General features: G+C 42.3%; 1 protein-coding gene and 1 long non-coding RNA gene across 6 annotated transcripts; one reads left to right on the top strand and one right to left on the bottom strand.

The window, feature by feature from the left end:
- Positions 1 to 31,924: 31,924 nt before the first annotated feature.
- LRRCC1 (leucine rich repeat and coiled-coil centrosomal protein 1) lies at positions 31,925 to 69,564 on the top strand. Of its 5 annotated transcripts, none has more exons than XM_077810072.1 (19): positions 31,925 to 32,207; positions 33,986 to 34,191; positions 34,626 to 34,691; positions 38,202 to 38,369; positions 41,051 to 41,220; positions 41,322 to 41,549; positions 43,441 to 43,643; positions 49,654 to 49,855; positions 50,458 to 50,606; positions 51,336 to 51,540; positions 54,136 to 54,275; positions 57,243 to 57,444; positions 57,938 to 58,054; positions 59,386 to 59,560; positions 61,632 to 61,795; positions 62,862 to 63,070; positions 63,309 to 63,446; positions 65,556 to 65,691; positions 69,204 to 69,564. In XM_077810072.1, the coding sequence occupies exons 1-19, from the start codon at positions 32,149 to 32,151 to the stop codon at positions 69,324 to 69,326; spliced, it is 3,060 nt and encodes a 1,019-aa protein (XP_077666198.1). In that variant the 5' UTR covers positions 31,925 to 32,148; the 3' UTR covers positions 69,327 to 69,564. The 5 variants fall into 5 exon arrangements, 4 of the variants coding, with proteins under 4 accessions (XP_077666198.1, XP_077666197.1, XP_077666199.1 ...); XM_077810071.1 differs by having other exon boundaries at positions 57,869 to 58,054; XR_013345117.1 differs by lacking the exon at positions 69,204 to 69,564 and having other exon boundaries at positions 57,869 to 58,054; positions 63,309 to 63,503; positions 65,556 to 65,689.
- On the bottom strand, positions 58,346 to 65,626 carry LOC144261017 (uncharacterized). Its single transcript, XR_013345118.1, has 2 exons — positions 65,492 to 65,626; positions 58,346 to 61,702 (listed from the first exon to the last, which is right to left on the bottom strand). It is a non-coding gene; the product is annotated as an uncharacterized LOC144261017 (long non-coding RNA).
- Positions 69,565 to 72,089: the final 2,525 nt, after the last annotated feature.

Here is a 72,089-nt window from a genome sequence, read left to right as displayed (position 1 = left end):
TTTCTACTTCTATAGTGTCTTCCTTCAAAGGGTCTCAAAACATTTAACAGTTATTAAAACTACCCTGTGTGGTTGGTAAATATCTGTTTTTTACAGATGGGAAAACTGAAACATAGCGGGGTTAAATAAATTACCCAATGTCAAATGTGAAAGTGTTTCTATGACAGAATATGAAAGTCTGTCCTTCATTTATAAAATCTATTACATATCAACTACCTTTAAAAATCAGTATCACGGTTGCAAAGTCAAGCACTCAAAAGCTAGGAAGTTCCAGAATTAATGGTACCTGTGGAACCTTAATTCAGTCATCTTGTGCATATGCATTATGATAGTCTTTAATTACATCGTCACTTGCTTATTTCCCCCACAGCACCCCTGCGTCATTTAGTGCATTGTCTCTACTTAGGATGTGCAGATGTAACCCTTCTGCCAGGCCTAGTTGATAGCAGCAAGGGCCGGGTTCAGTACACAGGGGTTCCCTCTCATCAAAGCAAATGCAAAACTGGCTCGAGACCCCACCCAGTGACCTGGGAAAATTTTACACACCCCCTGGGCACCTCAAAGAGGCAATACTTCCCCTCTCGCAAGCACAGAGTCTCGGTGTAGCAGAGAATCTTTAATAACATGAGGTAAACGACATCAGCATTAAACTGGGGAAACACCACACCTAGTGTTCATTAACCAAACCATGTGCAAAGACCCACCCCAGCAAATTGGGCCACATCCTTTCCCTCGGGTTCTTGAGTCCCAGAACACAAATGTCTCTTGAGTCCAGCAATCCACAAATCACCCCAAGTCCAAAAAGTCCAGCCCCAGAGTTCAAAAGTTCATCTGCAGAGTGTTACTCCCCAGTCTGGCTAAAATGTGCCTGTGTGGGGGGGAAAGAGGTAAGGGGCTCCTTACGTGTCCTGAAGCTGACTGCCTCACAGGGCTCTGCTCCGCTCCACTGTCTCACGAACGGCTCTGCTCTGCACAGCTTGCCGTCTCACGAACGCTCCACTCCGCCGTCTCCTGAACAGCTCTGCTCAGCTCGCCGTCTCACGAACACTCCACCAGCCTAGCCACAAACAGCACCACTGCACTCTAGATCTTCCGTCTCCCCACTACTTGACATGGTGCTCAGTGATTTCAGCTCATAGTAGTGGGAGCCTCAGTGCTAGTGCACCATAAGGCCAAAGTGAATTCAGCACAGTGCCTGTAGCAAGACTCTTAATAGACCCAAAATTAGCTCTGACATTCTACAATAGAGAGAGACAGAGGTGCAATTGGTGTTTCAGGCCCTCACAAAGGGCCCCACACCCCCAGGTACTAATACCTGTCTCAAGCCTCTCTCAATTCAGAGTTTTGGAACCCATGTCCCTTGCCTAGCGAGTGCTACTTAGTTGATGGTGAGTCCCTCCATCATAACAAAAGGCCAAGTACAGTTCCAAGCACAGTTCCCATAATCAGGGTAATAACAATTTATTCTTCCTGCCCCAATAACAGAGACACTGGGGATCCCACAACAGCCAAAGTAACCATTTGGGCAGTTATGGCCTCATTCTAGGCGGGGTGGGTGTGCCTATGCAAATGAGATCAGCCCCTGAAGTTCTTTTCCACAACTTGCCACACCTCACCACCAGATGTCAGGGTGGAGCTCATCCTGACTCTGCTTACACAAACTTTTTATAATTTGGGTACATTTGTGCTGATTTTTCAAGGGGATTTCAAAAAGACTCATCCCTGACGCAAAAGCCACCCCTCTGACAATTTCAAGTCCCTGCTCCAAAGCAGGGGGAGGTGCAAAAGCTTGGCAAAGAAAAGATTACCAGAATATTTTAACATGGACAAAACAACATGTTTTCCCCCAGCCTTGTTCTCAGAAATGGCTGAAACATCTTAAGTGATATTTTCCCAAAAGATTCAGCATGGGGCAGACACCCAGCATGGAAAATTTCAACACAAACAGTTTAAATTTAACAAAGTTATGGGGTCTTATAATGGGAAGTGTAAGGCAACCTTTATAATCACTAGTGCTGCCAGCCCCACCAAAATGATAGTTAAGGGAGGAAAGTTTGTTTTAGAAAGCAACTAAACCCAGACAGACTAGCCCCCATGGGGTAAACACATTTTCCAAACACACTGAATAGGGCCATTAAAACGTAATGGCCCAGTCCTCATCAAAACCAGTACATCCACAGCTGAGCCTGAATTTTACAAGCCATGTTTGAAATTGCAGTTGTGAGGCCCACGGAACTGGACCGACTGGTTTAGGGGAGGGTGCTATCCACTTGGGATATGTATCCACAGACAGATAAATCCTTTGTGAGTATGTTACGAAATATTTGCTTGTACATTAATATCAGTTTGGGGTGTGAATTCTTTAATGACATTTTATACTGGCAAAAGCCCTAAAATAGATACCTTTATACTAGCATAAAATGTGCTGGTATAGCTTATTTCATTCAGGGAACCAGTATAAACTATATTGGCAAAAACATTTTTTCAAATGTAACATACACACCTCCTGGGTGTGGTATTCTGTCCCATCTAGTGGCAGAGAGAGAGAGAGATGAGTTTGTTCTACAGCCTTAGCTAAGAGCCATGTGGCTTTTAGCTCATGCAGTAGAGTCTCATGCATTGAGCTCCAGAGGTCCCAGATTTGATCCCTCCTGCTGACGACTGGGGTCTATCGGTGCTGGCTCTTAGCTAAAGCTGTAGAGCAAACTCATTAATCTCTCTCTAAGTGGTCTCATGCCACAAGATGGGACAGAACACCATACCCAGGAGGTGTGTGGGTTACACACAGATTCCAAGGGACCACTGTAATCATCTAAACTGACCTCCTGCATAACACAGGCCCTGGAAATAATTCCTGTTTGAACTAGAGCATATATTTTGAAAATAACAGCCAATCTTGATTTAAAAATTGCCAGTGGTGGAGGATCCACTGCAACCCTTATTAAGTTATTCCAATGGTTAATCACCTTGATTGCTAAGAAATTATGGCTTGTTTCCAGTCTGAATTGTCTATCTTCAATTTCCAGCCATTGGCTTTTCTTATTGGATCTTCTAGATTGCGGAGCCCATTATCAATTATTTGTTGCCCATGTAGATACTTATAGACTGTGATCAAGTCTCCTTTTTAGACTGAATAGGTTGCGCTCCTTGAGTCTTACACTAGAAGGCATATTTTTCAATCCTTTCATCATTCTTGTGGCTCTTCTCTGAACTCTCTTCAATTTATCAACATCCTTCTTGAATTGTGGACATCAAAACTGCACACTAGTCCAGCAGCAGTCTCACCAGTGCCAAATACAGAAATAATATGATCTACTTTCTCCTACTCAAGATTCCCCTGATATAGGCTGTGTCTACACTAGGATGGTTTGTGGTATAGCTGTTCTTGAAAACAAGGCCTAAGATTTACATCTGAGATACTCGTGACAGCAGGACAAGCTGGTCTCCATATATAGTCGTTATCCCAGGAGGGGGAATGAGAATGATGATAAGATGGTCACAACCTAGAGCTTGCTGTCTGGATCATATAAACTTTTTATGTTTTTTTCTGTAACGGAAGCTGAGAAAGACGCACATCTTAAAGCACATTAAAACCCTGTGCTTTTATTCTAAAGGGGCCTTAGTTCACTGTAGCTTAATACCTTTAACTTAGTCAGTCACATTAACTTCACATCTTTTGTTGATTTGTCTTTGCTTGCCTGAGCATCCCTATATAGACATGGCCTTACCTAGTTTAGCTCTCAACAAGGATAAATCTGGGTATGCTGAGACAACTATTTATTTAGTGTTAAATTATTTTCTTTCTAGTTTTTAATAAATCTCATTTTAGGGAAAGGGTGCTGTGTGTGTCTAAATTTCACCCAGTTTCATCTCTGAGGAGAAAACACACAGATAACCTCTTAGAGAGAGTACTACATCTAAAACCCGAACACCCCACTGTAATCTTGGCCAAAGGGGCATGGACAGAAGGATCCACTCCCAGTAAAGTACATTGCAGACGTTAGGACAGGTAATCCAGGTAATCCATAAATGGGAGACACTGAGAGACCAAACAGGAGATGGTGGTGGCCTTTTAGTGACAATACGATAGAGCCAGGCTCCAGGAATAGAACCAGGCCTGTAGTCAGTGAAGTAAGAGTGGACAGGACATAGGGAGCTGTTTGGAGGCTATTAACAAACAAGTAGAGGGGTCAGCATTAGACACTGTCTCAGTATGCTGCAATCTTAAGGACTGAGATTGTTGTTGCCTTTCTTTCCCTCACACGCGTTCCCAGGAATAGCTGTAATCCATCTCAAATTTCTCAAATCATCTAATTTGTTTTACTGTATTTACTGAAAATTGTCTAATTATTACTCTGCAGAAAGTGTAATGATTTTTCTCTCTACTCATTTGAGTTTCTGCTACAAACCTGAACAGACCTCTATTACAAATATTTTGCATGCATTTTTAAGATTTAGTATTAGAATACTTCATCATTTAATTTATTCTTCCTATGAATTACAATAGAATCATAGAATATCAGGGTTGGAAGGGACCTCAGGAAGTCATCTAGTCCAACCCCCTGCACAAAGCAGGACCAATCCCCAACTAAATCATCCCAGCCAGGGCTTTGTCAAGCCTGACCTTAAAAACCTCAAAGGAAGGAGTTTCCATCACCTCCCTAGGTAACCCATTACAGTCCTTCACCACCCTCCTAGTGAAAAAGTTTTTCCTAATATCCAACCTAAACCTCTCCCACTGCAACTTGAGACCATTACTCCTTGTTCTGTCATCTGCTACCATGGAGAACAGTCTAGATCCATCCTCTTTGGAACCTCCTTTCAGGTAGCTGAAAGCAGCTATCAAATCCCCCCTCATTCTTCTCTTCTGCAGACTAAACAATCCCAGTTCCCTCAGCCTCTTCTCATAAGTCATGTGTTCCAGTCCCCTAATCATTTTTGTTGCCCTCCGCTGGACGCTTTCCAATTTTTCCACATCTTTCTTGTAGTGTGGGGCCCAAAACTAGATTCAGTACTGCAGATGAGGCCTCACCAATGTCGAATAGAGGGGAATGATCACATCCCTTGATCTCCTGGCAATGCCCCTACTTATAGAGCCCAAAATGCTGTTAGCCTTCTTGGCAACAAAGGCATGCTGTTGACTCATATCCAGCTTCTCATCCACTGTAACCCCTAGATCCTTTTCTGCAGGACTGCTGCCGAGCCATTCGATCCCTAGTCTGTAGTGGTGCATGGGATTCTTCCGTCCTAAGTGCAGGACTCTGCACTTGTCCTTGTTGAACCTCATCAGATTTCTTTGGGCCCAATCCTCTAATTTGTCTAGGTCCCTCTGTATCCTATCCCTACCCTCCAGCGTATCTACCACTCCTCCCAGTTTAGTGTCATCTGCATACTTGCTGAGGGTGCAATCCACACCATCCTCCAGATCATTAATGAAGATATTGAACAAAACTGGACCCAGGACAGACCCTTCGGGCACTCCACTGGCTGCTAGCTAGACATGGAACCAATGATCACTACCCGTTGAGCCCAACGATCTAGCCAGCTTTCTATCCACCTTATAGTCCATTCATCCAGCCCATACTTCTTTTACTTGCTGGCGAGAATACTGTGGGAGACCATATCAAAAGCTTTGCTAAAGTCAAGGAATAACACGTCCACTGCTTTCCCCTCATCCACAGAGCCAGTTATCTTCATCATAGAAGGCAATTAAAATTAGTCAGGCATGACTTGCCATTGGTGAATCCATGCTGACTGTTCCTGATCACTTCCCTCTCCTCTAAGTGATTCAGAATTGATTCCTTGAGGACCTGCTCCATGATTTTTCCAGAGACTGAGGTGAGGCTGACTGGCCTGTAGTTCCCTGGATCCTCCTTCTTTCTTTTTTTAAAGATGGGCACTACATTAGCCTTTTTCCAGTCATCCGGGACCTTCCCCAATCGCCATAAGTTTTCAAAGATAATAGACAATGGCTCTGCAATCACATCCGCCAACTCCTTTAGCACTCTTGGATGCAGCACATCCGACCCCATGGACTTGTGCTCGTCCAACTTTTCTAAATAGTCCCGAATCACTTCTTTCTCCACAGAGGGCTGGTCACATCCTCCCCATGCTGTACTGCCCAGTGCAGTAGTCTGGGAGCTGACCTTGTTCGTGAAGACAGAGGCAAAAAAAGCATTGAGTACATTATCTTTTTTCACATTTTCTGTCACTAGGTTCCCTCCCTCATTCAATAAGGGGCCCACACTTTCCTTGACTTTCTTCTTGTTGCTAACATAGCTTGTTAGCAACCCTTCTTGTTACCCTTAACATCTCTTGCTAGCTGCAACTCCAAGTGTGATTTGGCCTTCCTGATTTCACTCCTGCATGCCTGAGCAATATTTGTATACTCCTCCCTGATCATTTGTCCAATCTTCCACTTCTTGTAAGCTTCTTTTTTGTGTTTAAGATCAGCAGTGTTCAGCAATGTTCAATGTGTATTGATGTTCACACATAGATGTATTGTGTTTTAAAAATGGCTACAAGTATATTGTTCTATTTGACTTTAGTGATTTTTTTCTGTGCACAGTTCTCTCTTACAATATTTACTCTTTGCTGCTCTCAGGCCTTATGATTATTTATTGTTTTAAATACAAAGAAATATTAAACTAAATAGGAGCTTAAAAGTCAGATACTACTGAGATTGTTTTGCTGTTCATCTTAAAATATATTAATTTCTAGTACAGAACTGGCATTTCTAAAATTTACAGAGAAACCAACTAATTTAGATTTTATTTTTTAACATATCCTCCTAACAGGCTTCAAAAAAACCCACTGAGATTATCTTGTTATATGTTTGTTTGTTTAACTCAGATAAATGCTTGTTACTAAACTGTTAATGAAACTTTTCCAAGTTTTATGGAAAGTATGTGTTTTTCTTTCGTGTGTTTCATAGTAGGAGTTGTAGAGTACGGGTAAAATAATGAAAATGTGTCTACAAAACCCATGAAAATAAAAGTTCTGGAAACTGTTGACTTCAGAAGCCACAAACCAGAACTAATGGTGGAGCTCAGTGAGTGTACAACTGATTATAAAATAAAATTCTTTTTAAAAGCATCAAGCAACCAAATTGCCTTTTTCTCAGTATATGAAAGCAGAGTCATTACCTACTAAAGAGAGTAGTTATTTATGCCAAGAATCCAGTTTCTACAGCATGTTGTGATTATGCAACATCTTCTCCTGGCTGAGAAAATAACCCTGACTGCCAAACATGTCTGTAACATTAACCCAAGGTCTCACGTTACCCTTCCCAGACAATACACACAAGATCCTGTCCACCACACAGCTATGCACTGGGTACCCAGCTCTGTCACATTCACCTTCCCAGCATTGTCTAGAAACTTCACGCTCCAGATACAGGACTAAGATAAATAACTATAATAACCTAGTGCATGTTTGTAAGACAAGCCTGAGTATCCCCTAGTACTTTGTGTAGGTTGAAAGGTTATATCATCATTGAAACAAGTGCCAGATTATTGCCATTTTTATACTCAACAGGGAACAACTACATTTTTGAGTGCCACCTAGTAAGCTGCTTCTGCCAGTAAAATGAGGTCATGGGAGTTTTCTGTAGTAGAGTTAAGATTTATGTTGGAAACTTAACTGAGCAATTTCAGTTTTCCTGCCTTTTAAGTTTTTTGAACTACAGCCGTCTAATTTCCTGACCTTCAAATATATTTTAAGCTTAAATTTCAAATTTTTCACTATCAAATTCTAGCTTCTTGTTATAACTGTTCCCTTCTAATAGTATAGTTTTAATTAATGTAATACAGAGACCTTACTCTGTCTTAAAGATTTTGGGGGGAATAACTATTTCTGTCACCCAAAGAGAAGGATAGGTACTATGCCCTACTTTAAAGTACTTTGTTCCAATCTACTTTGACCAACAGTTTTCTCTATCACTTTATAACTTTTCATAAGTATTTTTGGCATGTATTGAATCGGACATTCCTGTGTTCCAACTTATGCTTAATGTGGTTAGATAGAAGAGGCATCTGGAAAACACAGGTTGTTGCCTGTACAGAATATATGCTCTTTAATCTATATATTCACCTTCAGCAAACTATACTGTGGGCCAAATTTTGTGATAACTTATCTCCTGAGCAATTCCACTGATTTTACTGGGAGTGGCTGGGATGTAAATAAGTGCAGGATCCATCTCCAAAGCTGTAATGAATATTTTTTTTTTGTGCAGTGGTTCTAAAGTTTGCTGCTGTTGCAATTCAGTGAGGATAAAAAAGCATAAGGAATGAGGACGGGCTGAATAGAATATCTAGTAGAAAATGTTCAGTCTTCAATGCAAAGTCATGGGCAGTTAATTTTATCTAGCAACCTGTCAGAAAGGAATAAATATTTATAGCCCTCCCATTTTCCCTCTTTTTCAACTCATTTCTTATGTGTACTATACAGTGCTAAAGCTTTACAATCTCCTTTCATTGAGTGAGTGACCTCAAAGGAGCTCACCAGCACTTCCAAGATTTCCTTAAGTCCCCACTGTAAATAAGTCAGTTTGCCATCTCCCACATTGTGCTCCATGGTGTATTAAGAACTGTTTTATTTAAAAAATTCAATTGTCATTTAAGCTACTGCCTTGGCAATTTGCTTCTTTTCTGGAGCTCTGCCAAAATGACTGTACATCTGCCTTTTTACTAAGCCCTGGTCTACACTATGAGTTTAGGTCGAATTTAGCAGCATTAGGTCGATTTAATCCTGCACCCGTCCACACGACCAAGCCTGTTTTGTCGACTTAAAGGGCTCTTAACATCGATTTCTGTACTCCTCCCTGGCGAGGGGTTTAGTGCTAAAATCGACCTCACTGGGTCAAATTTGGGGTAGTGTGGATGCGATTCGACGGTATTGGCCTCTGGGAGCTATCCCAGAGTGCTCCATTGTGACTGCTATTGACAGCACTCTCAACTCAGATACTCTGGCGAGGTAGACAGGAAAAGCCCCGGGAACTTTTGAATTTAATTTCCTGTTTGGCCAGCGTGGCGAGCTCATCAGCACAGGTGACCATGCAGAGCTCATCAGCACAGGTGACCATGAAGTCCCAGAATCGCAAAAGAGCTCCAGCATGGACCGAACGGGAGGTACGGGATCTGATCACTGTATGGGGAGAAGAATCTGTTCAGGCAGATCTCCGTTCCAAAAGACGAAATGCCAATATATATGCCAAAATCTCCACGGGCATGATGGACAGAGGCTACAATAGGGACACACAGCAGTGCTGTGTGAAAATTAAGGAGCTCAGGCAAGCCTATCAAAAAACAAAGGAGGCAAATGGTCGCTCCGGGTCAGAGCCCCATACATGCCACTTCTATGATGAGCTGCATGCAATTCTAGGGGGGCCCCTACCACTACTCCCCCACTGTCCATGGACACCTGCAGGGGAGGAGTCTCATGCAACAGGGATGAGGATTTTGTGGAAGAGGAAGATGATGATGAGGAGGAGGTTGAGGGTAGTGCACAGCAGGCAAGCAGAGAATCCCTTCTGCCTGGCAGCCAGGAACTGTTCATCACCCTGAAGCCAATACCCTCCTAACCCTCCCAAGGCGAGCTCCCGGACCATGAAGCTGGAGAAGGCACCTCTGGTGAGTGTACCTTTGTAAATATAATACAGGGTTTAAAAGCAAGCGTGTTTAATGATTAATTTGCCCTGAAGACTTAGTATGCATTCGCGGCCAGTGTAGCTACTGGAAAAGTCTATTAACGTGTCTGGTGATGGAGCGGAAATCCTTCAGGGACATCTCCATGAAGCTCTCCTGGAGGTACTCTAAAAGCCTTTGAAGAAGGTTTCTGGGGAGGGCAGCCTTATTCCGTCCTCCATGGTAGGACACTTTACCACGCCAAGCCAGTAACAAGTAGTCTGGAATCATTGCAGAACAAAGCACTGCAGCGAATGGGCCCGGGCTTTGGTGGCATTCAAGCAACATCCTGCAACATTCAAGCAACCAACCTGATCTCCTTCTTTGAGAAAGTAACAGATTTTTTAGATAAAGGAAACGCAGTGGATCTAATTTACTTAGATTTTAGTAAGGCGTTTGATACGGTGCCACATGGGGAATTATTAGTTAAATTGGATAAGATGGGCATCAATAGGAATATTGAAAGGTGGATAGGGAATTGGTTAAAGGGGAGACTACAACGGGTCCTACTGAAAGGTGAACTGTCAAGTTGGAGGGAGGTTACCAGTGGAGTTCCTCAGGGATCGGTTTTGGGACCAATCTTATTTAATCTTTTTATTACTGACCTGGGAACAAAAAGTGGGAGTGTGCTACTAAAGTTTGCAGATGATACAAAGCTGGGAGGTATTGCTAATTTAGAGAAGGACAGGGATACCCTACAGGAGGATCTGGATGACCTTGTAAACTGGAGTAATAGGAATAGGATGAAATTTAATAGTGAGAAGTGTAAGGTCATGCATTTAGGGATTAATAACAAGAATTTTAGTTATAAGCTAGGGACGCATCAACTAGAAGTAACAGAGGAGGAAAAGGACCTTGGAGTATTGGTTGATCATAGGATGACTATGAGCTGCCAATGTGATATGGCTGTGAAAAAAGCTAATGTCGTCTTGGGATGCATCAGGAGAGGTATTTCCAGTAGGGATAAGGAGGTTTTAGTACCGTTATATAAGGCACTGGTGAGACCTCACCTGGAGTACTGTGTGCAGTTCTGGTCTCCCATGTTTAAGAAGGATGAATTCAAACTGGAACAGGTACAGAGAAGGGCTACTAGGATGATCCGAGGAATGGAAAACTTGTCTTATGAAAGGAGACTCAGGGAGCTTGGCTTGTTTAGCCTAACTAAAAGAAGGCTGAGGGGAGATATGATTGCTCTCTATAAATATATCAGAGGGATAAATACCAGAGAGGGAGAGGAATTATTTAAACTCAGTACCAATGTGGACACAAGAACAAATGGATATAAACTGGCCACTAGGAAATTTAGATTAGAAATTAGACGAAGGTTTCTAACCATCAGAGGAGTGAAGTTTTGGAATAGCCTTCCGAGGGAAGTAGTGGGGGCAAAAGATCTATCTTGCTTTAAGATTAAACTCGATAAGTTTATGGAGGAGATGGTATGATGGGATAACATGGTTTTGGTATTTAAATATTCATGGTAAATAGGCCCAATGGCCTGTGATGGGTTTTAGATGGGGTAAGATCCAAGTTACCTGGGAAAGAATTTTCTGGGAAAGAATTTTCTGTAGTATCTGGCTGATGAATCTTGCCCATATGCTCAGGGTTTAGCTGATCGCCATATTTGGGGTCGGGAAGGAATTTTCCTCCAGGGCAGATTGGAAGAGGCCCTGGAGGTTTTTCGCCTTCCTCTGTAGCATGGGGCATGGGTCACTTGCTGGAGGATTCTCTGCTCCTTGAGGTCTTTAAACTACAATTTGAGGACTTCAATAGCACAGATATAGGTGTGAGGTTTTTTTTGTAGGAGTGGTGGGTGAAATTCTGTGGCCTGCGTTGTGCAGGAGGTCAGACTAGATGATCATAATGGTCCCTTCTGACCTAAATATCTATGAATCTATGAATCTATGAATCCGTTCTTTATCTCTCTGTGTTAGCCTCAGGAGAGTGATATCATTCATGGTCACCTGGTTGAAATACGGGAAATTTGTTTAAGGGGACATTCAGAGGTGCCCGTTCCTGCTGGGCTGTTTGCCTTTGGCTGAAAAGAAATCATCCCCGCTGTTAGCTATGCGGTGAGGGGAGGCCCGTTCATGCTGAGCTGTTCACGTTTGGCTGACAGAGATCTTCCCTGATACTAGCCACGCAGAGAGGGGAGGGGTGAAGCGATCATCCCAGAGAATTGGGTGTGAGGGGGTTTGGGCTGTGTTGCACATTCACCCTAAAACCGCAGCCCCTCCTTTTAAATGGCCAACCCAACAGGCTTTGCTTGGTATGGGAAAGGAGGGTGCTGCTGTTTGAAACCATGCCCACACGTTGTGAAGGTTGAAGAAGCTGAAACCCTTTGCCTTACCATGGCTGCCAGCAAGCTGAATTCTGTTGCCCAGCCGATCGTGTGTAATGTATCACACCAAACTGGCAAGCACTCAATATAAGAGGCAAAATGCGACATTGTACCAAAAGTACATGTGCTATGTAATGTGAATCGCTTGATTCAGTGAGAAACAATCTTCCCTTTGTTCTCCAAAATGTATACTTTTAAATACTACTCTCCCTTTTTTTCCTCCCACATCTGCAAATATTTCTATGCTCCCCCTATCATCTCCATCCCAGAGGCTAGCACAGAATAGAAGGCACAAAAACCCGCACTCACAATGACATGTTCGCAGAGCTCGTGCAGTCCTCCAGCACTGAAAGAGCTCAGCAGAATGCATGGAGGCAAACAATGGCAGAGTTCAGGAAAGTGTTAAATGAACGTGATGAGAGGAGGGAGGACCGCGATGAGAGGAGGCAGGATGCAATGCTGAGGCTAATGGGAGAAGCAAACTGACATGCTCAGGCATCTCGTGGAGCTGCAGGAAAGGCAGCAGGAGTACAGACCGCCACTGCAGCCCCTGTATAACCACCTGCCCTCCTCCCCAAGTTCCATATCCTCCTCACCCAGATGCCCAAGAATGCAGGGGAGAGGCTATGGGCACCCAGTCACTCCACCCCAGAGGATTGCCCAAGCAACAGAAGGCTGGCATTCAATAAGTTTTGAACTGTAGTGTGGCCTTCTCCTTCCCTCCTCCCCTCATCCACCACTCCACTTGGTGCTTCCCTCCTCACCCACCACCCCCAGGCTACCTTGCGAGTTTTCCCCCTATTTGCATGAAGAATTAATAAAGAATGCATGATTTTGAAACAATAATGACTTTATTGCCTCTGAAAGTGGTGATCGAAGGGGGGAGGTCGGTTGGCTTACAGGGAAGTAGACTCAACAAAGGGGGCAGGTTTTCATCAAGGAGAAACAAACAGAACTGTCACACTGTAGCCTGGCCAGTCATGAAACTGGTTTTCAAAGCTTCTCTGATGCGCAGGGCACCCAGCTGTGCTCTTCTAATCTCCCTGGTGTCTGGCTGTGCATAATCGGCCGCCAGGCGATTTGCCTCAACCTCCCACCCCGTCCCCCACTTACTCTCACAGATATTGTGAAGCACACAGCAAGCATCAATAACAATGGGAATATTGGCTTCGCTGAGGTCTAACCTAGTTAGTAAACTGTGCCAGTGAGCTTTTAAATGTCCAAATGCACATTCTACCACCATTCTGCACTTGCTCAGCCTACAGTTAAACTGCTCCTTACTACTGTTCAGGGTGCCTGTGTACAGCTTCATGAGCCATGGCATTAAGGGGTATCCTGGATCCCCAAGGATAACTATTGGCATTTTAACATCTCCAATGGTAATTTTCTGGTCTGGGAAGTAAGTTCCTTCCGGCAGCTGTTCAAACAGACCAGAGTTCCTGAAGATGCGAGTATCATGCACCTTTCCCGGCCATCCCACATTGATGTCGGGGAAACATCCCTTGTGATCCACCAGCGCTTGCAGCACCATTGAAAAGTACCCCTTGCGGTTTATGTACTGGCTGCCAAGGTGCTCCGGTGCCAAGAAGGGATATGTGTTCCCACCACAGTTAGGGAACCCCATTGTAGCAAAGCCATCCACTATGACCTGCACATTTCCCAGGGTCACTACCCTTGATAGCAGCAGCTCAGTGATTGCGTTGGCTACTTGGATCACAGCAGCCCCCACAGTAGATTTACCCACTCCAAATTGATTCCCAACTGACCGGTAGCTGTCTGGCATTGCAAGCTTCCAGAGGGCTATCACCACTCACTTTTCAACTGTGAGGCCTCCTCTCATCTTGGTATTCTTGCACTTCAGGACAGGGGAAAGCAAGTCACAAAGTTCCATGAAAGTCCCATTACACATGCGAAAGTTTCCTAGCCACTGGGAATCATCCCAGACCCGCAACACTATGCAGTCCCACCAGTCTGTGCTTGTTTCCCGGGCCCAGAATTGGCATTCCACGGCAGGAACCTGCCCCATTACCACCATGATGTCCAAATTGCCAGGGTCTGTGCTTTGAGAGAAGTCTGTGTCCATGTCCTCATCACTGTCGTGATTGCACTATCGTCGCCTCCTCGCCTGCTTTTACAGGTTCTGCACATACTGCAGGATAATGCACAAGGTGTTTACAATGCTCACAACAGCAGCGGTGAGCTGAGCGGGCTCCATGATTGCTGTGGTATGGCGTCTGCAGGAGAGCAGTAGAGCAGAGTTGCAGCAGAAGCGGTGGATGATGATGGATGCCATGAGAATAGATATTTATACAGAACAACAAGAGGACCTGCGAGGTGGATTCATGGCACCATGAGAGCAGGAGAGCAGAGTTGCAGCGGAAGTGGTGGATGACGACAGTTAGCAGTCCTACTACACCGTCTGCTGACAGCGGCACCCAGGACACAACAGCAGCAGTGACAGTGAGCTGAGCTGAGCGGGCTCCATGCTTGCCGTGGTATGGCGTCTGCACAGAAAAAAGGTGCAAAACGATTGTCTGCCATTGCTTTCACGGAGGGAGGGGCGACTGATGACATGTACCCAAAACCACCCACAACAATGTTTTTGCCCCATCAGGCATTTGGAGCTTAACCTAGAATTCCAATGGGCGGTGGAGACTGTGGGAACTGTGGGATAGCTACCCACAGTGCACCGCTCCGTAAGTCAATGCTAGCCACGGTAGTGAGGACACACTCCACCGACTTAGTGTGCTTAGTGGGGATATATGCAATCAAGTGTATAAAATCGATTTCTAAAAATCAACTTCTCTAAAATCAACATAATTTCATAGTGTAGACATACCCTATACTTTTCTAGGCAGATACAAGCTGTTTCATTCTATACTTATTGAAGCTAAGGAAATATCACACCAAGGTACTTAGCTAATGGTTAAATCAGAGAACGTCTGCAAACCCAGCATCCTACAGACTTCAAACATCAATGGCAAACACAGCCAATCCCACAGGATAGCTCTGTGGTTTGTCATTCTGAAGCATATCCCTTCAGATTATGTAGAATATCGATGAAAATTTGCATGAAATGCTATAAAAAAGAGCCATCCCATATATTCCCTGCAATGCCACACTGTGTAAAGCCAGTAGAAAAATGAGGTACCTTCTTGCGGTACCATCCACATAACAGATGGCTTGTGAACCTGTTCACAAGTCTGTTAGGACTTGCAGACTTTCTGCACTAGATATTTATATGTTTGATGCTATTCCCCGCCAGCAGAAGCTTTGGTGGAAGGCTTAATAGTTGAGCTGTGGGAGACCAAGAAAAGCTTGATAGTCAGCCTCTGGAAGCTAACTTGTGGCCCTTGGAGATGCAGGTCCCTGGACCCCATCTTCCCAACCAGTGGGGGCATAGGCAGTCCCCCCAAGCCCAGACCACTGCTGTGAGCACAGGAGCACTCTTCCAGGGGACCAGCGGCACTCTATGCCTTTCCTTTGGATTAGGAGAGTTTTCCCAAATTCTGACCCAGCGGGTCCAGTTTCATCTCCCCTGGACTCCAAGCTGCCGGCCAGGCACTCCGCAGCTAGCCAAGCGCACTCCGAGAGACAACTTCCTAAGCAAGTGCAGCATTTTCTGAACCCTGTTGAGATGCAATTAGCTGGGTAGTTATCCAAAGCAAGAGCGCCGGAGCACACCCAAGACTTTTTGGGTGTAGCGGCTGGGTAAATGTTATCTGCCTACCAAAATGGCTGAGTGGTTAAGGTGTTGGACTCAAGTTCTAAGGGGCGTGATGGTGGGTTTTTGGTTTGGTGTTTTGGTAGGCAGGGGGAGAAGCAGCAGGTGGGCAGGTTAAAGGGAAACAGCAGCTGCTTGAAGGTTTCTACCAACTAGTCAAAAGGAAGCAGCTAAGGCCAGCCAGAAGCAGGATTCAAATGGGTAGACAGCTAGGCCTCTAGAGGTCAAGACCTTAACCGCTCAGCCATCCTGGCCAGCAGTGAGGAGAAGCTTCTCCACTCCAGGAGAAAAGCCTTGGATGGCCTCCGGCCCTCTCGCTCTGAGCGATTCCACATTGGCCCAGACTCTGCGGCCACCATCCGATACATTAGGTCATGCCACAGGCTTGTGATAGAGAACTTGCACTTCTGCGGGGTGGGAGAGCCAAAAGGAAAAACGGCACCCAGCTAGAGCTCGAAGAGCAGCACACTGGACGCAGTGAGATTCCGAGCCACGCAGACACATGCCTAGTGGAATGTGAGACCAACGCCTTCCCTGCTCAGACATCCCGGGGCTCCCCGAAGGCTCTCGCAAGGAAACAGGAAAATGTTGGGACGTCTCCGAGGATCCAGCTCTGTTTGGGCTGGCATCCATCCCCAGACAATCCTGACAGGAGCAGTTTCACCGAGGTGGGTGGACTTGGGCCTGGCTCCGTAACTCAGGGTTTAGCGCACTCGTCTCATGAACCAGGGTTGGTGAGTTTAAATCTTGCTGGAGCATTGCTGCAGGGGCAGATTTTCAGACTTGTTTGCCTTGTCCAGTGATGAGTAGTTGGAGTAGTTTAGCAAAGGGCTAAAACACAGCCGCTGAGAGGTCCCAGGTGGGGAGAGTGGCACCTTACCAGAAGTGGGGCTCAAACACATGCAGAAACATGTCCATTGGAACTTAAGTCCAACGCCTTAACCTCTTGGCCATTCTGGTGAGCACCCAAAGGCTGGCCCAGCAGAAGGACTTCTTGGGACACTGTCAAGGTTCCTTCCCCACTCTGAACTCTAGGGTACAGATGTGGGGACCTGCCTGAAAGACCCCCCTAAGCTTATTCTTACCAGCTTAGGTTAAAAGCTGCCACCACCAAAGTGTTACACAAAGAACAGGGGAAGTGCCCACTTGGAAACATCTCCCCCCCGAAAAATATCCCCCGAAGCACTACACCCCCTTTCCTGGGGAGGGCTTGATAAAAATCCTCACCAATTTGCACAAGTGAACACAGACCCAAACCCTTGCATCTTAAGAACAATGAAAAAGCAATCAGGTTCTTAAAAGAAGAATTTTAATTAAAGAAAAAGTAAAAGAATCACCTCTGTAAAAACAGGATGGTAAATACCTTACAGGGTAATCAGATTCAAAACATAGAGAATCCATCTAGGCAAAACCTTAAGTTACAAAAAGACACAAAAACAGGACTATACATTCCATTCAGCACAACTTATTTTATCAGCCATTTAAACAAAACAGAATCTAACGCATATCTAACTAGATTACTTACTAACTCTTTACAGGAGTTCTGACCTGCGTTCCCGGCAAAAGTATCACACAGACAGAGCCTTTGTTTCCCCTGCTCCAGCTTTGAAAGTATCTTGTCTCCTCATTGGTCATTTTGGTCAGGTGCCAGAGAGGTTATCTTAGCTTCTTAACGCTGTACAGGTGAAAGGGTTTTTCCTCTGGCCAGGAGGGATTTAAAGGTGATTAGCCTTCCCTTTATATTTATGACACCCCCCCCCCAAATCACAGATAGGGTGGAACACTGGCTGTGGTTTCTTCCTGGAGTTCTAGGAGAAAACAGAGTTAGTAAGACACATGCACTTCTAAATATACTACCAAGTATATAAAGACTAACAATATTTTCCACATCTCAAGGACGATTTTAACCAGTTGATTCTGGGAAACTTTCATGGGAGAGTGCATCAGCCGCTTTGTAAGAAGCTCCTGAGATGTGTTGTATGTTGAAATCAAAATCTTGGAGACCTAAACTCCACCAAATGAGTTTTTTGTTATTTCCTGTGGCGGTATGAAGCCACTGTAGCACAGCATGGTTGGTTTGCAGGTGGAAATGCCGTCCCCAAACATATGGGCATAGCTTTTCCAGAGTGTGGACAATGGCGTAACATTCTTTTTCACTGACTGACCAGTTGCTTTCCCTCTCAGACAGCTTCTTGCTAAGAAATACTACAGGATGGAATTCTTGATCCAGTCCTTCCTGCATTAAAACTGCTCCCACACCATGGTCGGACGCATCTGTGGTTACTAGGAACGGTTTGTCAAAGTCTGGGGCCCTTAGCACAGGGTCAGACATGAGTGTTGCTTTAAGCTGGTTAAAGGCCTTCTGACACTCTTCGGTCCACTGAATGGCATTTGGCTGTTTCTTTTTGGTTAGGTCTGTCAGCGGGGCAGCGATTTGGCTGTATTGCAGTACAAATCGCCTGTAATATCCGGTCAAGCCTAAGAAGGATTGGACCTGTTTCTTTGACTTTGGGACAGGCCACTTTTGGATAGCATCCACTTTGGCCTGTAGGGGGTTGATAGTTCCTTGACCCACCTGGTGTCCAAGGTAAGTCACTCTGTTTAGGCCTATTTCACACTTCTTAGCCTTAACAATCAGTCCTCCCTCCCATATGCGCTGGACGACTTTTTGTAGATGTTCCAGGTGTTCTGCCCAGGAATCCGAAAATATGGCCACATCGTCAAGATAGGCGACTGCATATTCTCCCAATCCTGCTTGGAGACCATCTACAAGTCTTTGGAAGGTGGTGGGTGCATTCCGCAACCCGAAAGGGAGTACATTAAATTCATACAGCCCGACATGTGTGATGAAGGCTGACCTTTCCTTGGTGGATTCACCTAGCGGTACATGCCAGTATCCCTTGGTTAAGTCCAAGGTAGAGATGAACTGGGTCCGTCCCAGTTTCTCTAATAGTTCATCTGTGCTTGGACTGGATAGTTGTCTGGGCGAGTCACAGCATTTAGCTTACAATAGTCCATGCAAAAATGTATCTCCCCATCTGGTTTGGGAACTAGAACCACTGGAGATGCCCATGCACTTCCAGAGGGGCGGATTACCCCCATCTGTAGCATATCCTGGATCTCCCATTCTATAGCAGTTTTAGCATGAGGAGACACCCGTTAAGGTTGGGCTTAATTGGGTGAGCATTACCTCTGTCAATGGAGTGGAATGCCCATTCGGTCAGCCCTGGGGTGGCTGAGAACGGCGGCATGTAGCTAGTGCACAGCTCCTTGATCTGCTGTCGCTGCATACGCCCAAGGGTCATAGAGAGGTTCACCTCTTCCACGCCACCAGCACTTTCCCCTTCATAGTAGACACCTTCAGGCCACTCAGCGACATCTCCTCCCTGGGCTGTAAACTGACAACCCTTTAATTCTCTGGAATAAAAGGGCTTTAGAGAATTAATATGGTACACCTTAGGCTTTTGGTTGGAGGTGGGGAATGCTATGAGATAATTAACAGCTCCCAGGTGCTCTTGGACAGTGAATGGCCCTTCCCACGACATTTCCATTTTATGGGCCTGGAGCGCCTTTAAGACCATGACCTGGTCCCCTACTTTGAAGGAACGCTCTCTGGCATGTTTATCGTACCAGGCTTTTTGCTCTTTTTGAGCATCCTTTAGGCTTTCTTTAGCAAGGGCTAAAGAGGTTTGGAGAGTGTTTTGTAGGTTGGTTACAAAGTCCAGAATGTCAGTTCCTGGAGAAGGTGTAAACCCCTCCCATTGCTGCTTCACCAACTGTAATGGCCCCTTAACCTCACGGCCATATACAAGTTCAAATGGGGAAAACCCTAAACTGGGATGTGGTACAGCTCTGTAGGCAAAGAGCAACTGCTGCAACACTAGGTCCCAATCATTGGAGTGCTCATTTATGCATTTACGTATCATGGCCCCCAAAGTTCCATTAAATTTCTCCACCATGCCATTTGTTTGATGATGGTAGGGAGTGGCAACCAAGTGATTTACCCCATGAGCTTCCCAAAGGCTTTCCATAGTTCCTGCATCTGTGAGGATGTCGGAGGGCCAACCTACCCTGGCAAAAATGTCTGCTAGTGCCTGGCACACACTTTTAGCCCTGAGGTTGCTTAGAGCTACTGCTTCCGGCCATTGGGTGGCAAAGTCCATGAAAGTCAGTATGTACTGCTTTCCTCTGGGTGTCTTTTTCAGAAAAAGACCCAGAATATCCACAGCTACTCGCTGAAATGGAACTTCAATGATGGGGAGTGGCTGGAGAGGGGCTTTGACCTGCTCTTGGGGTTTTCCCACTCTTTGGCATACCTCACGAGACCGGACATAGGTAGAAACATCCTTGCCCATTCCCTCCCAGTGGAATGACCTCCCCAAACAGTCTTTGGTCCTGTTCACCCCAGCATGGCCACTAGGATGATCGTGGGCTAAGCTCAAGAGCTTTACCCGGTACTTAGTTGGAACTACCAACTGTCTCTGAGGATGCCAGTCTTCCTGGTGTCCACCAGAAAGAGTTTCCCTGTATAAAAGTCCTCTTTCTACAACAAACCTGGATCAATTAGAAGAGCTGAGACGTGGTGGGTTGCTCCATGCCGCCGTCCAAGCTCTCTGGAGGCTTTCATCTGCTTCCTGCTTGGCCTGGAACTGTTCCCTTGATGCTGGAGACACTAGTTCCTCACTGAATTGTGGACCTAGGCTTGATCCCTCTGGAAGCAATGTAGGGGACGGGGCTGTTTCCGTTGACTGTGAACTGCTCTCCGCTGGGGCACTATGTTTGGGTTCAGGCTCCGGCTGAGCCTTTTGTGTAGGGTTATCTGTTGCTGCTGGTGCAGGTTCGGTGGGGCCCTCTGGTGTTGTGGTTGCAAGTACTGGATTCAGTGCTGGCAATGGTTCAGGTGCTGGTTGTTCCACCGGTTCCGGGGCTGGATTCACTACTGCTGTTGCTGACATTGGCATGGGATCCAGTTCCATTACCTCTGACCGGGTCCTGGTAGAAGTTTCTGGAACAGAGCTAGGCGTGACAGCTTGCTTAGTCTGGCTGTGTGTGACCATTCCCACCCTCTTGGCTAGCTTCACATGATTGGCCAAGTATTCCCCCAGCAGCATGGGGATGGGATAATCATCACAGACTGCAAAAGTCCACGTTCCTAACCAGCCCTTGTACTGGACAGGCAACTTGGCTGTAGGAAAATTGAAAGAGTTGGACTTGAAGGGTTGAATTGTCACTTGGATCTCTGGGTTGATTAAATTTGGGTCCACTAAGGAAGCATGGATAGCCAACACTTGCGCTCCGGTGTCCCTCCATGCGGTGACCTTCTTCCCGCCCACACTCATAGTTTCCCTCCACTCTGAGGGTATCTGTGAGGTATCTGGGCCTGAGGACCTCTGGTGTGATTCCGGTGCAATGAACTGTAATCTGTTAAAAAGAAAAGGAGTACTTGTGGCACCTTAGAGACTAACCAATTTATTTGAGCATAAGCTTTCGTGAGTTACAGCTCACTTCATTGGATGCATACTGTGGAATGAGCTGTAGCTCACGAAAGCTTATGCTCAAATAAATTGGTTAGTCTCTAAGGTGCCACAAGTACTCATTTTCTTTTTGCGAATACAGACTAACACGGCTGTTACTCTGAAACCTGTAATCTGTTGGGGTTCTTGGGGCAGTTGGCCTTTACATGCCCTGGTTCATTACATTTAAAACATCGTCCAGCTGACAGGTCACTGGGGCGAGGTGGATTGCTGGAGAACGGTGTGGCAGGACAATAAGGAGGCTGGAGTGTTCCTTGGGGTGTAGTTGGGGCCTTGGCTGCCCCCGGCAGTAGGGTGAGGTCAGAGGTTGTCCCTTCTGGTATCCGCTCTAACTGCAACCAGTTTTTTTCTTTTCTGCCACTTCCACCCATTTGGCTCCAATCTCCCCCGCCTCGATTACAGTTTTGGGCTTCCCATCCAGGATGTATCTTTCTATTTCCTCAGGAACACCCTCTAAGAACTGCTCCATTTGCATTAGGAAGGGCAAATCTTCTGGAGATTTAACACTTGCTCCTGATATCCAGGCATCCCAATGTTTCACAATGTGGTAGGCATGTCGGGTAAATGACACGTCTGGTTTCCACCTTAGGGCTCTGAACTGCCGATGGGAATGCTCGGGTGTTATCCCCATTCTGACTCTCGCCTTGGATTTAAACAGTTCATACTGGTTCATATGTTCTTTAGGCATTTCAGCCACCACCTCAGCTAAGGGTCCACTGAGCTGCAGCCTCAGCTCTACCATGTATTGGTCTGTAGAGATGCTGTACGCAAGGCAGGCCCTTTCGAAGTTTTCTAAGAAGGCCTCGGTATCATTGCCTGCCTTGTAGGTGGGAAACTTTCTGGGATGGGAAGTGGTACCTGGAGAAGGATTGCTAGGGTTTGTTGGTATATTCTGCTGAGCCTTTGCCTTCTCCATCTCCAGTTCCTCTCTTTTTCCTTCTCCACCTCAGCATGCTTCCTCTCCTCCTCAGCATGCTTCCTCTCTTTTTCCTTTTCCTCCATTTCTTTTTCCTTTGCCTCCATAGCTCTCCTGAGGGCAGCCTCTTTGGCTGTTTCGTTGGTTTCTGTCATGTTTGCCTCTCTGTTTTTAACTAACTTTACATCCGAGAGTTAGAAATAAAACAAACCAACAAAAAAAACTTGGCTGGTCAAAAAAAAAATAGATTGTGCTGTAACCGGTACCTACGTTCTCTGATAGTGATTGTCAGCCTACTGAAAAATCCTTTAAAAAAAACCTAACACCTCTGTCTCCAGGCAAATAGACAGAAAAACCCTCTAGTTGCTCTTAGCTAAAAAAAAAACACCTCTTCAGGTCTGTGAAGAACTTGTGAATTTCCTTACAGGAGGTTAACTACCCTGCCTTTAGGTAGAGAAAACTCCAGCTCACAAAAGCAAGCTCTCTTTTGTTATGCTTGTTGCTTGTCCCCTTTTACAAAACCCTTTAAAATCTTTTAAAATCCTTCTGTGCTTCTGGTTCAAAAAAAATTCTCAAAATGATTTCAGATTAATCCCACCGCTCTGCCACCATGTCAAGGTTCCTTCCCCACTCTGAACTCTAGGGTACAGATGTGGGGACCTGCCTGAAAGACCCCTTAAGCTTATTCTTACCAGCTTAGGTTAGGAGCTGCCACCACGAAAGTGTTACTCAAAGAACAGGGGAAGTGCCCACTTGGAAACGTCTCTCCCCCCCAAGGGGAAGGCTTGATAAAAATCCTCACCAATTTGCACAAGTGAACACAGACCCAAACCCTTGCATCTTAAGAACAATGAAAAAGCAATCAGGTTCTTAAAAGAAGAATTTTAATTAAAGAAAAAGTAAAAGAATCACCTCTGTAAAATCAGGATGGTAAATACCTTACAGGGTAATCAGATTCAAAACATAGAGAATCCATCTAGGCAAAACCTTAAGTTACAAAAAGACACAAAAGCAGGACTATACATTCCATTCAGCACAACTTATTTTATCAGCCATTTAAACAAAACAGAATCTAACACATATCTAACTAGATTACTTACTAACTCTTTACAGGAGTTCTGACCTGCATTCCTGTTCTGGTCCCGGCAAAAGTATCACATAGACAGAGCCTTTGTTTTCCCCCCTCCAGCTTTGAAAGTATCTTGTCTCCTCATTGGTCATTTTAGTCATGTGCCAGCGAGGTTATCCTAGCTTCTTAACCCTTTACAGGTGAAAGGGTTTTTCCTCTGGCCAGAAGGGATTTAAAGGTGGTTAGCCTTCCCTTTATATTTATGATGGACGCCATCAATGTGCCCGCTGCAATGAGTGCATGACCATGGCAGACACAGCATCACTTAGGTAGGCATGGTCGGAGAGGGAGGCACTATGGGACCTGGCTCCATAGCTCAGGGGTTAGCACATTGGTCTTGGTAAACCAGGGGTTGTGAGTTCAACTCTCACTGAGGCTTAGGTAGCAGTTTTTGGCTGGGCCTGTTGTCCCCCAGTAGTGTGGTGTGTGACATTGCACTCCATATGTTTATGGAAATATGCTTGTGAGTGTGAATATAATGTAACTGAAATATGCTTTATGCAAAAGGTCTCGTCTAAGGTATCATTACAAAGCTTATAATCTACTCTTTTCATCCTATTTGTATGAATGTATCATTCTTGTATCTGAAGCTAGAAATATGAAGTATTATTCTGAAGTCCTATTGTAATTATGCAATGTGTGGGCCATTAAAGGTGGTTTAGAATCTTGATGGCTCCCATTGACCAGGACAATTGGTTGTCAATGGCTCTGTTTACTTGTAAGCCTTTCTGGATGTGTGGGTGCCAGCCAATGAGTAATGAAGTCTCACAGGACATGTGAACATGTCACATGATACTGGAATCCATCTTAAACCTGGTGCTTTTCCATTTAGAAGGAAGGGTGGAAACCGAGAGAGAGACAAAGGATTCCTGCCTTGTGCCAAAGATATAAAAGTGGGTGGAACAGAACAAAGAGGGCGGCAGTCATGAGAAAACCGCTAGTGACCACCTGAGCTGGAACTGACAAGAACTGTACCGGGGGAAAGGATTGGGCCCAGACTAAGAAGGAGGCTTGCCTCTGAAAAAAGTGTATTGGAACATCTCTGAGGGTGAGATTTACCTGGATTCAGTTTCTTAAATATATTAGGCTTAGACTTGCATGTTTTCTTTTATTTTGCTTGGTAACTTACTTTGTTCTGTCTGTTATTACTTGAAACCACTTAGATCCTACTTTTTATACTTAATAAAACCACTTTTCTTTATTATTAAACCCAGAGTAAGCGATTAATACCTGGGGGAGCAAACAGCTGCGCATATCTCTCTGTGTTATAGAGGGCAGACAATTTATGAATTTACCCTGTGTAAGCTTTATACAGAGTAAAACGGATTTATTTGGGGTTTGGATCCCATTGGGAGCTGGGTGTCTGGAGATAGGAAACCAGCTGAGCAGTTTTGGTTAAAGTCTGCAGCTTTGGGGGTGTGGGTCAGACCCTGGGTCTGTATTGCAGCGGAGTAGCATCTCTGGCTCAACAAGACAGGGTTCTGGGGTCCAGTCCCCAGGGGGTCTCTGTGACTGAACCCATCACAAGGTGCTTGGCTTTTCTTAGGTACTTATTAATTTTTGGGAGGGGCACAGCAAGGCAGGACACCAGAGGGCTTTGTTAAAGAGAAGCAGCAGCCTGAATTTTTGTACCCGTCGGTCAAAGGGCAGAGCAACAGGGGCCTACCAGAAGCGGGAGTCAAACCCACGCAAGCTCACGCCCACTGGGACTTGAGTCCAACGCCTTAACCACTCAGCCATTCTGGTGAGTGGGTAACTCTAGCCCATGTGCTACCCCCAAAAAGTCTTGGGTATGCTCCGGCGCTCTTGCTTTGTATAACTACCCAGCTAATTGCGTCTCAACGGGGGTTCAGAAAATGTTGCACTTGCTTAGGAAGTTGCCTCTCTGGGTGCGCTTGGCTAGCTGCGGAGTGCCCGGCCGGCGGCTTGGAGTCCAGGGGAGGTGAAACTGGACCCCCTGGGTCAGAATTTGGGAAAAATCTCCAAATCCAAAGCAAAGACGTAGAGTGCCGCTGGTCCTGTGGAAGCATGCTCCTGCTCCTGTGTTCATAGCAGTGTTCCAGGCTTGGGGAGATGGGGTCCCGGGACCTGCATCTCCAAAGGCCACAAGTTAGCCTCCAGAGGCCGACTCTCGAGCCTCTCTTGGTCTCCCGCAGCTCAACTATTAAGCCTTCTGCCATGCCTTCTCTTGGCAGAGAGCAGCATCCCCACTGGCATCTGCTTTGGGGGACAACCCGGTTGGAAAGAATTGGGGCCACCAGGTCAACCCATTGGACGTAATGGAGTCTCCAGCATGGCATCGGGGAGCTCAGGCCACCAGCTGTACAGAGGCAGGAGATCACTGTGCAGATTTCCCTGCCCCCCGGACACAGAGTTAGCAATGACACAATGCAAGGACTGGGCCTGGCCCAGAAACACCCAAGGGCCTTGCCCTATGTGCCAGTTGCACCAGGTGTTGGGAGGCAGGCTCATCAAGGCAGGCTCAAAGTGTGGAGCGATCCAAGTGTGGGCTGTGAGGCTTCTGTGTAGGGCAATCTGGGTGCGGGCAGCTCCGTGGGGGATCCAGGTGCAGGGGGTGTCCAGCTGCAAAGGGGCTTGTTGTTGGTGGTGGGGAGGGTTCTGGGTGCAATGGTTATGGGACTGCAGGGGGGTCCAGGTGAGGGTGCTTGGGCTCAGCGGGGGGGTCTGGATGTAGGGTGGGGCTAGAGCTCAGCAGGGGTGTCTGGGTGAGGGAGTCTCAATGTGTGGTTGAGATGCTGCGGGAGTGTGGTCAGTGAGGTGGGGATCCAGGTGCAGCTGGTTGGGGCTCGTGGGGGTGAAGATCTGGGTGCAGGCGGCTCGTTGGGGTGGTCCAGGTTCAGGGGGAGGGGGTTTTGCGGGCAGGGGGGTGAGGCTCAGCGGGAGGGTCCATATGAGGTTGGGTGGATGGGGGAGCAGCTCCCTGTACAGGTTTCAGAGTAGCAGCCGTGTTAGTCTGTATTCGCAAAAAGAAAAGGAGTACTTGTGGCACCTTAGGGACTAACCAATTTATTTGAGCATAAGCTTTCGTGAGCGGCAGCTCACTTCATCGGATGCATAAAGTGGAAAATACAGTGAGGAGATTTATATACACATAGACCATGAAAAAATGGGTTTTTATCATACACATTCTCATCTTAAGTGATCACTCTCTGTTAGCCGACGGCCAAGGATGTTTGGTGAGGTGCCAGCTATGCCCGTTTATACCATCCGTGACTTTAACCGCTAGGACGCACTGTCCCTTCACAGCGGGCAGCCCGGGCTAGGCTGACGGATGCCCAAGGTCCTAACCACCCGTGACTTTAACTGCTAGAGCTCAGAGCTCCTTCGCAGCGGGCAGTCAATACTGACTGACAGGTGCCCCAATGGCAGCACTAAGAGCCTCTCCACACCCGTGACTTTAACTGCTAGAGCTCAGAGCTCCTTCGCAGCGGGCAGCCAGGATTGACTGACAGGTGCCCCAAGAGTTTGCCCCATGGAGGCAGCACAACTCAACGCTAGGCTCTTAGTACTCTCACCTAATGGCCAGGCTTTAGAGCCAAAACGGCTGAGGTTCTTTAATTGTGTTGGCTGCTTTACAGTAAACCAGAGAAAACAAGTCAGGCTTATGCATAAATGGTTACCAAAATTTATTAAGCTAGATTCTAATCATGTGGTTACAAAATTGCTAGTGCCTACTTATTTAAATGTAGAGATGTTACACACACAAACAAGTTACAAAACTGAAGCCACAATCCCAAAGAAAGAAAACAAAGTATAGAGCTCTATTTCAAAATATGTGTACACTAAAGATAGGAGATCAGGTGTGGGTGCTTCTTACCCTCCTTGCATCTCTCGATTCCAGCGGTGCCAAGCCAGGATCGGTCACTCAATTCCGCGGAAAGACGAATAAGGGACAAGGCTTATGGACCCTCTTAGCTGCAGAAGCCTTGGGAGGCTGTCACTTATCTGACCAGCAGATAGATAGTGAAAAGCACTCAAAAATCATGGTGCTGTAGGTTCCCTACTTATACCTCTGTACTCCTTTATTCTCTTTCTCCTTTCTTATGCCAAATTGAGGCTGGTCTGTCTGGGTGACGCCAGCTTTCGCAAGAGTAGTTTACACTTGCAAGGGAGAGAAACAATAACTGTTGACTACTGGACATTTCTTTTATCAGGGTAAATATTTTCCCACCTAGGATGTTGGTGTGTGTGCATCATGCTATTTAGTAGGGGCTAAGAGCCATGTCTGTCACAGGGCCTCTGCCTGCTGTGAGCTTAATCATTGTATCTGCTCCCAGAGGCACATTGTAGCAGCACACCTGTGCTTTCACAGCTTCAAAGGCTGTGCTGGAATATATGTTAAGTGCCCTGTTCCGGCTTCCTCCTGTGTTTCCAGCAATGCTGGTCTGAGGGGGGGGGGGGCTGTCTGTCTGGCTGGCTACACTCTCCTTACAATGTGTATAATAAAAACCCATTTTTTCATGGTCTGTGTGTATATAAATCTCCTCACTGTATTTTCCACTTTATGCATCCGATGAAGTGAGCTGCCGCTCACGAAAGCTTATGCTCAAATAAATTGGTTAGTCCCTAAGGTGCCACAAGTACTCCTTTTCTTTTTGCTCCCTGTACAGGGATCCCTCTGTGACGAAGCAGGACTCTTCTTAATGTGTCCTCTGAATATTGTGGGGGTGCCTCAGTTTCCCCTATGCAGTTCTTAAGTATCTAGGTGGTGGGATAAGGGTGTATGATTGTTGCAGAGCCGTAGAGGGCACGTATGTGCAGGGGTCTGGACACAGAGAATGGCCAACACCCTGTTTCCTGGCAATTGATGGCCTGGCCCTTCCCCCCTACAACGTGAGAGCTAAAGGTATTGGAGAATTAAGGAATCAGGTGACCTCCTAGCCCGGGAAAGGGACAAAGCCCAGAGGAGGAGGTGCTGGAGAGAGTTTCAGTTTGGGGCTGGCTGGGGACAAGGAGTGAAGTGCGGACATGGTTGTCTGGCTCACTGCCCCCCCAAAATGGACCCCGCTGTGGGGTCCTGTTCTCTGCACCTACAAGCTCCGTTTTAGACCACGTTCCTGTCGTCTAATAAACCTGCTGTTTTACTGGCTGGTGGAGAGTCACGTCTGACTGCAAAGTTGGGGTGCAGGACCCTCTGGCTTCCCCAGGACCTCACCTGAGCAGACTCGCTGTGGGAACTGCATGGAGGGGCAGAGGATGCTGAATGCTCCGAGGTCAGACCCAGGAAGGTAGAAGTTGTGTGAGCTGTGTGTCCTCCAGACAGTCTGCTCCCAGAAAGGAGACTTCCCCAGAGTCCTGACTGACTTCATAGGGAGCAGTTGCAGAACATCACCCGGGGACTCCGTGACACCCTCTCCCTGCAGCTGAAAAGCAATGCATGCAGGTAGCGGGGTAGGGGTGAGGTGGGGTGGGGTGAGAACGGAGTTTGCAGAGCTTTCTGCAGCTGGGGAAGAAATCTGGGGTTGGGTCTGACCCGGCCCCGGATGCCATGCCCCACATCCCCTCCCAACAGGGGTTGGGAGATCCGGGCCCATTAGGTGCAATGGGTTGACCTGGTGGCCCCAATTCTTTCCAGCCGGGCTGTCCCCCAAAGTGGATGCTGCTCCCCCCCAGGAGAAGCTATTGTGGAAGGCTTAATAGTGGAGCTGCAGGAGACCAACAGAAGCTCGATAGCTGGCCTCTGGAGGCTCCTACCCTGCGCTGGGCTCTCCCCCTGCACGGCATCTGCGGATGAGTCAGACCCACCCCCAGCTGCAGGAAGCTCTGCAAAATCCCCTCCCACACACGCATCCCTCCCCCGCTTCCTGCGCCCGTGTCCGGGGGGTAGGGGGAGGAGCTACACAGTGATCTCCCACCTCTGTGCAGCTAGTGGCCTGTGCTCCCCAATGCCATGCTGGAGCCTCCACATTTATTTGACAAATAAAATTTGCAGAATTTTAAAATATTGTGCACAGAATTTTTAATTTTTTGGTGCAGAATGCCCTGAGGTGTATGATTTGCCTACGCCCCCCCACCTCAGGACCCCCACCTTCCAAGTCCATTGCTATGGAGGAAGGCCAGGTGATGCACCGCTATGCACAGGGCTGGGTGCGGAGAGCCTTCTTGTTGGGAGTAGAGATGTGGCCAGAAGAGAGCCGCCACTCACCCGGAGCGCACCTCATGTTTGTGGGGAAGCTGGCTCTAAAGCCTTCGTAGAAGACCTGGCTCAAGGTTTTGTGCGTAGCGGAGCAGCAGCCTCGCTGCCACCTATAGAAAGCGGGCCCTTGACCCAAGACTCTCTCCCTTTCCCCAACAGCTCTGGGCGGCCCTTCAGCGGAATGGTCAAGGTGCCCTCAGCGCAGGTGTGATGAATGAAGTCGGGGGGGGGGGGGGAGCTCCCTTTGATGGACACCCAGCCAGCCAGTTAGCTGTAAAATAGCTCTTGATAGCTGTTCTCTTCTTGCTTTACCTGTCCATCCTGGGGTTGCTGAAAACATTGGCATGAAACTGGTGCACAGCTTCTGTATTTGCTGTCGCTGCTTACGCCCAAGGGTCATGGAGAGGCTCACCTCTTCCACGTCACCGTTGCTTTTCCCATCATAATAGACTCCTTCAGGCCACTCAGCGTTGTGTCTCTCTCCTGGGCTGTAATCTGGAGAACCTTAATTTCTCGGGAATAAAAGGGCTTTAGAGAATTAACATGGTACACTTTACATATACTGAAGGCAAATGAAAAATTCCCGTCACTATGACAAATCTCCTGAGTTTGGGAGTCTGACTCCTGATGGGTTTCAAAGAAGCAGCCGTGTTAGTCTGTATCTGCAAAAAGAACAGGAGTATTTGTGGCACCTTAGAGACTAACAAATTTATTTGAGCATAAGCTTTTGTGGGCTACAGCCCTGTCAAGGTTCCTCCCCCACTCTGAATGCTAGGGTACAGATGTGGGGACCTGCATGAAAACCTCCTAAGCTTATCTTTACCAGCTTAGGTCAAAACTTCCCCAAGGTACAAAATATTCCACCCTTTGTCCTTGGATTGGCCGCTACCACCACCAAACAAATACTGGTTACTGGGAAAGAGCTGTTTGGAAACGTCTTTCCCCTCAAATACTTCCCAAAACCTTGCACCCCACTTCCTGGACAAGGTTTGGTAAAAAGCCTCACCAATTTGCCTAGGTGACTACAAACCCAGACCCTTGGATCTTAAGAACAATGAACAATCCTCCCAACACTTGCATCCCCCCTTTCCTAGGAAATGTTGGATAAAAAGCCTCACCAATTTGCATAGGTGACCACAGACCCAAACCCTTGGATCTGAGAACAATGAAAAAGCATTCAGTTTTCTTACAAGAAGACTTTTAATAGAGATAGAAGTAAAGAAATCCCCTCTGTAAAATCAGGATGGTAGATACCTTACAGGGTAATTAGATTCAAAACATAGAGAATCCCTCTAGGCAAAACCTTAAGTTACAAAAAAGATATACAGACAGAAATAGTTATTCTATTCAGCACAATTCTTTTCTCAGCCATTTAAAGAAATCATAATCTAACACGTACCTAGCTAGATTACTTACTAAAAGTTCTAAGACTCCATTCCTGGTCTATCCCCGGCAAAAGCAGCATATAGACACCCTTTGTTTCTCTCCCTTCTCCAAGCTTTTGAAAGTATCTTGTCTCCTCATTGGTCATTTTGGTCAGATGCCAGCGAGGTTACCTTTATCTTCTTAACCCTTTACAGGTGAGAGGAGTTTTCCTCTGGCCAGGAGGGATTTTAAAGGGGTTTACCCTTCCCTTTATATTTATGACAAGCCCACTTCATCGGATGCCTGCAGTGGAAAATGCAGTAGCACGATTTTATATACACCGAGAACATGAAACAATGGGTGTTAACCATGCACACTATAACGAAAGTGATCAGTGAAGGTGAGCTATTACCAGCAGGAGAGAAAAAAAACCTTTTGTAGTGATAATCAAGAGGGGCCATTTCCAACAGTTGACAAGAGCGTGTGAGGAACAGTGGGGGGGGGGGAATAAACATGGGGAAATAGTTTTACTTTGTGTAATGACACATCCACTCCCAGTCTCTATTCAAGCCTAATTTAATGGTGTCCAGTTTGCAAATTAATTCCAATTCAGCAGTCTCTTGTTGGAGTCTGTTTTTGAAGGGTTTTTTTGTTGTAATATTGCAACTTTTAGGTCTGTAATCGAGTGACCAGAGAGACACTGAAGTGTTCTCCGACTGGTTTTTGACTGTTATCATTCTTGACCTCTGATTTGTGTCCATTTATTCTTTTACGTAGAGACTGTCCTGATGGATTGAACGCTGAGTGTTAGCAATGCTGAAGTTCTCCACGTCGAGCACCACAGCCTGGCCATGCACAAGCACCGTGATTACAGGGGCGTGACCAGGGGCTACAGCAGCCGTGTCTACACTCGGGGCGCTCGGGGTTAAGGCGCCCAGTCATGCTGCAGGCCATAGGCCAGCGGCCCCAGCTGCCCGACCAACACAAGGGCGGACAGAGCCACGTTCCACTCGTTAATGCGCATGCTCACAAACTACAAGGCTTGGGGAACTTGTTCCAGAGGCGGCCCAACCGGTCTCTTTTTGAGAGGGGAGGAAGAGGAAGCGCGACGGCTCCTGCTGCGGGGTTGCTTTACGGCTCTATGTCGTAACGACCTTTGACCCATCCGTAAAGCTTGGAACTCGCGGGCCCCGCCCACTCCCAGCGATGCCGTTGGATTCGGGGAGCTTTAAAGGGAAAGGCGCCAGAATCCGCTGCTGGCTCCTTGGCCGCCTCCCGTAGCGCGGCGGAGCCGCTGGCAACATGGCGAGGGCTGGCGCCGTGCCTGGGGCGCTCAGCCTCATGGACAAAGGCATTGGGAGGTGGGGGAGCCGCGGGGAGCCCCGCCGGGGCCGGGGGCGTTGTGGGCTTTCTCCCGCTGGCTGGGCGGAGCAGTGGGGAGGGGCTCCCGGGGGCCTAGCCGCAGGGAGTCAGGGCAGCTGTCGCGAGGGAGGTGCGGAGGGCGGGGGGGGGTTAGGAGAAGAGGGAGCGATGATGTCGCTATTTCGATAACGGTGGGGCACGGGAGCGGGGAGACGGGCTGCTGCTGCTGGATAGCGTCAGCTTTGGTGCCCTCCAGGAGCGGGGCCTCTGGGACCCGGTGTTACCAGGGCTACGCTGAACACTGCACTTTCAGAGCTCCCCCGCGAGCCTGTTCCTCGGGGCAGAGTCGCAGGAAGGGGCAGAGCTGCGAAGTTCTGTGTTCTTCATGCATCCACTTCACGTCCCCTTGCCATTTATTGTAGCTACCTGTGGTCTGTCATTTATAGCGATTATGTGATCCATTTCCCTAGACTGTATTTTAAAGAGGTTTTCCGTAGTACTCATTGTGTGACCTCCAGAAACTAAGGCAGTGTATTAGAAATGCTGCACTTTCTGTTTAACGCTTTTTAGCTCCAGCTAATATGTGCTCACGCTTAGATACTGTTGTCAAGGTAACTTGAACTATTCCATAATCTTTTATAGTGGGGTGTTCAGGTAAATCAGCTTCTAAAAGTAAGCAGAGTAGCAAATCTTAAATCGTTTTGCCTACAAAGATGGGTATTAAGTGCATATTAAATATTAAAGTGCCTAAACAATAGCACATTTCTTTGCTTCACAGACTTTATGGTCTTTTAAAAACTTTTAGAAATAAACCCTCAGTATAAAAAGATCCTAAGTCCTTATACTTACTTGAGCATGGGCAATAACCTGGCTGTAGTCAAACAAACGCTTTTGAACAGAGACAGAAATTTGCTCTTTGAGGACAAAAACCAAGACGGCAAGTTCTTTAGTACCCTAACTAAACTGTATGGTTTTTCCTAATTGTCCACCACATTTAAGATGACAGCATTGTAGTTAATGTAGGTGGCGAGAACAGAATTTTTGTTTTAAGCATGTTTTTTATGAGAGAACGTGTGAGCAGTAGGCTTGGTCTAAATGAAAAAATTAGGTTGATTTAACTACAAGAGTAGGCTGTGAAAAATTCACACCCCATAGCAGAATAGTTAAGTTGATCTGAGGCTTCGTCTACACTAGAAACTTCAAACCGCTGCTACAGGAGCACTCCTACGGCAGCGCTTTGAAGTCCAAGTGTGATCAGACTTGAGCGCTGGGAGACAGGTCTCCCAGTGCTCCTGGTAATCCACTTCCATGAGGGGAATAACACCCCCAGAGCGCAGCAAGTTTCCGTGTAGACAGTGCACCAGCGCTGGGAGCCGCGTTCCTCGTGGAGGCGGTTTTTTTAGAGCGCTGGAAGACCTCTCTCCCAGTGCTGCGCCGCGGCTACACAAGCCATGTTAAAGTGCTGCTGGTGTAGACTAGTCCTCGGATACAAAAAAGATCTACTAACTTTTAGCGGGGAGGAGGGCTAAGGATACTGGTAAATATAGTGGATTATTTTCAAGTTTAAATATTGAGAACCTTAAATGTAAGGCAGATTATTTTGATTTGCTATAGTATACTATTCTACTTGAATAAAATATATTATTTTTGTAAATAGTGATGTGTAAAATTTGTGATTTGCACCCCTTAAACTGTTGGTTAATTTGAGATTTAGAAATGTTTTATAAGTTAATTATCTTAAGACATCTTAATTAATACTGGGTATTTTCATTTATAGCTTGTTGGAGATAACTCTAAGTTCAGAACTTCACACAATCAACCTACATTGTAACCAAATCTCCAGGATTGAAGGGCTTGGCCATATCTGGAATTTGCAGCATTTAGACTTGTCATCTAATCAAATAAATCAAATAGAGGGACTAAGTACCCTGACTAATCTTCGCACTTTAAATTTATCCTGTAATTTGATAACAAAAGTAGAGGGTTAGTATATTTTTGTTTTCTTTCCCTTTAACGTTTTATGAGCCTTTTCTGAAAGTTTTGTTGAGGTTTGATTCAAGGAAGATCTTAAGCCTGTGACTGAAGTTAAGCATGTGCTTAACCCCCATTGAAGTCAAAATCCCATATTACATATTGGATTAAATTGAAGAAATAATACACAGATCATTCTAAAGGACATCATGGCAATATTTCCCAGTTGACTATTTAAAGCAGATTAAAAAGTTTTAAAATAAACTTTGATCTTCATTCCTTTTAAATATTATCAACCATAGTGTTTGTATCATAATAAACGCAGTTTATATTTGTCATTTATAGTGTCAAGTCTGACTGTCTTCCTTATTTTACCAGTCAGACATGTTTATCTCTGTGTATTTTTTTAAAGCTCTTGCACTAACTTTTTCCCCCACTTTGTTTAGGACTGGAAAAGCTACATAATTTAACCAAATTGAATTTGTCATACAACCGCATACATGATCTTACTGGTAAGTGGATCTGGCAGTGATGTTGTCACACGTAATATAAAATATCTGACTAAATGTATTTGCAAAGAACTAAAAGATAAGAAATGCAGAACATTGGATGTCTCAGGAATTTACTATCATTGGAATATAAAGCTTTTAATCTTTAGATCATAGGTTCAAATCCTGACCAGGTCACAATTGGCTGAAATTAATTACCATTAAACAGTTAAGTGGCTAATGTGAAATGTATTAATCATCTTAAACCATCATTTGCAATGGACTTATGTTCTCTCTGCTGATACTACCAACAAGAGGATCAAAGATTGTAGACATGTTTAAATGCTTTTGCTGAAGCAGAGTGGGAATCTTGAGTTGCTTGGTGCTGTGACAATGATGGACATCTGTCATGTACAGTGAGCACTATGTTCACTTTTAGAAAAAACAAATCCAACATTTTTTAAACAAGGGAGAGTTCAGAAATAGTACAGCAGGACGGAGGCCTGGGTTTTATTTTCAATTCTGCCAATGTCTTGTTGTGGTAACTTCATGTGTAAAATGCAAATTCTTCCCAACTTGATAAAGCACTTCAGGATACTCTGAATTCTGATATCTCTGATATCCAGATACAGAATATTATTACCAGGAGATTACTATTGTAATAGTTCTGTTATGTAAAACCTTTCATCTGAGGTTCCCAAATAACTTTTTTTAATCACTTGCCCTCACAATACCCCTGTGAGGTAGATGTCCTACATGTTCTGTATTGTAGGTACTTTTTGAACACAGAAGAGAACAGCCTCTCTAAAAATGAATTTTTAGGCTAGCTTCCCGGAGTAGTCATCATATCTTACTTGTGGTCACAGCATGTAGGCAGCAAATTCCAAGTATGTGCTATTAACTGTAATACACAATGATTTAATAGTCATATCAAGCTGTCTTGGCACTAAATAGAGAAAATGTTCCCAGTGGTGCTTGCAATATTTATCATCTACAAAGCATCCAAGCCTGACATTGACACACAAATGTATTTACACATGGAATGTGTGTTGCCTCTACTATTGTGACAGCAACATCATGAAATCTTTGCACTTAATTTTGTCTTCAGTGATGTAGTCTAGGCTGATGCAATGCCATTGTGTATGGAAATTGCAGACATTGCAGCCCTGTCAATTGAACTGGCCTTCCCATCACAGTACCATAGTGATTTTTGATAGGACCGCTGGGGGGAGAGTTGGACTGCGGGTGGCTCGGGGGGCAGGAGCTGGGCTGGGGCTGGCTGGGAGGAGACAGGGGGTGGCAGAGCCAGGCATGGGACTGCTGGGGAACAGAGCTGGGATGGGGGTGGGGGGCAGAGAAGAGAAGGAGCCGAGCTGGGCATAGAACCGCTGGGGGGCAGACTCTAGATTGGACTCAGGATCCAGTAGCCGCTGGTCCAACATCTGCAGAAAAGGTGCTGGTAGTCCCCGCTGGGCACCGTCTGGGATTTGTTTGGAGTCCGCCAGGGAGGAAAAGGGCAGGGTCGGTCTGGGGAGAGGAAAATGTTTTGAAGACAGCACTGGGGCTGGTGGGGGGGGTGTTTGAGGCTATTTTGATTTGGGGCTGGGGGCTGTTCCTTGGGGTCATGTGGCTGATCTCATTAGGGGATTGTCACTAGTTTTTGGAGATGGGTTGTGGGTGATGGGATTATTGGAGATCAGGGCTGGTAGTTGGGGGTGGGGATGTGTTGCTGTTGGGACCTCTGAAAAGAGAAAAGTGATGGAGTCTCACCAGAGGATTTATGTATGTTCAGTAATAATAATCCTGGTGGGTGCTCCATCACTGAACATTTTTAAATCAAGAGCTAAAAGATCTGCTGTGGGAATTATTTTGGGGAAGTTCCATAGCTTGTGTTATGCAGGAGGTCGGACTCACTAGATGATCACAATGGTCTGTTGTGGCCTTGGCATCTGTGAATTATGTATGGTCAACTAGGGATCACTTTGTCCTCTTTCAGCAGGCCAGCAGCAACTGAGGTATTACTAGGCAGGAACATAAGCATAGTTGCTGCTTATCTGTGATGTGTTCTCATACTAATGGGCTGTATTTAGACCTTGAGAACCAAAGTCTAAAATACTGCATTTATGTAAATTTTGTATACTTACTTCATTAGCTACCTTCACTTAGATTTGCAAATATAATACATATCCACTGAAGAATATTTCACATTATTGTGAAATTTACCCGTGTATAGCAAATAACTATAGAAATAGCTTTGTTGTCTTTTGTCAGATGCTCAACATTCTTTTAATGAACTTCTTGTCAATTTTACTGTCTCTTTTTAATTAAATCTGTAGATTTGTAATCCTCACAATTTGGCCATGAATACTGAAATATATAATCCAGTGATGGAGCCATGAATTAATATGTAGTCAGGTGACACAGGGCTTACTTTTACAAGCACCTTGCAGGATCATGACCTAAGTTTCACAACTGTGAGGCAAATACAGACTTCTTCGTAGGGTATGTCTACACTAAAAACTTAATTTACAACCACGCAGTAATTACTCTGGTGGTGCATGTCTGTACTTCCCTTGTTGGGTCAGTGGTGCATGTCCTCACCAGGAACGCTTCCACCGACCTACAAGGGGCAGTGTGGGGAGCTGAGAGCCTGGTGTCTCAGTTCGCTGGCAGCTCCCTCCTAGGAACCTGTCTGCCCAATAGGCTCCTGGTGGGCTCTTTTCTCCCCCCCACCACCTCTTTCAGCTCCCAGTTCCCCACCTTAGTGGCTGCAGAGAGTACACGTGCAGCAGAATTGGAGGTAGTGGGAACTAGACATGAGGGAGCACTGTTTTCATGGTACTGAGCCTTGTTTTATGTAAGTTTCCTGTGTTATAGTGCTTGGGGGGGGAGAGGAGGAGGAGTTGGTTGGGGTGGAATAGGGGGATCTACTGCTGTGTAAATTCCCATGAAGGATTACATCCACTGAAGTAGCCTCCCTGGAGCTGCTCTATTGTATTATTTACAATGTCCATAGAAGTACAGTAAACTTTTTAAGATAAAAACCTTTTCAGTTAACTATTTCCAAAATAAGAAGTGTGATTAGACTTATTTTTGGTCACATTTTTAATCCTACATCTCTTTAAGCATTCATTTATATAATAAATATAACTTTTATTCTAAGGGCTGGCCCTAACTAAGCTGAGTAGAGTGTAAACTGCGACCTTAGTAACGCATTTTGCATTTACTAAAATAGATCTTCAGGCAAAATATTCTCTATTTTTAAACAACTAATTTTTTTTAAACTGACAATATAATCCCTTTTAAAAGTTACTTCTCAAAATTAACATTCATGCAGTATTGTCTTATAATGGATAAACCTTAAGACGGAAGTGGGGCAAAATGTTGGATAATTTCAGGGCGTAAAATATTTTAATATATTTTTGTTGTTGTTAGCTTTCCTGTAAAATGCCTTATACCAACTTAGGAAATGTTTGTTCTTAAATACTTGTTTGTAATAGAAGCCGCTGCTTTGTATTTTTCTGAATTTTACAGGATTTCTGGACCTTCGTGGAACCAGTCATAAAATTAGTCACATTGATCTCCACAGCAACTGCATAAGCAGTATTAACCATTTACTTCAATGTATGATGGGACTGCACTTCTTGACCAGTCTTAATTTAGAAAAAAATGGAAAGGGCAATCCAGTCTGTGACACAACAGGTATGAATAATATACTAGATAATTACTTTGAATTCTAGTTACTGTCCAAACATCAGTGGCTTCTGTGTCTTATAATCCTGTGATCTAGTTTCTGCAACTAGTAGCTTGATTCATAAATTATGGCCAGCCATCAAAAAACCTAAATTCTGTCATACTGTGGTGACCTTTGTGATCAAATCTCTCTACTCCCTGATTCATGTTGTCAAAACCATGGAAGTTTTTCTTCCTTTCTACTTATACAATGTACCATGCATGCTGAAAGTCGTCTTTTTATATATATAATTTTTTTGCTACATTTAAACATTAAGGCCTGATCAGAGAAACTGTTTATTTTCAAAAGCAGCAGTTGTCAAAGGTCAGCTGAGAACTGGCTGGTCATCTGGTGTTGCTGTAGCAGGGATTTTAGTCAGTTGCAAATGGGCATAGAGGAATTCTGTGAAACAGTCTCTATTAAAATGTGGACCACACTGGACAAAATTTGGGAACTGAGATTTTTTTTTTCTTCAGCTCCTGCATAGAATTGTATTGGGGTGCTCTCTGAACATGTTGAGAAGTGTCATGGTATAACTAAAATATGACTATGTTCTGCATGCTGGTGATGAGAGTGATAATACTTGAGTTATCAGTCGTTCACACATCTCATGGGGAATTAATTTTGATCCTCCAAGCGCTAAGTTTGTCCCAATGTATTCAGTGGTACCATTCCAGAACACGGTGAGCCTGAACTGAAATTGTGAATTAAAGGAAATAATTACACTTAATATGTAGTATGCTGATTAGGAAAATGCATTTTTAAAGATGACATGTTTAAACTGAAAATCTTATTAAAGAAAGAATGCCTTGGATAAATATTATGCTGAAAATTTGTGAGTTACATTTCAGTTACCTTTAGCATGAAGGTGTTTATAGCGGTTGCCAATAGTGAACACTGTAGTTAATGTTGAAAAAACAGTTTCTGTAGTATACTTCTGGAATTGCAGGTTCATACTGTACAAAATCTTAACTTCAGTCCAAACAGTGATCCATGTTTTGGTTTCTGCACAGAGATGACATTTTTGGAAAGCTTGTGCAAAATCTGTTAAACAATCAGCAATTTAAAAACAAAAAAATAGAAAAAAATTTTTATTTTAAATTACTTTTTTTTATAAACCATTTCAAATGAAGACAAGCTATGTTAAAACCATTGAAATAAAATTTAATATTAAAGCAGTACATGTTTGTTGCTGAAGTTGTAAAGAAACCACTGGTGGAGTCGCTGAAGTCTCTAGCTAAGCACTGAAGTTGCTGGCCAAGCACTTGGAACCAGTTTGTTGAAGTGCTATATCAGCTTTTGACAGCAGTAGCTTCTTTTGCAGGTGGTAAGTGTCAGTTTCAAGGAGTTACTCAACCTTCTGTGGTCTGCTCCAGGAATGCCCCTCAGGTTCCTCTCTCTGTCACTTCTCTCTGGGCAGGGACCCACGTCCCACTCCTTTCTGAGCAGCGGTTTTAGGCTGCACTTTCACTTCACTATGTTTATTCCACACAGGCTTGACAAACATCCAGCCCCTGGACAATGACAGTGACAGGTTCTGGTAAAACCGCTCTTTCAAAGCAGAGTACATTTATTTAAGTACAAAAGCATACAGAGAATGTAGACGAATACTAAACATATCACACATCAGTCTTATGGGGACCATGGCAGGTTTAATTCTTCCAGCTCTTCAGGTGGGCTAGATCACTCTTGGACCACAGATCATGCCTGTTTGTTGAAACCAAAAGGAAAGTCCCTCTGTCATGTTAAATGAAGTCTTTTTGTTCCAAAAAACGTTTTGGGTTTTGTTTTTTCTTGGGCCTCTGATACCTGTTTGAACAGTATATATCAACCACCCCAAGGGTGATCCTTCTCTGGAGCTATGTAGAATCCCAGGGACTGCAGTAATCACCCCACGCTGTTTTTAGTTCCTGGAACAGCTGTGGTAACGTTCCCCTGTGGAGTGAAATAAAATTCCTAACCCACAGTGATTCACAAAATAGTAATAAACTTAATACAAAGATAATATATCTGGTTGCAGTATCTGTTACACAGAGAATATTTTCTTCATTTCAGTTTATCTAACTAGTTCAAGTCAATGACCAGTTTATTGAAAGTTAAGAAACTTATTGGGCGTTGAAAAAGCAGTAAAGCTTGTTTTCCTGTTCCAATCTGTGAATAAAAACTAGCTGTGAGAGGATGAGATTCACTAGGTCTGAAATCTTAAAGGAGATTGCTTCTAGTCATCATCACTTCAGTTCCCTAACAACAGATAATATTTCCTTTTACTTAATAAATCGGTTGGTTTATCAAAACATGTCTTTTATTTTTTCTTACATATCCAGGACATACAAGGTAGTTTTATTCAATCCTCATGCAAACATTGGTGTAGCATCTGTACACTGGGGTTTACCCAGTGCAGTTATGTCACTGTAGCTACAATAGTGCAAAAAAAGCCCAATGTAGTAAGACTTCACCTATCAAGTTCCTGGAGGATTTTGTTCTGTAATGTTTCCTGTTGACTGGCTGCTTTATATTGGGGGAAGGCATTTGTGGCTCTTCTTGCTTTTAATGTTATATATTCTAATAGAAGGTAGGGTGCCTAGAATCCGGCAGGTATCTTTTTTTATATTTAAATTGAAATAAATTTATGAATAATTCATCCCTAAAGGTTACAGAGAGAGCATTCTTCAGACTTTGCCTCAGCTAACAGTCCTAGATGGAAGGAATGTATTTGGTGAACCAGTAAATTTGACAGAAGAGAATTCATCAGATTTGCAGTGTTTAGAAGGTCTCTTGGATTGTTTGGTTTCATCCAGTGTCCCCTGCCATGAAGAACAGGTGCTCTCACTGCTATTTTCAAGTGTAAAAACTGTACGAATTTAATTACTGCTATGTTGGATATGATTATTGAATCTCTTTTTTTTATTTATTTATTTAAGAGTTGTGTTAATTTGCGAGTGATCACCCCTCATATTGATAAGGTGTTAGCTCGGTTTCGACAACGTGCAAGTATACCAACACAAAGCACCTTCAGTTCTTCTTCAGAACCAGTCTCCTCTTCAGAACCAGAAAGGGCTAAAATTGATAATGACTTATACAATGAGATGAGGATCAAAAAACTAGAGGATCAAATTTCACAGCTCTTGCAGAAGGTTACTAGTCTTAAGGTACATCACATTTACATAAAGGCCTTTTTTATGTTTCAGATGTGCATCTTGCTGGCTGATATAGGTGTGGCAGAGTGAGGAAAGAGATGTGTATATTAATGTATGTGCACTCATTTTGGAGGTAATCAGGTGCCACAAGTGATGAGGGGACAATATAAGAACATTCATAAACTTGAAAAACTATAGACAATACTTACAACAGATCATAGGAATTTGCATACTGGATCAAATGTGTGGTCCATTTAGTTCATTATGCTGTCTGTTATCTGGGTATGATATGGGTATGACGTTAATATTTTTCTTAATCTTTTTACACATGCCACAAACCAGTTAGAAATATGAAAAGTGGTAAAATCCTAGCACTGTGAAAGTTGTTAATGGTACAAAATAATGGCCCAATCAGTCTGAATTTACCTTTGGGGGTGGAAGGGATATTTTCCAGTGTATAGTGGTGGTGGTTTTTTGTTCGCTTGTTTTGGGGTTTTTTTTTTAATGGTAGTACATGATGTCCCTGGCATATTTATAAGAGCTTGACTAAATGCACACAAGCAATAGATGCAGTTGTTTTCCATGTCCGCCAAGGGTAGGACTAGAACTAATTTTCAGCAAGGGAGATTTCCAGTAGATGTTAGGAAAGTGTTCCTAAGTATAATTTAGCAATGGAACAGGCTGTCATTGGTGGTATTTAAGAATAAGTTAGCCCATCCCAGATAAAATGTTTATCTAGGTATATTTAATTCTGCCTCAGTGTGGAGGGGATGGAGTAGATTACCTCCTTGCGGTTCCTTCCAGCCTTACATTTCTATGATCTCTAGTTATGAACAAACTTGATGAGATAAATTAATACATAAAGTGCTCTCTGGCACCTACATCTGTAGAGTTGAACCAGTATAATTTCACTGGGTAGAAGGGGGGCATGATTTGGGGGCGCATACCTTTGTTCAATGCTGGGCCCTAATCCTTAGAAGATGGGCTGAACTAAAATAGAGGGTCTTCAATTTTGTAGTTCCTCTATCCTGATGAGGGAGCAAATTATTAGAATACTTTATTCCCATGTTTGTTTATAACCTTGTTGTCAGATAACTTTATACTGGGGAATTTTTTTTTCCTTTCATGTGAACTGAAAGTAGTTTAGAGTTTTAACTATTCCTTATGAGAAACAACTTTTTAACAACCTTCTTTGGTAATTGCAGAAGTTTCAAAGAGTAATGAGTAAGCAATTACCCATGATCTGGCACACTGTTCTGCCAGCATAGCTAGGTTTCCAACATGAGAGCAAAGGCTGAAATGGTTGGCTGACAAAGGGGGAGAAATGTAACTACTGTATGTGGAATCTTCTGTGATTCTATGATTGATTCTATGAACTAATGAATATCAGGGTTGGAAGGGACCTCAGGAGGTCATCTAGTCCAACCCCCTGTTCAAAGCAGGACCAATCCCCAACTAAATCATCCCAGCCAGGGCTTTGTCAAGCTTGACCTTAAAAACCTCAAAGGAAGGAGATTCCACCACCTCCCTAGGTAACCCATACCAGTGCTTCACCACCCTCCTAGTGAAAAAGTTTTTCCTAATATCCAACCTAAACCTCCCCCACTGCAACTTGAGACCATTACTCCTTCTTCTGTCATCTGCTATCACTGAGAACAGTCTAGATCCAGCCTCTTTGGAACCCCCTTTCAGGTAGTTGAAAGCAGCTATCAAATCCCCTCACCCCCCCCCCCCATTCTTCTCTTCTGCAGACTAAATAATCCCAGTTCCCTCAAACAGTAAATCTATTTCTATCAAAACCCTAATCCTTCAAAGTAGATTTGAAAAAAAACACTTTAGAAACTACTTAAGTAATTTTTTATTTTTTATATTTTTTGGACTAACAACTTGTTTTTGTTCTTAGGTGTCTAATTGTTCAAGAACAGGCACTCCTTTGAAAGTTCTCAAAGCAAAGAGAGACACAGATCTGACTTCTGAGAGTGAGTGTGAAAGTGGAAAAGAGAATAACAGAAAGCTGGCTAAAAGAAGCAAGATCCCTAATTATCGTAAATCTACTTTGTCTACTAAGCACCATGCTAATCATCTGAAAGGCAACGTAACTGACAGGTACATTCAGATCAGACACCAAAATACCCAAAAGATTTAAAAAGATTGAGTACTTACAAAATTTTAAGTTGACCTGAACGAATTCAGGATTTGAGGTGATAAAGATGCATGATGCCTGTGGTGGTGATTTTTATAGCATTAATGAAGTTCCCAGTTCTTAGAAATTTCATTCATGTTCTCTTCATTGGTTAGTGCAATGTTTCTTAAACTTCTGAAAGCTTTTCCTCAGCGGGAAAATACAATCAACCAGTTGTTGTGTTCTTCCTGTAATCCCATCATGGTTGGGGTTTTTTTTTTTGTTTTTTACTTTAGTTTTTTTTTAACTCCATATTCTGCCTCTTTTTTTCCTTAATATTAGCCTTTCATGCCTCCCACTTTGAGAAATGATGGGGTAGATTGGTGCAGATTTTAATTTAACTTTTTCTTTTCTTACATGCTTTGCATAGTGAATGGTTAATTAACAAAGCTGACATCTGAAACATCCTCACTAGCATCTGAGTTAACTCCATTTAAATGAACAGGACAGTTCATACCACATGCTGCTTTAGACTCCATGCAAACTGAAGCAGACATTGCTACACTGATGTACTTGTCATGTTTTTAAAGGTTCTCTCCATAACCATGACAACTAAAGACTTTTTTAATGAAAGCTCAGACTCTGAAGAAACAAATGTAATCTGTCCATACATCCCTGGATAGTCCTTTGTGCTTCCCATAGAGGGTCATGTCCCATACTGTGGGAAGTATTGCATTCGTAGATGGCTGTGATGACAGATTGTATTGAACTGTTTTTCCCTCAATACATGCAGGTAGCTTCCCTTTAAAGTAAAACCCTGTGGACAGAGTGGTACTTAACGTGTTATGACAAATGTTATAGTATTTTGGTTCATCAGTACTTCTAGAGTGACCCCACATGAAGGCAAAGAACCTTCCTTTCAGTGCTGCCTTTGATCATTAGAACTTTCAGTCACGCTTGTAAGAAAATGTCAATGTAGGTCAGACAGCATACTTTAGAAACTACTTGATTTTTACAGGAGGGCAATTTCTAACTATGCTAGGACATTCTCAAGAAACTTGAAAATCACAGTGAAAATATGATAAGTTTGTTAAACAGATACAGAGGAGTGGTTCTCAGCTCGCGGGTCCCTTGTGGCCCAATCAGCACAGCTGCAGCCCATGTGACATCCTCAGGGTCATACAGGTAGTATGTATGTGTATATATGTTTGTGTGTGTGTGTGTGTATATATGTGTGTATATATGTATATGTATATGTATATGTATATATATATATATATATATATATATATATATATATTTATATTTTGTGGTTGCTGCTCACATTACGCATAGAGAGCTGTATATGTGGCCCACCATGGTAAATAGGTTGAGAACCACTGTTCAAGAGCATAAATATTCATTTACCCAAATACTGTAATAGTGTGATAGGTCTTACATGTGTATAGTGTATTTCAACGAAGGATCCCAAAGCATTTTACAAACTAGGTCCTGATCCTGCAACTGTGTCCTCAGAGCCCCATTGAAATGATTGGGACTCTATGTGGATGCAGTTGTAAATTCGACACAAGTCGTGGATGAAACAATACTGTAGTGCTGTCACATCTGGGATAAAATACATTTCACAAAACCATTTTAGCACAGGAAATGAGAATATTTTATTTAGTTGAAACTAGGGGGAGCTGCAGATGGGCATAATTAGTCAAAATGTTCTGCTTACTGAGGCTACTCTTAAAGATCCTAATTTCCTTGGAAATAGGCTTGTAGACAAAGAACCAAACAACACGGATGTTCTTACTTTACTTGGTTTTAAGCACTGGAAAAAAGCTAATGTACATATATTTAGAAAGGTTAAACAGGTTGACCCAGATAACTTTAGGTTTGTTAATCTGACGCTGATCCCAAACAAAATGGGGGAAAGATTGGTATAGGTTGCAGTCAGTTAAAAAAAAAAAAAAATCATGTTGGTTGATATGGCCTTATGCAGAATAGGTCTTGTCTAATTTGACAGCATTTTTGATAAGTTTACAAGCTTGATAAGGGTAACTGCTGACAAACTATGTGAAAGATTTAATTTTAGTATTGTGCAACATTCTGATGGGGGTGGTGGGGTGGAAATTGGCACAGCTGGCTTAATTGAAAGCTCAAAAAGAAACTAAGGCCATGTCTTCACTACGGAGCTAAATCAGCACTACTGCAGTCGATGCGTGGCATCAATTTAGCAGATCTGGTGAAGACACGCTAAATCGATTGGAGAGCACTCTCCCATCAATTTCTGTACGCCCCCTCCCCTAAAAGACTAAGGTAGGTCAGCAGGACTGTGTCTCCCATCGACACAGCACAGTGTAGATACTGTGGTAAGTGGATCTAGCTAGTTCAGTTATGTTGTGTTGTTTACGTAACTGAAGTAGTGTAACTTAGATCAATTTGCCGCAGTAGTCTAGATCCGGTTTAAGGGGTGAGGGCAGTGGTGAGCTGGAGCCAGTTCGCACCGGTTCACGTGAACCGGTTGTTAAATTTTGAACCAGTTTTAGAACCTGTTTGGTAAAAATTGTTACAGCTCCCTGAGCTCCCGGCCGGGGAGGCTCCCCCAGCCCCTCCTCTGCCGTCCCCCCTCTCGCAGAGCCTCAGTGTGCCACGCCACCGGCGCCTGCGCCCTGGACCGCTCCTGGGCAGCTCTGCAGCTCATGCCGCTTTGAGCAGCATGGTCAGGGGGTGGGGCGGTGAGCTCCAGCGGGTCGCGCGGCATCCATACATGCTGCCCTGAGCAGCGTGGTAAGGGGGCCGGGGCTGGGAGGAGGGGTTGGATAAGGGGCAGAGAGCAGTTGTAGGGGGTGGTGGTTCTGGGGGAGCGGTCAAGGGACGGGGGGGGTTGGGTAGGTGTGGGAGTTCCTGGGGGGGGTCTGTCGGGCAGGACCGGTGCAACGACTAGGCAGCTGCCTAGGGCACCAAGTGGTTGGGAGCACCAAAAAGCGGTGCCCCAAAAATTTTTTTTAAACAGCAGACCACAAGGCTGCCACTGCTCCCCGTCTCCTGGCTCCAGAGGGGCTGCCCGTGGCTCAGCCAGTCCCTCCACCCGGGGGAGCAGCCAGTAGTGGAGCAGGGAAGGGGAGGGTCTAGCACTAGCAGTTGCGTCTTCTTCCCCGTGCTGTGGGCCGAGCTGAGCTCCCCGTTGCCCCCGGGGCTCTCAGCAGCAGCCGCCCCCACTGAGAGCCCCGGGGGCAGTGGGGAGCCCAGCTTGGGTGTGCGGGGGCTGGCTGCCTGCGCTGCTGCTGAGAGCCGCGGGGAGCCCAGCTTGGGCTCAGGGGGGCTGGTTGCCTGCGCCACTGCTGAGAGCTCCAGGGGCGGTGGGGAGCCCAGCTCAGCCCGCGGCGCTGGGAAGAAGGCACAGCTGCGCTCCGCTCTTCGGGCGGAGAAGCTGGGTGTCTACTCCGCCTGAAAGGTACCTAGCCAGGCCACGGGGAGCTGCAGGGGCCTATGGAGCACTGGGGGGTGGGCAGGTCCAGTCCCTGGCCTGGGGAATGGTGTATGTGGGAGCAACCCAGGCACCCCTCCCCCAGCCAGTGCCACCCCTCCAACACCCACTGACCAGCTACTTCTCCCCTGTGCACCCACCACCCCAACAACCTACCCCGTCCTGCCACTTTTGCCTCTGGGCAACCTCCACCCGGCAACCCTCCCCCCCCAAGCCAGCCACGGTCACCCTCACCCCTGCATCAACCTCGGGACCCCCCCACCTGCCATCTCCCTCCTGCCCACTCCTCCCTTGTGCAAACCCCGCCCACCCCACCCCCCCGCAACAACCCCAGGCACATACACACCCCTGCCTGCCAGCCAGCCCCTTGTAACAACCCCCTCCTGCCTACTTCTCCCTTGTGCCACTCCCTCCCTGCCACTGCATCCCTGCAACAAGCCCCTTTTTCTCTGTGCAATCTCTTCCCTGCCACTACACCCTCCCACCCCCTCTACCTCTTGGCACATCCCTTATATCAGAACTTTTTATAGGGAACCGGTTGTTAAGATATTGGCAGCTCATCACTGGTTGAGGGGATCATCCAGTGGATGTGTTTCTAGCGAGGTCCCCCACAGATTTGTTTCTTGGTCCAGTGTGATTTATTATCTTTTTCAATTATATGAAAGAAAATCATTGCTGGTTAAATTTGCAGATGATGCAAAAATTGGTCCTTGTCATTTACTACTCACTAATTTAGTTATACAGAGCAACCTATATGGTCTGGTTCATATGAACAACATGTTTTAACTTAGCCAAATGCATGACCTTGCATTTGGAAACAAAGAATGTAGGTCAAACTTTTGGGATTTTATTGTGGAAAGTGGAGACTTTGCTAAGGACTGCAAGTTCAGGTCAGTTAACCATTTTCTATAATAACTCCACTTACAGTAAAAGATTAAATAGCACAAGTTTATGACTTCACATGGAAATAGTTGGCTGTTAGTATTTGTTTCTCTTGTATTTACCCCTTTCCTATCATTCATACATCTCTTTTTTTAAAGAGAGTGTATTCTCTTCTTATGTTAAGGTATTTGTATACCCACATCTTGGAAATGAAATTGGTTATTGATTCATCTGTGGCTTATGAATAATATAACTTCCACAGTTAGTTGTTCTTTGGATTTCACTAAGGATCAGTAAATTTTCATTTTGGAGCCCAAGAATAGATTATTTCAAAACTGTTTCCAGAATCTTGACTCCTCAAAAGGTCACAGAGAACCTAATCAATATTCTATAATAGATAAAATGTCAGCAATTGAGTTATGTACCGAGCATCCAGGTAGACTGCTTATATATGTTAATATATGTGTACTTACATTTATTTACACTTCGTGGTCCTTAGTTTTTCTTTATCATCACACATTTAAATCCTATGTTCTTGCTTTTTCTCTCCTGCCCAAGGAAGGAGATGTGTTTTGTTTTTGTTTTTCAAACAAATCGAAGAAACCCACATGCTGCTGTGTCAAAATCTTTCCTTGGATCACTATACAAACTAAAAATGTGGATTTTTTTCCAACTTGACCTCCTCCTTATTTTCATGAATGAAGAAACAAATTATTAGATTCATTCATGTAATCCTTTTATGTAGGGCACCATTCACTTTTTCTGTCTCTGTCCTTGCTGATTACTTGTCTTTCTCTTCCTTGCCTCTTGAGCATCCGCATTTAGGACCAGGACCACTGTGAATCCCAAAAGATACATGTATCCGCTGCTTGAACTGGATTTGACCCAAACATCCTCCTCTACACCTTTATGGAATGGAAGGCTACTGTGCTGCTACAATGGTCTTTGCCCAGTTGTTCAATCTTCAACCATGAGTGAATGCTCTTTCCACTTTTAGTGGCTGTATTGAAGCACCTGTCTGAGAGTATGTCCACACCTCAGGCTCAGGGTGTAATTCTCAGCCTGAGGAGATTCACTCATGCTAGCTCTGATTGAACTAGCATACTAAAAGTTGAATGTAGTAGGAGCAGCGGGAGGGCCCAGCTGCCCTGAGTTTGTGCCATCTTGGATAATAACTACCTTTTGTGTCTGATGATCACGATACCTGATGGCTGTACTTGCCGGTTTTTTAATTATACCTTAGTGTCCTTTACATGCTAACTGCGGGATATAAAAAGTGAGATTTAGAATGTAGTTAATACCAATGGTCTGACCTTAAAATCAAACCTCTGAAATTCTCTTACTACATTTAGATTGACAGTGTCTGTAGACCACCATTAAATGGCTTTCAAAATAACATATCCATGAGTACTGCATATTTTTACAGTTAACCTTCTAATTATAATTCCCATTCTGTTTACAACTTGTTCTCCTAAATTTAGATGTGCATTTCAGTATAGTTGACTCTTCCAGCTTCTAATATTGGCAGATGTTGTCTTGTGATATAGGCGCTTCTGACACTTGATGTCATTAGTGTGTAAAGCGACATTTAACTTTCTACACTTCTTAAGTACATTAACTTTTTTCTACTACTGCAGGAGAGAGGAGCAGAATTTCTTAAAGCCGAAGTGTCTGCATTCTCAAATGAAAGAGAACTCTTCTTTTGTAAATTCAGCTTCAGAAACACCAGACTTGGAAGTGGTGGGAAAATCAGCCAAGAAATTGATGGGAAGACCAAAGAGTCAAATAAGAAAAACAGAAGACCTGAATTCAAGTACTGCAGAGGAATCTACTTACAGGGTATGTTTTTACTTGCAATAAAGTAAATAGAAAAATGTAATCTTCACCTGCAATAGAGCAAGTGTGAATACAGAGGCTGTCCAAGGAAAATTCTAAAATGAGTTGTGAGTAGGATCATTTTGCTAAACTGTTTTGTAAAAGTAGTGAAGTCTTTTAATAATAAAAAAATTAAAACAAACTTTTTAACAACATATTACTATGTGTTGTGTTGTAATAAATTGTTAATGGTCACCTCTGCCAGAAAAGACGTCTTCTACAAATTTATGCTCTGCCAACATAAATCCTTCTACAAATAAGTAGAAAACAATAAAAAGCAAAGCTGTAATGATATAACCCTCCTATATAAGTCAGTTGGCTGAGCCAGTGATTCTGTTAAGCTTTCCTACCTCAAGCAGATGAATGCAACTCCTCTGGCTGGCTAGACTAGATGGTTACTGTGTTCTGTTTACCCAATATTCTTTTGCCTACTCTGGTCTTCCATCAGTTTCCTAAAAGTACAAACAATTTTATAAGAGCTATTAACCTAATTTAAGCAGAAGAGCCAATCATTTTATAAAACTTGAAGGTTTCAGAATGTGGGTTTTTAATATATTTTTGTTCAGGTATTAGTTCAAGAACTGGATCAGGAGAAAGAGAAGAGGTGGAAAGCTGAACAAGCCGAAAAAAAACTCGGAGAATATGTCAAAGAACTACAGAAACAATCAAAAGAAGAAAAGGATATTCAGAGTATGGCTGTGTACGCTACAGACAGGTAAAGGAAAAAGATGCTTAATCCAAGGCACACTGCTTATGTGGCTTAGAGAAATGAGGAAAGAGTTAAGCAGTAAACTTTCAAAATAATATATGTACATAGGGAAGTAATACCAGGACTTCAGTTGATTTGGTTTACAGTGAAATCCCCTCTTTGAAAGTGTGTTCCTCAGTCTTTTCTGTCCTCCAAATGGACAAAGTGGCCTATCTAATGAGTTATATGCATTTAGTTCTCTTTCCTCCTTGTGCCAGTCCTGAATGAAAGAAAACACCCAGCCATTTCAAAGTAAACAGTTCTTAACATCTAGACTAGCATAGGTCATCTCATCAAAAAGCCCCAGGGGCCACAGACATGTGTTGGCCCTCACTGCTCCTGGAAGGGGCCAGCTTAGGCAGGGAGCCTGCCTTAGCCTTGCTGCACCTGCCACCAAAAGGGAGCCACTGGAGGTACGTGCCCCCTCCAGGAGCCAGCACCCCATACCCACTCCTGCACCCCAACCCTCTGCCCCAGGCTCAGCCCAGAGCCCACACCCCCTCCCAAACCTCTGCCCCATGAAAGTGAGTGAGGGTGGAGGGAAATGGGGCGGGGCTTTGGGGAAGGGGCGGGGTAGATCCTGGGTTGCCCTTAGATTCAAAAAGTGATCTTGGCCATAAAAAAAGGTTGGAGACCACTGTTTTAGTAAATATAATTAAGAGGGGAATGTACTTATGTTATTGCACTAACGTTTAGGTTAAAGGAACTGATTTTGAGAGAGAGAAATACAAAAACAGGACTGCAAGCGGATATCCAGCAATTGAAGGATGAAACTGAAAGACTTACCAATGAGTTAAATCAAGCAAGAAATAAAGAGGAAGATCAACGAAAGGCTCTACAAACTTTAGAAGAAACGTTATCCAAGATGGAGACACAAAGAGTACAGGAACAAGCAACAGGGGTATATATTTAGCATTGGTTGCCTATAATAATGGGATGGCATCTAATAAGCACATAAAAATACTAAAGAGCCCCTAAAAAATGTCAAAGCCTCAATTTCTGTTTTTAAATTGTAGTTTTTACTGTGAAAATAAATCTTTGATTAAATATGCATTTTTAATTACTGTTCTTTCAAATTTAAAGAATGGGCAGGCAATAAAGTATTAAATGTATATTATAAAAAAAATGGGTAAGGGTCAATCACTTTTTGATTCAATGTTTTTTTTTTCAACAGTATATATTAATGAAAAGAGGCTTGTAAATAACCTAAAAATATGTATTCTTTAAATTGATAATACAGGCCTTAACAATCATACCAAAGAACTTAAATTTTTTTTGCAATTATCTTGTGTCTGTTTGACTGAAGAAATTAATTGTATGCCTGTAAGTTTATATAGAACAAAATAATAATAAGCAGTAGTGTATTAGATGCTTTTTGATTCTTAAAGTGAAAAAGCATGGTGATACTATGACCAAAAGAGGCACTGGATTTTTTTTTTTGGCTTTTATACAGCACAAAGAGCAGATACTAGACTCGTTCATCAAATTATTTTACAAGTAGTCTAGGATTACTGAGAGTTTGGAAATGACCTCCAAATCCAAAGCATGTATCCTGCCTTTCACTTAGGAAGGGAAAGAACTAAATCCAGTCATACTCTTCCAAATGTACAGGTTTGGAGGTTGTTCTTGTTTTAGAAAGGTAATTATTTAGTGGTGCATAAAGCCCCTGATTTCTTTAGTGGTGGGGAAGATCCTGGAATAAATCCCTTACCATCGGGTAGCAGTGACATCATCTTATTACCTACAAAAAGAACCGTTTATTAGGTGAATACCTATCTACCGTTTGGGTCTTTAGAGTTTTATTGACCTGTATTGTTGAATATTATAGATTTTCAGATAATAGACAGGATTACTTTGAAACTAAATTTTTCTTCTCAACAGTTCAGCTGTATTATTACTGTGCTTTGTCTTTCAGTTCAAATAATAGATATTTTCTAGAATATTTATCAAGTTCTTTTCCTAAATGCAGTGCAGAGTTGGCTCGATTTTTGAGGTTAACATGATGGTTGAGAACTTCACTATTCAGGAACTAATACCAAAGTAATACCTTTACCAGTGATAGTTATTTGTTTGTTCTATTAATATGAACACAAGATATTTGTGACCTATTGTAAATCTAATTTTTGTACTTTCATTGTATGGCTAATTTTCATCTCAAAGTGTATATCCCCATTGTGGAGTCTTTATGAAGGCTTTCTGTGAAAAGTCACCAGGTTTAATGAACATTAAAAAATCAACAACAAAACTTGATTGTGCCCCATTTCATCCCTAGTAACAATAGGAATAAATAGATTGTTAGACATGACTCATGGGGAAGCATGTCCTAAAATGAACTAGAAAAAATGCTTTTATTATGGAGAATAAATAGATCCACAGAACTTGATTAGCCTGAACGACTTGGTCTTTAGACACCCTCCTAGGTAACTTTAGAACTCATTGCCAATGAAAATTAAACCTTGACTGAGATACTTCTGTACCTTATTATTTTTTTCCCTCCCCTCCTCCCTCCTCCCCCCAAGTGTTCATGTAGGAGATGATGTCCCATTGAAAATGCAGGGCTTTTATACATTGACACAGGGCATCAGGTATTGAGATTACCTCCCTCAAAACTATACCATCTCAAATTGCTTACTTGCAATATCACAGATGCCCTTTGACCTTCTGATTTGATATGATAATCCAATATCAATTGGGAAGATAGTGAAATAACTGCAGAGAAAACTGCTCGCTATTTTGCTTTTCTGAGATCAGGAAACTAAACAGCTTGTTTTTGTTTCCCTTCCATCTCTACCCTTTAAATCAGTAATGATTTAATAATTGTTCCTTTAGAATGATACTCAGAGAAAGTGCTTTGTCTGTTAATCGACTATTAACAGCTTTACATTAGTTATTCTCATGCTTTTTCTCTCTCTGGCCTAATGACTCTTGACTTACTCATCCACAGTGAAATATAGTTGCTTTTTGGTGACAATAACTCAAAATCAGTAATCTACAGACTTTATTGTTCCAAAGTATAGACTGCACCAAGTATTCTAAAGATTAAGTGGCATTGCTTCACCAAAGTTCTGTCTGAAATTGTGACTTTATAATTGAGGTAAATAAGTCTTTCAAGGTACTTATATTTTTTAAATCCTTCTGAATCCTTACTCTGTAAATTGGTAAATATCCCTTGGCTTTTATAAAGTGCCAAAAACCCTTTGAAGATTTTCAGTTAGCATTGTTACATTTGATATGGGGTATACTACATTGTTGCAAATTTCGCTGCATATTCAATATTTCTTGGAGAAGTCTTGTTCTGTATTAGACTGGTAAGGTGACAAAAACTGTGGCCTTTTATGAAAATACCTTAACAGTCATGGTGTTTGCCACAGAAATAATAGCCCTGATAAACACACTGCTTTAATAAGACCGTTGTTGTTTTTTATCCTAATTGAAAGCTTTAGGAAGAGGCAGCAGTTTTACGACTTGTTCTTCTGATTTTATAAATTTTATACAGATGAAGCGGATTCAAGAGGCAGAACTTAAAGCTTCAGCAACTGAGAGAGAAGTACAGTTACTTCGAGTATCTCTTCGACAACAGAAAGAGAAGGTGCAACAACTACATGAGCTTCTCCTGTTAAAAGAGCAAGAGCACAGGTTTGTTTCTTTACCATAATCCAGAGAGGGTATGTTAATACTGCAGAACCTAGAAAAGCTTTGCTTGTTTGGGGATGTTCTGCTATGGTTAGAATCTAAGCCAATTTATTTGAAAATATGTTTTGAGAAGTCCTATCCTGTTTGTCTGCCCTTTTGTTAAAATGGCAGATTTGGAGGTTTTGGGGAGGATAGCAGAAGAGGTTACTTCCATTCTCTCCTCTCATCAGCTCCGTAGTAGGTGCTGAGAAGGAAATACTGGGCAGCAACTTTCCCTCATCTGAGACTTCCATGCAGATAAACGTATTCCGCAAGTCTTTCTTTGATTTGTTTTTCATCAATGACTTACATTGTTCAAAACTGTCAAAGACTTGAATGAAAGATACCTTATATTCGTTCCTGGATAAAAGCATATCAAAACTTCAATTGCTTTCATACAAAATTTCTTTGCATTAACTTTCAGTGTTTTACAGTATGAAAGATAGACAAGTCCTACAGCATCTATTCAAGATGAATCCTAGCAGATTAGTCCTTTTGTCAGTGATCGCAGTTGTGCTGACCTTGCGGGAAAACAGGTTTTAACACATGTGCAGTTTGGATAGCTCAGTACAGCAAACAAGACAAATTATGTGCAAGTAGTTCTGATTTTTATACTGGTCTTGATTTGTGTTTGTTTAAACTCTTGCTGAATAGCATAGTCTTAAAATGGCTTTCAGAGGGATAGCAGTCATATAATCTTATTCCAGCATACTTCAGTAAAATACAAACAATATAGTGCAGGACTCTCAGTGGAAATGAGTTTAATGTTGTCATATGCTATCAGAGTTTCAATTTGTTCTATCCTAGCAGAATTTCTAAGGCTAAGAACATTTTGATTTCTTATTTTAAGAACATTAAAGTAGTGGACTAATATTCCTAATTTGTGTCTTCCTAAAAATGTCTTATTTACACCCCCATTGCATACTTTACACACACTTTTTTTTCCTTCTCCTTTCTATTGCTATTTTTAACAGAATTATGGATTATATGTATTCGAGGACAAATTCAGAGGTTCTGTACGTTTTTATACAGTAACTCCTCACTTAACCTGGATGACATTAACGTTTTGTTGTTAAATCGCTGATGTATTAGAGAATATACTCATTTAAAGTTGCACAATGTTTGCTGCTAATGTTGTTTGATTGTGGGGGCTTGGAACCAGGGTGGGCCAGCAGCCCCCCTCCCCCATCAGCTCACCTCCATCACCACCACCCAGCACCTCCCACAGATGAGCAACTCCCCCAGTCCTTTCCACGCTTTCTGACCTTAGCAATCAGCTGTTCCATGGTGCTTAGGAGGCTCCAGGAGGGAAGGGGGAGGGGCAAGGATGCAGCACGCAGCCTCCTCCCTCCCCTCCAGAGCCTCCTGAATGCCCTGAAACAGCTGATTTCTGCAGGCGGGAGGAGCAGGGAGGCTGCGTGCCGCATCTTTGCTCCTCTTCCCTACCCTCCCAGAGCCTCCTGAATGCCGCAAAACAGCTGTTCCACAACATTCAGGAGGCAGGGAAGAGGAGTGAGGACATGGTGCACTCGGAAGGGCGGAGCAGGGGTGGGAAGAGGTGGGGCAAGGGTGGGGCCTTAGGGGAAGGGGTGGAGTGAGGGCGGGCCTGGGCGGAGCGAGGGATTGAACACCCCCCGGCACTTTGGAAAGAACAGCAAGAGGAGCAGCCAGATCTACCCTCTGACACCACTACCTCAACCAAGCTTCACAATCATGATTGCTGAGTACAGTATTAAATTTTGTTTTAAATTATTTAAAACCTACACTGCATATGTATATAATGTCTTTTGTCTGGTGAAAAAAAATTTCCCTGGAACCTAATCTCCCCCATTTACATTAATTCTTATGAGGAAACTGGATTAATTTAACATCGTTTCACTTAAAGTTGTATTTTTCAAGACCACAAATACAGCGTTAAGCGAGGAGTTACTATATTTGTGTAAGTGCAGATGAGGGTGTGGGTTTGTAGTGGGAAAAGCAACCCACAGAATGGTGTAAATATGAGAGGTCTGTGAATTTCTGAGGATATTTTGACCATCTATTTATTTGCCAGTGACCAAAAGTCTCAGTCTTCTGAAATTTTTTGCAAAGTAAGTCTTTCCAAATTTTTGGACCCTTTTTTGCACAAAACTGTAGAACCCACCAGTTTCTAAACTCAGGTATGTAAATATCCCCCTCATTTGAACTACAATAGATTTTCTTAAATCTATTCGTCTTAGATTTCCACTCAACTGAAAATAAAAACACCAAAACAGGGCTGTTGGTTTTCAGCAGTGTCAACATAATGCTCTTTGAAGGTGAGGGAGAGAGACTATATAATAATAATAATAATTAATAATAATGTATTCCTTGCCACGGCACCGTAGTGCAAAACCTTAACATTGGCCCCAGCAACCTCAGGAAGCACATCTGGTAGGCATCCTTGCACTGGTGAAATCTGTGGTGTGATGTTTTCCCACAAAAAAATACAAGGTTGGGGTTAAGATTTTGCACATTAATGCGATGGTGAGGAGTCTGCGGTATGTTTGTGTTACTATAGAAGTAGGAGATGTGAGGGGTGTGGGACTTATTTATAATTGGATGAATGTCTGTCAGTGAATATGTAGTATGAGAATGAAGGTATGTTAACTGATGCTTGCTGCTAAGGGTTCTGATGGGTGTTTCCTTTAGTGAAAAACCAGTTATGGTCGCTAAATAGTTTTCGTTTTCCTTCGTTGGAATTATACAGTTATACTGAAGTATAAAACATGGATTATCTACCCACTGTTCTCCTTGACCTTCAAAGTATCTCATGAAGAGCAATGATGTAAATACATGGTTCCTATCTTGTTGTTATAGTGTTTTAAATTTTTTTTTAAAATAAACCTAGTGATATAGTATTGAAAGATACTGCAATTCTGAATTTAATGTACCTGTGATTGGTAACTCCAGGAGAGAACTTGAAACCCGAGTTGCTTTGAATGGATCTGAATTCCAAGATGCCTTGTCAAAAGAAATTGCTAAAGAACAACAACGGCATGAAGAACGCGTTAGAGAATTTCAGGAGAAAATTAGTATGTTAAACCAGCAGTATATGGAGTTAGAAAACGAATTTCGTATTGCTTTAACTATTGAAGCCAAAAGGTTTAAAGAGGTAAGATTAAGACAGTATCTTGAAAAATGTGTGGAGTCGAGGAGGTTGTCAAATTCTGTGCTTGTATTTAAAAACAACCAAAAAAAAAAAAACCCCAAGCTTTTTTTTTCTCTCCTTGTTCGTTAATCAAAAATGACAATTTTAAGTGTTAAAGTAACAGCTGGTTTTAAATTAATTTAATTCTTTTTTTGAGATCCAATTTAATCTTTTGAGATACTATTTGAAACGTTTTTCATTTGGTTTGACTGAATAAGTTCTGTGCATTCATAATTTAACAAATAACTTCAGGTGATATAAAATACCTTTGGAATGGATGGAATTAATCTCACTTCCATTATTTCAAATTACCAGATTGTATTTTCACTCTACCCTACACACACAGATTTGGAAAGCTAATCTTTTTATTAACCTGTTTATCGTACAGGTTAAGGACGGTTTTGAAAATGTTACTGCTGAGTTAGCAGAACATAAGTGTACCCTTTTTCAATCTCAGCAAAAGGAAAAGCAGTCAGCAGCTCTGATTCAAGAGCTAACATCCATGGTGAAAGAACAGAAAGTAAGAATTACAGAGGTAGTGAAGTCAAAACAAGAAACAACAGCAAATCTAAAGGTAAATGTTTTGAAGCCTTTTTTTAAAATTATACAGCACTTTAGACAAGAAGTTGCAGCATTAACAATACTCAGTATATTTCAGCTTAAAGTTAACATTGGCTAAAAATGGGATAAGGAAATAAACAATGTTAATATTGACAGTAATCTCAATTCTCACATCTTATCTCTCACTCTCACTCAGACTTCTCAGATGCACAAAATAGCCAAATACACACGCATACAATTCCTCACAATTACACTCCTGTTTTGTGGTGATAGCAAGTTGTACATGATAGTAACTACTTGAAACTGAGATTCAGAGAGTATTTAATACTGTGAACTTTTGTAAACTCAGAAATGACAATATTTAACTGCAGAACAGTTATTTTCAAATGATTTGTACATGAATTAATTAACTTACAGTACTTAGGAAGTACTGTACAAAGTACTGTTACTAGGATTTATATCATTAGCATTATTACAGTGATTTAGATGATGATATAATAGTGACTACCTATAATTTGCATTAGCTGCTGTGCAGCACACTTTCTGAAGATATTATCTGCAATATTATAATATTCACAAATAGCCATTAAAATATTAGGAACATCATCACATTTAACAAATTTTCTAGCTGTTAAATATAAGTCCAGCAATCATGGACTTGTAGCTTTTTCCAAGAGGCCGGGGAAAGAGGTATGCGTAGCTTTAGAGATTGCAAATTACTTTTTTAATGTCAAGTCAGCTTTCAAAAAGAAAATAAATTTTCAAGAGCATAACGTTCAATGTATTATGCCAAATGGAATCTCTGTCAGAGAATAACTGTAGGAAATTTTGATTATTCCTTGAAACTATTTTTAAAAGTATAAAATATCCTTTTTAAAAAAAGCCTATTTATAAGGTATGGAAAAAATGAATTTTGCATGTTTTGGGTTAGATATGTCTTGTGGTGTTGAAGCCCACCCACTACAGCCCCATTTGTTTCCTTTGGATTAACTTCTGCTGTGCAACCTAAATTCTCCATTTCCTCTTTTCAGATTTTTTGCACTTCTTTTAAAGTTATTTCCTCTTAAATTTATTCATATATATATTTTCAAACTCTATTAGGTTTGTCCGTGAATAAAATGCATAAACTGTGTTGACTGATGAAACAAATGCCAGTGCTTTGTTACAGATAAAAGATGCCAATTTTTTTCAGACAAAACCTTGTGTGTAAGCGGAATATCCTCTTAAATAGCTAGTTAGTATTAACTGTCATAGTTAAAGTGGTGTTAATTATATTGAATTCTTGCATATTTGTCTTACAGAATCTTACTGTGTGTTTTTCCTACTATTCATTCATGTATACAGAGTCGAATCAGAGCACTTGAAACTATGGTTGAGGAGGACAAACAAAAGACTATTCAAATTGAACTCTTGAAACAGGAAAAATCAAAACTTATTTCTCAGCTGACAGCCCAGGAATCTGTAATTGATGGATTAAAAGTGGAAAGAAAAATGTGGGGACAAGAGTTGGCACAACAGGGTAAAATACCACAGTTTTGTGGTAGAATATGATACCATAAATTAAATAGATATTTCACTTGCATTTCTTCCCTGAACAGTTGTATTGCCACAAGGCACTGTAGCACCACCTGAGACAAATAATCTCCAACCATAGTTTTTTATTTGACACAGAAAGGGCTACTTTTCATAGGAGTGGCATTATTAAAAATGATTAGCCTACACTTCCTGCTATACATTTAAGTAGTTGGAAAGAGTAGTGTTCTGGTACATGACCCTCTTCATAGCACAACATTTTTGAGAGTCATGTCAATGAGCAGTTATCCAGTGGATGGAAACTCACATGAAAGCTAAAATATTTCTGTCCAAACACCACTTAAACAGTATTGTCATCTTGTCATAAAGGAATACATATTTACTATATTTTTGTTAAGGATAGGTTGAAGATCTACAAAAACAAGTAATAAAATCCCAAAGAAAAAAATCTTGTAGAAAAACCATACACAGTTTTAACTTTTTGAGCTCAGAATTTTCACTAAATACAATGTCGCTTATCTGTTAATTAAGTGAAAGATAGGCTTATTATATCAGGATACCATAGTTAAATGTTAAAATTAATCAGAATGTGAGAGCCAAAGATAAGGAATAAAAAGATAAACTGTTACTAATTATAATTTTGTGTGGTATTCTGTTAACTCAGTATATTTTTTTTTATACTTCATTTGATTATTTATGGGAGGAAAATATTTCTTAGTGTGTGGGCTCAATAAGGGACACTTCAGAACACCTGACATTGTGATTATTTTGGTTTTTACTTCTACATAACTGGTTTGGAGGGACACCGCTGTTTTATACAGTTTTTCCATACATATTGATATGAATTGCAACAGGAAAAAAAGAAATAGTGTCACATTCTACTCCACTTTGTTTTACCCAGTGGTGGAGATGATTTGCTTGGATGTGGCCATTCCTTTGTGCAAGCAACTACTTGGAGTCACAGCGACAGTTGAATAGTGCCTAGAAAAATGGTTTAAAGCTATTCATAAAACAAATAGTAGTATCACAGGTTTCAGAGTAACAGCCGTGTTAGTCTGTATTCGCAAAAAGAAAAGGAGTACTTGTGGCACCTTAGAGACTAACCAATTTATTTGAGCATGAGCTTTCGTGAGCTACAGCTCACTTCATCGGATGCATCACAGAATATATCACAGTATATTCAAAGGTGGTAATCTCAGAGAATGTTCTGTACGTACCCTGTTCTCACTTCTTTTTCATTCAGGTGTTTTTATATTTGACAAAACATTATGCTTGCCATATTAAAATTGAGGCTTTTTAAAATGTATTTAATTGAGTTTTAAGCACAAAGCCAGAAGCATTGTTGTGGAACAGGTGAGGTGGACCAAAATTGGTCCTATAGTACTCCTAATGTATCGAGTAATATACATCTCTCCTTGTGTGATTAAGTCAAATTATAGAGAACAAATGTGCAACCATCTACTTTCACTGACTCTTATTACTTGTTCAGGGAGGAGGATAGGACATAAAATGCTACATAAAGTATTGCAGGGAGGTTCAAGTTTGAGAGAATTCCCTCAGTATTAAATAGCGTTACTTACTCTGTATTTCATAGTGGTATTGATACCTGTGTCACAGAATGCCCATTTCCACCTTCATCCCCCAAAGTGAAAATCAAATTGCAGGTGTCCTTGAAGACCAATTTAAATGTTGGAGCAATAAGTGATGTTGTAGCTTTTATCCTTCTTGTTCTGCTGCAACATAACTAGCAGTACAGATTTAGCACCATCTGGTGGTCTCTTTGAGATTGCTTAGCTTAGATCTGTAAGCATTATTACTGATCATTTGTTATAGAAGTGCCCAAAGGTCTAAACAGCAAGTGTTTAATACCATTAAGTAGCCACTGTTGAACATTTTCCAAAAAAATTGTGTAGTTACAAATTAAGGTTCCAGTATAGCAGTTTGCTCCATGCAGGCGTTATATGTATGTCCACACTTGCATAAAATGTTCACTTTCCTGAAATTTGCTTGGAAAATGCCTTCAAGATCTGCAGTGCTGTAATGTTGTGTTTATCCAGGTGCTTCTCTTGCTCAAGACCGTGGAAAACTAGAAGCAAAAATTGAGGTTCTGACCAATGAAAGTGAGATTCTGAAAAAACAAAATGAACGTGACAATGATGCTCTAAGAATTAAGACCAAAATAGTGGAAGATCAAACAGAAACAATTAGAAAATTAAAAAAAGTAAGTGCTGTGTGTGTGTGTGTGTGTGTGTGTGTGCGCGTGCATGTACAGCATGCTTAAATTAAACAGAGTTGGAGTGAAAATTGTGGCAGTGACTTGAATAAAATTAGAAAGGCAGTGCCATGGCTGTCTGATGAGAGTGCACTCCCATTGACTTCATTGGGTGCAGGACAAGGCCATATATGATTGTTGCAATGCTATAACTTATCTCTGTATTTATGTTCAGACTTACTCCCATATAGCCCACATAAAAATCATTATCAGAAATGTAGAAGAAAAATGTAGGACAAGTCTCACTTAATTGATAATGTTTTGCTTATTAAAATAATCGGTTGAATTTGCTTGAAATTTTATATTCAAGTATAAAATATTTTCTCTCATTCTGTTCCTTTTGCATTCAGGGAGCAATAGGGTAACATACTTACTGTTAAACTAGCATTATAAATTCCAGTGGGGCTCAAACCTTTGCCTCATTTATCATAGCAAAACTGCGTTATTTCTGGAGGAGTTTTGTCTAAGATTAATATAGACAAATTATCTGCTAGTTATATAGAGTATATCTTTAAAAGTAGCAGAGTTTGAACTCTTCAGTGTTCTCTTATTACAACTTTTCCATCAGAAATTATATAACGTATTCTATTTAAGGATACTTCCAGTAAATAAAGCAAAATATAAAGCTGGACTTGAAAGTAGTTGAGGTTCCTTTGCCTAAAAGAAGCTAATTAGATTCCTTAATCAGTTGTTGCTTTGTTTTTGTTTTGCAACCAATATATCCTGTAAGTTAACATAATTGCAAGAAAGTTATGTTAAGAAAAACGAGGAGCATACATAGGACTAGAATGGACCTTGTGGGTGCTTGAATCTAGTACCCTGCTGTCACGAGCAACTGTCGCATCCCACTCATAAACGTATCAGGCTTCATCTTAAAACGAGTTGAGTTGTATAGGAAATCTGTTGCAGAACTTCACTGCTCTGATGGCTTTAAACTTTCATCTAATTTTCAGCCTAAACTTATTTATGGCCAGTTTATACTACCCATTTATCCCAAAACAAATGTTTTTTCTAGGATTTACAGGAGAGAGATGAGCAGATGAGAAAACAGCGTGAAGAAAAAGTTGAAACCCAAAAGACTTTTCAGGTGCAATTGGATGAAAAAACTGCACAATTGGAAGAGCTAACAGAAAAGTTAGAAAGGCAAAATTTAAGAAAAGAGGAATTAAAACAACTGTTAGAAGAAAAAGATGCAGAACTGGAAGATATTAGGAAAGCATACAGGTGATGTATAATATTGTAAGCATAATGAAATGTTATGATCCACACTGAAATTTCAAGTGAGATCTTGCGTTCAGATTGGTTGGGAGAAGAGTACATGGGTAGGCCAGAGCCCCACTTTTGATGGTTAGAACTAGAAAATAGGGAAATGGAGAAGTATCACTCCCTCTTCCCCCCCCCCCCCAGTTTTAAAAGATGATAGACTCTGTATGTACTCTGAACGCGTGTGTTTTATTTTCAGTGCAGTGAATAAGAAGTGGCAAGATAAAGGAGAACTACTAAGCCACCTGGAGACACAAGTTAAACAAATGAAAGAAAACTTTGATATCAAGGAAAAGAAGCTGATCGAAGAGAGAAACCAAAGCCTTCAAACTCAGAAGTAAAAACAAAAATACTAATAATGGTTGTCTTGTACATAGTCCACCATGCAAGACAGGTGAAATCTTGGTACACAATATTAGAGTTCATAATGAAGTTGCAAGTACTTTCTGTAGGTCCAATCCCACACTCTTATATACGCAAGTATTTCTTGTGAGTAAGAACTACTTCTGTAAAGTAGATATCTGCAGAATCTTCCCCTCAGTTTTTAACTGCACTTTCAATGTATTTGAAGATTTTTAGATTCCCAGCTCTTTGCCCCCAAATGTTTAGTACTCAGATGAAGTTACTACCTATTGGAGATCCTAGTTCTATGGCCACACTGAGATTAAACAAGGATTAATAAAATATAAATTTGTAATCCACAGATAGGAGGCCCGTTTAGCGTAAATTTATTGATAGGCTAAATGCGTATTCCTGTTTGTGTGACTTAGCATTTGTGTTGCTACAGCACCAAACGTGGTTATAATTAATTGCCAGTACTAAGTTTTTTCTTTAATGCCTAGTATATTTGAGGGGAAAAGAATAAGTAAGACAGTGTCTGAATTTCCTTCTCCCTCCTCTCCTTCCTCCAACCCCCCACATTATTACTGAAAAGTTGGAGTGGTTTTTTGTTTGTTTTGGTTTTTTTACATTTGGATCCATTGTATGTTTTAATATGACTTTTTCTCTGTCATCAGTGCTTTCAGCGGAAGTGTTAGTTGACGCAATTAACAGTGGATTAGGAGTTGATAGTAAACAAAAAGCTTAAGGAAATGACACCTTTTAAAAAAAAAATCATGTAGCCATATTGTGAAGATGAAGGCAGTTTCCAGTAAACACATGTACAAGTGGCACTACCTACCATGTCAGCCAAATAAATACTGAATGATGTGTCCATATAACTGTAGTCTCATAAGCCTTGTCTATGCTAGGAAAACTCTTTTCAAAGACTTCCCACTATATTGTTAATGATGCTGTGGCTACTGCAACCATTTTTAAGCACTGTTTGCTTTCTCTTTAAGCATAGGTAGTTTAACAGTGGACCTTGTGTAGTTAGGCCACACACACAACAGCAATAAGCAAAGACATGGCAAGTTATGCTAGACCCAATGATGCAAAAGAAACAATGACTAATGAGATTAGGTAATCAAAGACATTATTTTGATTTTCCACAAAACTTCCTTGAGAAAAGGACTGCTCATTGCTACAACTATTCTGTTAGTGTGCCTCACTAAAATATAACTACTGATGAAGTACCTCTTTCTGCTAAGGACTTAGTCTACATATCCCCCTCTAAAACTGGTAAAATGTTGTTTTTCCTTTGGTGAGGATTTCCTCCGTTATTTTAAGAGAGGTGGGACATAATGGTCATCTGGTCAGCGGAATAATCTTAATGATCTAAATTTCGTTTCTCCAGAACAAAATGGAATAGCTGATAGGGCTAAGCACTGGAAGCAGTGCTGGAAACTCAGTGCTGCTGAAATGTATCCTAGAAAAAGAACACTGTATGTGAAATTTCATAGGGCTGTGTATTCATAGTGTCTGAATAGTATTCATAGTGTTGCTCTACTGTGTAGTTGCAAATTCTAGTTTTATACTGAAACATCCTCTCAGGAGCTTCTGAGTCTGCAGGAATCTGCCACAAGATTTACCCTTTTAATTCTCAGAAAATGTGTTGTAATAGGCCCATATTTGCCCAACCTGCTTCGAAGAAATGGTGGAAATAATACTTAGACCATTTAAGTAAGAACAATAATATATATATCTTTTGCTACAATAAGTAGATGGTTGAAAGCCTTAGGGGTCGTTAGCACCCTTAACAAGAGCAAGTGTGAATCTTCTAGTTCAGTGGTCACCAGCCGGTTGATCGCAATCGACTGACCAATCCTAGAGGATCTCCCAGTCTATCGCAATCTCCAGATGTGCAGGAACCAAAAACCGCAGCCACTGGGAGCTGCGGGCAGCCATGCAAATGTAAAACTGTCTGGCAGCCCACCAGTGGATTACCCTGAGGGGCCGCATGCGGCCCATGGGCCACAGGTTGCCCATCACTATTACCATTACCTTTTAAGACTCTGTCAGTTATTTCTGGCTTTCTTAAGGATTAACATATTTCATCCTATTTTAGGGTTGCAATGGAAAAACTTCATTCAGTGGATGATGCTTTTAGAAGACAGCTTGAGTCAACGCTAGCAGCTCATCAGGCAGAATTACTGCAGCTGGCAAATGAAAAACAAAGACAAATTGAAGCAGCAAATGAAAAGGTAATGTATTTTAATAAAATGTCAGACCTTAAAATCTGTATTTTCAGTCCCAGCATTGTTATATGTAGTCTTTTTGGGTGTCTGTGTTGGCTAATCACCATTAATGAAAGCATTGTTGACACTGATTTTTTAGTATTGGCCCAATAATAGATTCACTAAAAGTGCATAGACAGTAGGCAGACTCTGAATATTCTTTGTTCAAGGAACATGCAATCACTTGCCAGTGCATGAACATCCTTTAATTATTAGAGAGGCGAGAAAAATTGTGTTAAAGTATTTTATGTAACACTGTACTTTTGTTTTAGCTTTTATAATTCCTGTGACAGATGTGAGACCTTGGAAGCATGCAGACTTCAAAAGACTATTCTATTGAGATGTGCCAGTGGATTAGTTGTAAACTTTGTTTTCTACAAATGTTACATGTATCATCGTGAGATAAGGACTGCATTCTCGCTCCATTGTGGAGGGTTACTGAGCTTCCCCAAAGAACAAGTCACTTGGGAGTTGCATGGATTGATTTAAATCTCTGACTTTGATAATTAGTTAAATCAGGAAACCTTGGTGTAAATGATTGATTTTCCTCTTGTTTTGCATTTTTACATTTTAGTGATTTTCCTAAAGATGGGTTGATTCTCATGGTTGGTAACCATTAAAACACGTTGACTTGCAACTAAATATAGCCTTTACACTAAATTTGGTGCTTTTTTGCTAAAGAGGGGGAGGAGGATGATACTCTATATGGATACACATTTAGGCAGTTTTATAGTTTCTTACATATATTCAGATTCTTTATTTACATTTTCATGTTAAAAATGGTAAGTGATGCAGTACATGCTTACTAGATCATTAATTTTTTTACTTGTGATTTGTGTCAAGCCATTTGGAGCCTCTCTTTGGCACCTGCACCAGGTTAAATCCTAGGAGCTAGGGAATACTCAGCAGTCTGCACTCCTCTCCCCCTCCCACAACCCCAACTGGCCAATGCATGCCAGAGACTCCTGGGGGGGAATTAGAAGGGGTAAAGCTATCTGATGTCCCTCAGCAAGTGTCTCCTTCCCTCACTGCTGGGGCTGTCCTCCTTTCACCACCAGCCGCATCACGTTTCCCCCACCCATTGAGGTATGTAGGTGGCATTTTGGATGGAAATCCAAATTCAATTACAACTGCACAAAAACAGCACTTTATTTTTTTTATGAAATAAAACTACCTTAAAATACTGTGTACACAAACGTCTTTAGATTTTAAATGATTTGCATTTAAAATTAACTGATTTATTAAACAAAGGAAGTATTATATGAAGTTAATGAATTGAACTTATTGTTCCTGGTCACAGTGTTCTTCAAAGTTTTTAGAACTCGTAAATCTCCTAGATTGGAAAAGGAAAAAACGCTTTTGTGCTTTTTCAACTCCCAATTAGTTTTGTAACTTTGAATGAACTAGTAATTGAACTGAACTAGTTGAATAAAGTGAAATGAAGAAACTATTCTCTTTGTACCTCAGAAGAGGCTGCTTTTGTCAAAAGCTGATTTAGCACCTCGGTGAACTCTGGGTCCAAGTACTTATCCAGTGACTTTGACCAGTTCAGTGGTTTGACTTTTTTTAAAATTTGGCAGTAAACATACTCAATTTTTATTTAATTTAAATTTGAATATATTATAATGTATAAATAGATTTACTAGATTGTTTAACATAGATTTTAATTTCAAATATAATACTAAATTAGTTATTTTTAAAAAATTATTTAATTTAAAAAAAAAATTTTTTTTGTTTTAAATCCACCCTGATTGGCAGTAATTACTCCAGATCCTGGGACAGTTGAACAACTCCAGAGAAATACCACTCCTTGGGGTGAATTGCATATACTGGTTCAGACAGGGTTCAAGAGGAACAGGAGACATAGAAAGAGCTTTTGGTATGAAGGGTCAGGATGAACGGAATCATCTGGTTCATTTGCATCCAAAAACTGACATGAGATTGTCACTAAGAGGGCAGAACCTAGCTGTAAGAGTTTGACGGACTAGAGCCTGCCTGGGTCTTTGTGTAACATGGGTGACAATGACACCCGGTAGACTTACCGGGTGTCTGAATTGTTTGTGTATTGTCTTGATCTCTAATGCTTTTTGTCCTAAAATAAATGTGTTGGGCTTTGTGAAAGCTGGCTGGTCACTGGTAACCCTATCATTGTCCCTGAAAGAGTGAACCACAGGGGCTGGACTGAGGTCAGACCTGCTGGGATAATCGCATTGAATTGCAGGGGGACTGCAAGCCTAAATCCCCAGGGTGAGACAGGAGAGAGACACTAGGTCCCTTTCCATAGAGGGCTGATAGCTGGAGGAGACTACAGAGGGGGATAGAAGTGCAGGTAATCATGGAACTGTGACAATTCCCACCAATATTCTTTTGAGCTATGAAAACACCATGATTTCTATCAATACTGTTCTTAATTTTGTAATCTTCTTTTCCCCCAAAGAATTAAATAACTAGCTGTAGAATCATTTAGCAAAACTTGCTGCTATTACTGATTGTAACAGGGTCCCTGCCTCCCAGATTTCACCCTAATTGCACAGGGCAACCATGCAGCATTCCTGCCTCAGTTTCTCCTCAGTGATTGGCCCTCCAGCTAAGCCATTAATAAAGTCCACAAGTATACAAGCTGAAAAACACAGAATTCACATACCAGTTTCAAACTGGACCTAGCCCCTCCTTTAAGGGCCACATCCCATCCATGTTTAATAACTTAAACACTCTTTTGCCTTTTTATGTAATAAAAAAAATTAAAATGCTGTTATTGTGCAATTATAATCTAATTTGAATTTCACCCTTTCCCATTAGCCCCTTGGGTTGCTCACTTGCTCCCTCCCAATCAGCTTTCCCACACTTTTGTGCCTGGAGTCTTTCCCTTCTTTTGCAAGCCATGCCCAGTCCTTCCTAGCTGGGGTGTTTTTCTCCTTTGGTGTCTCAGGGTCTACTGCAGGAGCCCTCCTCCTCTCTGTAGTCCTCGGCAGTCGTCTCCAGGATTCTGCTGAAGTCTCTCTCCTTTCCACACTGCCCTGGGATAGGTAAAGGATTGAATCTCAACTCATTTTCCCCACTTGGGGAGATGAGTTGGCTGTGTCACAAGTTGGGCTGGGACTTCATCTCCCTTTAAGGAGGCAGTCACCCTATGACTCCAATACTGACATCTAGTGTGTCCCTTTTACAAACATTTGATGTGAAAGACTTTCTAGTTTGCTGTTCTGCTAGCAACTTTGTTTATCCCATCCTGTCTTCCTTTATCACCTGTTTTCACATTGCACAATTCTTCATGAAAGTTTTTACTTCCTACTACTCCTGTTGCCGTATCTGTCATACAACATATGAAGCAATCTGTACTCAAATGTACTCTTTATAAGAATAGCAATATATTGTGTAATTACTCTGGGATTCTTAATCAGTGATAAAATAAGCAAGATTACTCTTCCTATAATATACTAACATGCAGGTTGAATTTATGTATCTTTTTATAATTTCAGGTTTACCAGGTTGAAAAAGAAATGCGTCAGCTTCTGCAAGAAACAGCAAACAGTAAAAAGGCCATGGAAGAGAAAATAAGACGACTTACAAGTGCATTAAGTGACATTCAGCAAGATCTCTGACGAAATGTGTAATTCATTAAATCTGACCATCCTGCTGCTCCTTTAATAAAAGGAGTTGGAGAAGTAGTGTAAAATATATACATAAACTATATAAACAAATATACAGTATCTTTGTTAGTTACACTTCTTGCTCTGATTTTTAGTTTTCCTTTTTAAAACACTTATTTCCAGAGTAATTTTTGTGTGTGATTATTTTGAGAGTTCAAGAATCAAATAGGTATTAAAACTGTGTACAGTATTTTCATACTAGTTATCTGATGTGTCTGGTAATATTTGTGTGTTGACCTCTCTAAGAAATAGGTCAAAACAAATCAACAGATGAAAAGCACCGTATGGGTTAAGGATTATCCGTAAAGGAAGAGAGGGTGGAGGTGGACTTTTTTTTTTAATAGCACACACCATACATGACCATTTTGCATATCTGGAGTTAACCCTGTTTGGAGGTAGCGTTCAGTGACTTTTCAGAGTTAATACTGTTATCCCAGAGAAAAGAGATCTTTTCTCTTTGAGTTCAGCAGTCACTGAATGTGTTCAATAATCTCTCCTAGACATTATCATTCAAACCTGATGCTGTTCCTTGATGTCTTTCATACACTAAAAGGATGTAGGGGTCCACCCTCATGAAACAGCTTGCAGGATCAAGTGCTAAATAGGAAAATTTCTGATCTCAGGAATTTACTGATGTACAGGTGAGGTCAATTACACAGAGGCTTAACAAACAAGTGGTACTGAAAACTTACTTCATGCTGAATGACATGCTTCAGTGATGACTTGATTTATACTATTGCATTTCTTTAAAAATCCAATGTATTAATTTTTTTATTAATAGCTATGCAATTACTCCCTAAAGTCCCAGTGACAGCTGGGGGTTTGGTGTTCTGGGCACTGTACAAGCTTTTAGTAAAATCTGTTTCTTGACTACCATTCCTGCATGCGCAGATGATTCCATTTCTCTAGCTGAAAGGGCCTCTAAATCTGCTTCCTGGAGAAGGAAATAGCAACTTTAGACAGACTTTAAATCTTTATATGGAAATAAAGCCATTTTAAAAGGAGATGGAAGTTATCCAAGATCAGTTTTTAGGGTCTCTAGTGTATCGCTACATTTCTTCCGTTTAGTTACTTACAGTGCTGAATGGTACGGTGCTATAAAATGATGTATGTGAATAAAATATTCAGCAGATTTGGAGTTGGAGCTGTCCTCCTAATGGAGGACTTTGCAAACATTGTCATCTCTCTCCTAATAAGCGAAGAATGCACGTGTTCTTCCACCCTTACCTTTTCATTTCCTCCACAGTGCTTGAGCCTTGCTTTTTGAGGAAACACTTTTCTAGGAAACACTTTCTGTAGTTCTCAATTCTCAGGCAAACTAGTGGCACTGACTTAAAGCTTGAGCATTCTGAAAATGTGACTAAGCACACATGCATGCTGGGCCCTGAAGCACCAAGATATTTGCACCCCACACCCTATTGTGATTTTTTGTACCAAATATGCCTTGAGAAATCCTTTAAAAACTAGTAACTTGCAGGTCACGACTACCCTGGTGAAATATGTAGCAACATTTATATATAAAGTTATGAATTCCCCCTGTATGTTACTAGAACATATTCAAGACCACATGGCCTTGCCTAGGTAAAGGTGTTAAATAGTTCAATCCTAAACAAAGGAATGGGGGTTTTTCCTCAATTTACATATAAGCAGTAAACATGATCGAGAGACTGCAGGAAACAGAATAATTTATATTTTAGCCAATACCAGTGTGTGTGGGGGAAAACATCCTGGAGCTTCCTTCACCACCAGACTCCTTGTTGCCTTCCTCACAGCTTGAATAAACCTCTTTGAAGAGTAACTTTCAAAAGAATACATTGCAAAGGTTTACTGATCTTAAAGACAAGGGCTTCTGAGCCTCAAGTGATAAGCAATTGAATCAACTGATTGTATACAGTATTACTGTATTATAAAAGTGTATAGAGAGCTCTTTTCTAAAAGCTAATGACATACTGGTGATTAATATCATTGTGAAATATAACAAGGAGTCCCATGGCATCTTGAAGACTAACCATTTTTTGGGGGCATAAGCTTTCGTGGATAAAAAACCCACTTCTTCAGATGCATGGAGTGAAAAATTACAGATGCAGGCATAAATATACTGACATAAAGAGAAGTTATTTTACAAGTGGAGAAGAAGTGTTGACAAGGTCAATTCAGTCAGGGGGGATTTGGTCCACTCCCAATAATTGAGGAGGAGGCGTCAATACCAAGAGAGGGAAAATTGCTTTTGTAGTGAGCCAGTCATTCCCAGTTCCTATTCAAGCCCAAATTAATGGTGTTAAATTTGCAAATGAATTGTAACTCTGCAGTGAAATATGTAAAACTCTCTATATGAAGAAATATGGATAGTTAATGATATTAGGCATTAAAGTCTGTGGCCAAACAGGGAGAAACATCTACCATCTATCATGAGCAAAGGCAGCTATTTACCTGTGTCCAGTGACATTAAGCAAGGTGTGACCAAAAACAATAGAAGATCCATTTACATAGAAATCAGCAAGAGAATGGGAAGTCTACAGGAAGGGAAGAACTGGTAGCATTAGGTCATCCTACCTCTTGAAACAAAGTCATTGAACTTTGGAAGATAAAGCAGAGAGAGAAGCCATCTTTGGCATTTGTCACTAGACAACACAAGGCAACAGAGCTCTTGAAAGCTGAGAAAGATGGGTCCTTCAACCAAGTGTGGGGTGGAGTTAAGGCTCTGGGAACTGAAAA

The sequence above is a fragment of the Eretmochelys imbricata genome, chromosome 2 (assembly GCF_965152235.1).
Source record: "Eretmochelys imbricata isolate rEreImb1 chromosome 2, rEreImb1.hap1, whole genome shotgun sequence".
Classification (NCBI taxonomy): domain Eukaryota; kingdom Metazoa; phylum Chordata; order Testudines; family Cheloniidae; genus Eretmochelys; species Eretmochelys imbricata.
Note: the sequence above shows the minus strand (reverse complement) of the source record. Positions and strands in the feature narration are given on the sequence as shown.

Bases quoted from the DNA above. Each gene is read 5' to 3' on its own strand.
- LRRCC1 (XM_077810071.1), top strand. From the start codon at position 32,149: ATGGCGAGGGCTGGCGCCGTGCCTGGGGCGCTCAGCCTCATGGACAAA. The intron at 57,445-57,868 runs GTAAGATTAAGA...TTTATCGTACAG, and splicing joins AAGCCAAAAGGTTTAAAGAG to GTTAAGGACGGTTTTGAAAA. The intron at 59,561-61,631 runs GTAAAATACCAC...GTGTTTATCCAG, and splicing joins ACAAGAGTTGGCACAACAGG to GTGCTTCTCTTGCTCAAGAC.